Source organism: Vicugna pacos, chromosome 16 (genome assembly GCF_048564905.1).
Source record: "Vicugna pacos chromosome 16, VicPac4, whole genome shotgun sequence".
NCBI classification, from domain to species: Eukaryota; Metazoa; Chordata; class Mammalia; order Artiodactyla; family Camelidae; genus Vicugna; species Vicugna pacos.
This window is the reverse complement of record NC_133002.1, coordinates 11810402-11879263: the sequence shown is the minus strand read 5'-3', so window position 1 is coordinate 11879263 and position 68862 is coordinate 11810402. Positions and strand designations below refer to the sequence as shown.

General features: G+C 53.5%; 3 protein-coding genes and 1 pseudogene across 6 annotated transcripts in view; 3 read left to right on the top strand and 1 right to left on the bottom strand.

The window, feature by feature from the left end:
• GUCY2D (guanylate cyclase 2D, retinal) overlaps positions 1–18420 on the top strand; it is a 33575-nt gene extending 15155 nt beyond the window's left edge. Inside the window, exons 2-20 of the mRNA XM_072940676.1 lie at positions 2654–3395; positions 3480–3784; positions 5972–6323; positions 6686–6770; positions 7049–7151; positions 7536–7637; positions 9167–9247; positions 10560–10766; positions 10865–11021; positions 11534–11683; positions 12303–12451; positions 12995–13158; positions 13252–13444; positions 13704–13878; positions 14146–14244; positions 14333–14427; positions 14560–14645; positions 14826–14936; positions 15483–18420. Of these exons, the coding sequence (XP_072796777.1) occupies positions 2654–3395; positions 3480–3784; positions 5972–6323; positions 6686–6770; positions 7049–7151; positions 7536–7637; positions 9167–9247; positions 10560–10766; positions 10865–11021; positions 11534–11683; positions 12303–12451; positions 12995–13158; positions 13252–13444; positions 13704–13878; positions 14146–14244; positions 14333–14427; positions 14560–14645; positions 14826–14919 (3339 nt within the window). The 3' untranslated portion in view covers positions 14920–14936; positions 15483–18420. The remainder of the gene's footprint in view (positions 1–2653; positions 3396–3479; positions 3785–5971; positions 6324–6685; positions 6771–7048; positions 7152–7535; positions 7638–9166; positions 9248–10559; positions 10767–10864; positions 11022–11533; positions 11684–12302; positions 12452–12994; positions 13159–13251; positions 13445–13703; positions 13879–14145; positions 14245–14332; positions 14428–14559; positions 14646–14825; positions 14937–15482) is intronic.
• Positions 18421–30785: 12365 nt separating this feature from the next.
• On the top strand, positions 30786–40107 carry ALOX15B (arachidonate 15-lipoxygenase type B). Its single transcript, XM_072940011.1, is given in 16 exon segments — positions 30786–30830; positions 30832–30894; positions 30896–30937; positions 31014–31233; positions 31502–31583; positions 34042–34164; positions 34456–34559; positions 35808–35980; positions 36203–36349; positions 36450–36531; positions 36534–36652; positions 37931–38100; positions 38290–38411; positions 38508–38608; positions 38686–38856; positions 39237–40107. Coding segments are annotated over 16 exon segments (1944 nt in total). The 3' UTR covers positions 39417–40107.
• A 713-nt stretch (positions 40108–40820) lies between these two features.
• LOC102532420 (polyunsaturated fatty acid lipoxygenase ALOX8-like) lies at positions 40821–51794 on the top strand (annotated as a pseudogene).
• Positions 51795–52025: 231 nt separating this feature from the next.
• Positions 52026–64369, bottom strand: ALOX12B (arachidonate 12-lipoxygenase, 12R type). 4 transcript variants are annotated; one of them, XM_072940009.1, is made up of 15 exons: positions 63939–64369; positions 62676–62880; positions 59217–59298; positions 59018–59104; positions 58782–58904; positions 58294–58455; positions 57859–58031; positions 57481–57602; positions 56100–56303; positions 55765–55851; positions 55274–55443; positions 54728–54849; positions 52831–52931; positions 52457–52627; positions 52026–52268 (listed from the first exon to the last, which is right to left on the bottom strand). In XM_072940009.1, exons 1-15 carry the CDS (start codon positions 64083–64085, stop codon positions 52089–52091), a joined length of 2136 nt encoding a protein of 711 aa, XP_072796110.1. In that variant the 5' UTR covers positions 64086–64369; the 3' UTR covers positions 52026–52088. The 4 variants fall into 4 exon arrangements, 3 of the variants coding, with proteins under 3 accessions (XP_072796110.1, XP_006217850.1, XP_072796111.1); XM_006217788.3 differs by having other exon boundaries at positions 57481–57624; positions 58352–58455; XM_072940010.1 differs by lacking the exon at positions 55765–55851.
• Between the last annotated feature and the right edge of the window lie 4493 nt (positions 64370–68862).

Genomic DNA, 68862 nt, shown 5'->3' with positions numbered 1-68862 from the left:
GCAAATATCTTCTTGTCGGTGGCTCATGTTTTCTCTCAGAGATATGCTTTTTGACCAGAAATTTTATTTTTAATATTTTCAAAGTTATTAATCTTTTCCTTTATGTTTGCGCTTCATGTGTTTTGTTTAAGAAATTCTTTCCTACTCAGAATTGATAAAGGCATTCTCTTTTTTAATCTGAAAGTTTTTTTATGAGTTCTTATTTGGAAGTAATTTCAAAGTTACAAAATACTGCAAAAATAAAAATAGTACAAAGAAGACTTATATACCCCTTACCCAGATAGTGTTAGCATTTTATCGAATGTGTTTATCATTTGGTGTGTATAATATATATAACATATAGTATATAATATAAAATAGATACATATATTTTTCTGAACTATTTGAGGGCAAGTTGCGTACATTATGGTGCTTTACAGCTAAATACTTCAGTGTATTTTTCCTACAAATAGGGATAGTCTGTAACATAACTGCAGTACAGTTCAAAATTTACATTGATGAAATACTTTTATCAAATCTCCCATTCATGTCCCAGTTTTGTCAGTTGACAGATTTGATGTTGATACACTTCATAGCATTTGTTAACCCTGGGAACCCTATAACCTTATAGCAGCTTTAACCCTTTATACAGGCTCCAAACTAGAGGCAAGTATTGCATTTAATTGTCATATCTTTTTAGCTCCCTTTAATCTGGAACATATCTTCAACCTTTGAATTCTATGATATTGACATTTTTGAAGAATACATTTCTCTCCTGTTTTTTTTTTTTTTTGTAGACTGTTCCTCATTTTGTGTTTATCTGCTACTTCCTTGATTAGATTGATGAAATGCACTCTCAGCTGGAACACTGCATAGGTGAATACTGTGCGGTGTTGCATCTGTGCAGTATTACATAGGTGTAGTATTGTGTCTTTCTTGGGTTACATTGTCTGGAAGTACACAATGTCCATCTGCCCCTCATTGGTTGACCAACACTGGTCAGAGTGTTGTCCGATTTCTCCACTGTGTAATTACTGCTTTTTATTTTTTTGCTCCCTTTGAAACTCAAAAACAGTCTAGTCTCTAAGAAGGCACCTTAAGATATGGAAATAACCTCATCAAAATTTCTCCCTAGTTTTACCATCCACTGATCATTCTTGCCTGATCCAGCCTTTGATGGTTGAACAATGATTTACTAGTTTTTTAGTTTTGTTTTTATGTATGTCTTTAACCTGGAATTGCAATGATTCACTAGTTTTTTAGTTTCGTTTTTATGTATGTCTTTAACCTGGAATTGATTTTTATATAGTGTGAAGCAGTGATCAAATTCTATCTCCTCTCCACCTCCAAATGGCTAATAAATCAGCTCCATTTGTAAAATAGCTCATTCTTACCCCACTGATAAGAAATGTCCAGTTCTTCATACATCAAATTTCCATTTTTGCTGGGTTTGTTTCAGCTGCTCTCTGTTCTGTCCAATTGGTCTATTTGTCTATCCCTGCACCAACACTACAGTGTTTTAATTATTATAGCTTTGTAATAAATTTTGCTATGTAATAAGGTAAGTATCCCATTATATTCTTCTTTGAAATTGCCTTATCCATTTTCAGTTTTGTCATCCTGGCAATTATACTCATTGTCACAGGTGATTTTCACAACCTTCAGAGAGATTAACTTTCCCAAGATCACAAAGCCAATAAGGAGGAATTTGAACTCAGGTCTGCCCAAAGTCAGAGCTCTTTCCATTACTTCCTGGGGTTCTACCTTCCCAAGGCCAAAAGGATGGTTACCTAGACATGGAGAAGTGGAGGTCTGAGAATCAAGTGTGAGCAGATGAGACAAAAAAGGTAGGGATCAGGCTGGTTTGGGTTTGGTCTCCGGGTGTAGACTTTGCCAGCCAAGGGATGGGGCTTGGCCTTCGCTGACAGAACTGGAAACAAGATTGGAGGGACTGAGACCCTAAGATTGATCACCCACAGGTGTCCATGCGCACATCTTGTCGTCTTCCAGGCTGAGCAGGGTAGTGTGGCCGCAGCCTGAAAGGGAGGCCTCAAGCTGCTTTTACACTGGGGGTTGTGGTGGGAGGGTTAGGAGACATGGAGGGGAAAGAATCTGGCTGGCTGCCTGGAAGCTAGGACAGATCCCACCCCAGTGAGCCCCATCTTCCATCAGCCCCTCCCTGCCTGATTAAGAGACCCTAATCAGCTTGTAGAGATTAAGGGCTCTGGCCTGCTGTTCCCACACCCCCCCGCCCTGGGCCCTGGCAAAGGAGACCTGTGGGAGGGCGTCAGAAGGATCGGCCTTGTGACCCCCTCACCCTGGCCCTGGGCCCGAGCCCCGGACTTTCTGGTGAGTGGCAAAGCCCCCTCCACACGGACTCCACGTCCCTTCTGCTGGGGAGAGACGATGGAAGGGCGTAGGAGTGTCCCCACCGGCCTTCTATGGCTCTGAGACGGGGGAGGGGCGGACAAGGGGGAGCGGGGAGCAGAGCAGGCGGAGATAAGGGGGTCCTTCCAGGTTATGCCCCTGACCCCATGTAGTCGTCCCGGCAGGCGGAGTGGAGTTTGAAAGCAGAGACAAACCGCGGGTTAATTGGGCTTTGCGAAACTGGAGGTTGCAGAGAGCTCTGGGGATCGCAACCGCTCATCCTGATTTTTTTTTTCAATGCTCCCAGAAGTCGGCAATGACCGCCTGCGCCCTCCTCGCGGGTGGGTTTCGGGACCGTGGGCTCCGCGCCCCCGCGCACTGGGCTCCGTCTCCGCCCCGCCTTCCCCGGACCCCGCCGGGGCCCCGGCCTCCGCTGCGGCTCCTGCTGCTGCTGCTGCTCCTGCCGCGCTCCGCCCTCTCCGCCGCGTTCACAGTTGGGGTGCTGGGACCCTGGGCCTGCGACCCCATCTTCGCCCGTGCCCGCCCGGACTTGGCCGCCCGCCTGGCCGCTGCCCGCCTGAACCACGACGCTGCCCTGAAGGGCGGCCCCCGCTTCGAGGTCGCGCTGCTGCCCGAGCCGTGCCGGACGCCGGGCTCACTGGGGGCGGTGTCCTCCGCGCTCACCCGCGTCTCGGGCCTCGTGGGGCCGGTAAACCCCGCAGCCTGCCGGCCCGCTGAGCTACTGGCCCAAGAGGCTGGGGTCGCGCTGGTGCCCTGGGGCTGCCCCGGGACGCGGGCGACGGGCACCACGGCTCCCGCGGTGACGCCCGCGGCGGATGCCCTCTACGCCCTCCTGCGCGCGTTCCGCTGGGCGCACGTGGCCCTGGTCACCGCCCCCCAGGACCTGTGGGTGGAGGCGGGACGCGCACTGTCCACCGCGCTCAGGGCCCGGGGCCTGCCCGTTGCCTTGGTGACCTCCATGGAGCCCTCGGACCTATCTGGGGCCCGGGAAGCCCTGAGGAGGGTCCGGGATGGGCCCAGAGTCAGAGGTAGGCTCCCCTGCAGGATGTGGGGCGGTCGGCCGTCCTGAGGGGCAGCGGGCAGAGCACCGAGCCGAGTCTGTGTGTCCGCAGCAGTGATCATGGTGATGCACTCGGTGCTGCTGGGCGGCGAGGAGCAGCGCCGTCTACTGGAGGCTGCAGAGGAGCTGGGCCTGGCCGATGGCTCCCTGGTCTTCTTGCCCTTCGACACTCTCCACTACGCCTTGTCTCCAGGGCCAGACGCCTTGGCCGCGCTCGCCAACAGCTCACAGCTTCGCAGGGCCCACGATGCGGTGCTCACTCTCACGCGTCACTGTCCCACGGGAAGCAGCGTACTGGACAGCCTGCGCAAGGCCCAAGAGCATCGGGAGCTGCCCCCTGACCTCAATCTGCAACAGGTAGAGGGACCAGGGAGGAGAGAAGAAAGGAAGAGAGCTGGGGAAGAGCGCAGAGATTCGCCAAAAGGGCAGAGGAGGCTGGAGGCAATGGGAAGAGAAGTGATTCGAGTTGATGAAAGGAGAGGAGGATGCCAGTAGGGAGAGAATAACCAGCAGCTCTACCTGTCCTGGAGTTTCCTGCGTCATGTAGAGGCTCTCATCTTGCTTTGGGCATCCTAGTGTATTGGAAGTGCTTCTAGAGAGTAGGCAACGAGACTTCTCAAGGCCAACTCCAAGGAGCAAACTCTAACAAACCCTACACTGCAACGTCTTTTGCAGTCTCCTTAAAAGTATACCCACTTCCAACATCACCATGACATACAGACTATAATAAACAGCTGGTGTTCCTAAGAGAGCAGGAAGGAGGGAGGATGCAAATCCAGCCTCCATGCCCAATTCAGAGGTGTTTCCTCTGGGGCTTCATCTGGTGGTCTTAACTTTTTGAGAGCTTTGCATCTTATGAGAAGCAGAAAGGTCCCTAGGTGGAGCCAAGGGCTTCTATAATCATTTAGATTCACAGCTTATTCCCAACAACCAGCTGATAATACCCAGGATTCCCTGAGAACCTAGAATCCCAGTTCAGACCATATAGTTCCACCCCGTTCATAAAAGTGGGGGCTAGAAACAACTAAGAGAGAAGAGAAGTTAGATGTCAGTGGGCAGTAAACCAAGCATCACAAAGACTCTACTCAAAGGATTGTACATGAGAGAGTGCTGTGAGCCAAGAGGGGCTGAAATCTTCCCCACCAAGTCCCCTAGTCGCCACCAAGAGGATTCGTCGAAGACAATGGGGAGAAAGGATGGGAATAACCAGTAAGAAGTGGAGAACAAGAGTTAGGAATAGTGGTAAGATGGGCTGGAGGGCAGGTAGAGAAAAAGAGGTGGGGGAAATGTTGGGAGGGGAGTGGACCCTCTTCAGTTCTTAGTAAATAGCACAGCCTTCCACCTAGCTGCCCAAGTGAGACCCTGGGAGTCACCCTTGATTCCTCTAACTCTTCCCCCAACACGCAGGCATCAAGTCCTGTCACTTTTGCTTCCTAAAGGTCATTTGAATCAGTCTACTTTTCCATTCTCACAATCACTGCTCTGGTTCAAGTCACAACACCTCTGGTCCAAATCCCCAAACAAAATCTCCCAAATGGTCTCTGCTTCAACATTTACTTACCCCAGGCCTTTCTCCACCCAACAATCAGATCGAACTTTGGGAACCTAACAAATGTGACTGTGTCACCTGTTCAAAGCCTCCCAGTGTCTTCTCTCACCCTGGATAGATGCAGGTCCCTTCACTGGTTTATCAGGTTTCTGTCTTCCTCTTTCTGCTTCTTTCTTGAACTTCAGCCAGACTGAGCTACTTTGGGTTCCCCAATATATCCTTCTTGTTTGCCTCTGTGCTGCTGGTATACTGTTCCCTTTCTCCTGCCCCTCCCCTCCCCCAGTAATTTCTGATTCATCCTTCAGGGATGGTCACTTCTGGAAGCCTCCTCCTCCCCCAGCCTGTGTTGGGGCTCTCTTTCCTGTCTCCTCAATTCCTTCAGTTACCCCTACCCTCACTCACTGCTCTGCGTTAACATCCCTGTCTCTCCCACCAGTTGAAACATTCCTCGAGATAGAGACTCTGTCTTGTACCCTGATATATCCCTAGTGCTCTACACCGTGCCTGGCCCTGTGAGAGATGCGAACTGGGAATAATAATGAGGCCTGATGAGATCAGGTAGTAGTCTTGGGAAAAGAAAAGAAGGAATAATAAAAAATAGAAGCCAACCAAAAGGAGGGAAAGAAGGCTTTCAGTGAGTGATATGTAATAATATTAAAAATATATGCAGGACAACCAAAAGGAGAGGGACAAGAGGAGCTGTAGGTGATAGAGTTAGAAGTAACCAATGATGAAAAGAGCCTAAGCATCCTGAAAAGAGGGAAGGGCAGTGGGGAAAATGAGTGGGTTAGCCAACTGGGGAGAGAGGAGGAGCAAGCCAATGGGGAGAGAGGAAGGGAGAGCCAATGGGGAGGGATATGGAACCACTAACTAGGAGGTGCAAACAGTCGGTGGGCTTGAAGGGCTTGAAGGGCCCAGTGAAAGGATAAGCGGGGACGGTAAGTCCCCGTTTGTTTGTGGGCAGTGACCCTGAGCCCCCTACCCGTCTTCTCCAGGTATCCCCACTCTTCGGCACCATCTATGACGCCGTCTTCTTGTTGGCTGGGGGCGTGGCCCGAGCGCGGGCGGCCGCAGGTGGCAGCTGGGTGTCGGGAGCAGCCGTGGCCCACCACGTCCAGGATGCCCAGGTCCCTGGCTTCTGTGGGGCTCTGGGAGGAGCTGAGGAGCCTCCGTTTGTACTACTGGACACAGATGCGGCTGGAGACCAGCTGTTCGCCACATACGTGCTGGACCCCACTCGGGGCTCCTTCTACTCCGCTGGGACCCCAGTGCATTTCCCTAGAGGGGGAAGGGGGCCTGGGCCTGACCCTTCGTGTTGGTTTGACCCAGACGTCATCTGCAACGGAGGTGAGGGCGAGCACCCCAGCCCCCACCGGGGCAGTCACCATGGATCCTCCACAGAGTGGTGAAAGAGAGTGAATTCTCATCCTGAAACCCCTGTTCGAGGCCCTTTCAAGTCCTCCTCAGAGACCCCTGGCTTGTGCAGGACCCCTCTCTTGCCAAGCCCCTGGAGCCCTCTTGGAACCTTTCTAGCAGTCCCAGATCCTCTTCCCCTTGCCAGGACCCATGACCTTTCCCTAGATCCTGTTCTGGGATCCCAGCCCCTTTTCCTGGAGCCTCCAGGATTTGCCATGACTATATACCTCCATAGAGAGGGTGCCTTCCCTCCACCACAGCTCTCAGCATCCCTGCTCTCACTGCCCCTCTAGGTGTGGAGCCCGGCCTCGTCTTTATCGGCTTTCTCTTGGTGGTTGGGATGGGGCTGACAGGGGCCTTCCTGGCCCATTATTTTAGGTGAGTAGGGGGGTTTGGTAAGTAGGAGATGAACTTGGCTTCCCACCTGCCAGAAACACCACCGTGCAGCAAAGACAGCAGGCTGGGCCCACTCAAGAGTAGAAAAAGGGAGGGTATTTTTTTAGAGGGGAGGAGGCAGGAGGGGTCCTGGAGAGTTAGCAGAGTCTCAGGGGATGCTTTAGGGATGGCTGCCCTCCTCTGAGCCAACATTATCCCTCCTTGGCTTCCTCTCATGGACTTTGGTCCCCTTTGCGAAGATGACCTCCTTCCCCTACCAGGCACCGGCTACTTCACATCCAGATGGTCTCTGGCCCCAACAAGATCATCCTGACTCTGGACGATATCACTTTCATCCACCCACAAGGGGGAAGCTCTCGAAAGGTGGGGTAGCCAGGATCCAGCTGTCCTCCCCTGTATATTTGGTCCCCTGCCTGGGCCAGCCCTTACCATAGGCCCCACCTGGGAAGGCCTGGTTTCTGCCCTAGCTCTGTCCCAGGTCTGAGCGCTGGGGAGCACCCTCGTGTGTGCAGTGAGGGTAACAGCCCCTGTCCTGACTGATTTCCTGGGGCCTTGTTAAGCTCCAACAAGTAAGTAAGTTTGCTCTGTAAGCTGTAAGGTGTTGTGTATTTGGGAAGTAATGTCATTACCACCTTCCCTCACTAAGATGTCTCCCCCTCCCCCGTTTAATCACTAGAACTCAGCCTGACTCAGGACTTTGACCCCTACAGTATATTTTGACCCCATGCATTGACCTCTACCCTCCAGGTGGCCCAGGGAAGTCGACTGAGTCTGGCCACCCGCAGCGTGTCAGACATTCGCAGTGTCCACAGCCAGGCCCCGGACAGCACAAACATTGGCCTCTATGAGGTGAGCCTGACCCCCCAGCCAGGCCGAGGTGTATTCCTGGAACCGAGTCCTACACTGCAGACACCCGGAAATGGGGCTGGGAGCTCAGAGTGGGATCTAGGGAAAGTTCATGGATTCCTCAAAGAGGGGCATCTGGGAATCCTTCCTCCTGGGGGATTTTCCCTTAGCCATTACCTAGGTGAGGGCTCTTCAAAGGCCAATCGCAGTGGCCTAAAGACTGGAGGCCTGATGGTGGGGAGTGTGATGGGACCAGCTTGTAGCCTGGAGGGGCCACTGAGGCCATCCCCCGCCCTGCTGGGAGCCCCTGGCCCTCCCCCTCAGGAATCCAACCCCTCAGGTTACAGAAAGGCACAGGCCTCCCTTGAAAGGTTGTGGCAGAGGGTCATCTGAGATGTAATCCCATGGTCACAAAAAGGACATTTCCAGGATCAGGTTGTTCAGGATGGGGAGTTTCCAGACACGGCTGTCTCTGATTCAAGCCAGACCCGCATCTTGCACCCCCTGCACCCCCACGTGCATTTCTACCCAAATCAGATCAGAATCCAGAACAGCAAGTCTTAGAGGGGACAAAGGAGGTCACAAAAGGGCATTAGGACATTAACTATGGGGTAAGCAAATCTGAATGTGGTGGGATGTGTGGGAGATAATGAGAAGAGATCCAAAGAGAGCTGACAGAGAGCTGAGCTAATCAAGAAAGAGTGGAGATTGAGAGCTCCTGTGTGTCAAGTCACGGACAGAATGCAGAAAGTCCTAGTATGTTGCCTTGAAGTTTCCCAGTAGAGCGCTATTCTCATTTTGGGCAGGACCCTCCCTGTGCCTTAAAGAATGTTTAGTGCCTCTTGTCTCTGGCTCTGTCCACTAATCGCAGACCCCAGTTTTTGTGACAATTAAAAATGTCTCCACACTTATTTCCGAATCCTCTTTAGGGGTCTGTATCAAATCCCCAGAATTCCCTTCTAGTCCAAATCCCTCACAATGGGCAAGGCCAGCTACATAATTGGCAAGGTCTAGGGTGAAATAAAAATGAAGGGCCCCTTGTTCATTCAAAATGATAACAACAGATCATTGAAGCAAGCTCAGGCCCTTCTGAGCACTGGCCCTGTATGACTGCTCAGGTCCCACGCTCATGAACTGGCCCTGCCAACAGCTGAGGAGAGCGAGGCTCAGAGCCTGGAGGGGAGCTGCCTGTACTTCACAGATGATGCTCCCAACACAGTGCACTCTCAGCAGATGGTGATGGGGATTTCAGTGACACTTGAGGTGGTGATGGCTCACTTGATAGGGCTGTTGACGAGTGCATCTGGGATGGTGAGGAAAGCCATCCAGGCCTTCTGCATCTCTTATCCACGGATGGGCTCTCACCCCTCTGGCTGTGGACCAGCAGGCATCAAACCTCTTGCTCCTGGTGCTCTTTCTTACACCGAAGATAGGTTCTGGGGCAATGGGCCAATGGAAACGTGGGGGCTCTAGGGCTCCCCACATCATGAGGTTTTAAGAAACTGAGTTTACTGCTCCCATCTCTGCTCCAGGGAGACTGGGTTTGGCTGAAGAAATTCCCAGGGGATCAGCACATAGCTATCCGCCCAGCAACCAAGACTGTATTTTCCAAGGTGAGAGAATGGGTCTACGATGGGGGGTGGGACAGCCATTGCTCCTTCCACCTTGCCTTCTCTTTGCAGCTGAGTCTACAGGTAGGCCCTGTTGCAGGGGAGACCAAGAGCTCTCAGTGAAGTGTCTCTCCCTCTCTAAAGCAAGTTTCCCACCATGATCTCTTATAACACTAGTTCTTTCCTTTGATGTTTTTATCATAATTTGTAATTGTTCACCTGTGTGTGCTTGCTTATTTCCTATCTGCCTCCCTCCCTGGACTGTAAGCGGAGTGAAGGTTTCCCCCTACCCCCTCCATTGTATTTGCAGCACCCAGCACAGTGTCTGGAACATTAGACACACTCAATGAATGTTTGTTGAGTGAATGATAGAAAATAAATGGGTTTCCAGTTCTGGCAGGCTACTTGTGCAGAATGGCCTGGTTAATGCATACTGAGAGAAGTGGAAAATTGGCAAGGAGGCTATAAACTGGCTTATTCTGGTCCTTCCAACCTTAATGCCCCTGTTACCCTGAACACCATACAGCCCTGTCCTGGCCTCCTTCCCTAACGCCTACACAGAAGCTCTTGGTCACAGCTGCAGAATGACTTAAGTGGACTACCAGTATGGGTCATTGGACTAAATCACTATTTAATAACAGGCATTTAAGACAAAAAGAAGCCCCTTATTGGACCAAAGAAAAGTCAGAAAGGGCACCAGTCACTCACTAGTCCCTGTTTTCCCAGCCAGACTGCAAGGGCTTCTGTCCTTCTGAGCGAGTGTGGCCTTGTTCGTGGCTCCTCTGGGACCACAGCTTGACTTCTCAGTCCTTCTTGCCTGACTTGGGGAGGGTGGGGGTCTCAGACAACCATGTAACCAAGAAAAGCAGCCCTGGGCGGAGTCACCTGCACAAGCCATTTCTGGTGATTTTTGAAAGCAGTGCAGTGTCTGCCTGGTTCTCTTCCAAGAGGCTGTTACATCAGAAGTGGGGGGGGGGGGTACCAGGAGCATCTACTTCATGAGGTGTTTTCTCTTAAGAGCCAGGAAGTTCAATGTCTTATGGTTAATAAATCAGAACCTGCCTGGATCCTGATTACCAGCACGAGGTTGTCTTCTCATTCATAACTTCAGGTGTCTGAACGGTGGCCTTTGACTATGTTGTCTTTTCCAGAGAGAGAAGTTATATGTAGAAGGAAGCCCCCCCGCCCCCACATGCCCTATAGACCTTTCCACTCACCATTTTTATCCATCTTCCAATCAAAAACAGACCTGAATAACAGCCTCCTCCGCGCTTTGCTCCCAGGACAGAAAATGCCTGTTAACTTACCCCCTCAGATCCGGGAGCTCCGGCATGAGAACTTGGCCCTCTACCTGGGGCTCTTCCTGGCTGGGGGAGCAGGCGGCCCTGCGGCCCCCGGGGAGGGCACGCTGGCTGTGGTCTCAGAGCACTGTGCCCGCGGCTCCCTCCAAGACCTCCTCGCCCAGAGAGACATAAAGCTGGACTGGATGTTCAAGTCCTCCCTCTTGCTAGACCTCATCAAGGTGTGCGTGTAGGGGTGGGACTGGGGTGGGATGCAGGGGGGAGGAGCCGGCAGGGGAACCACGTGGGCTGGGGCTGCCTCTTACTCCACCCTTTCCAGGGAATAAGATATCTGCACCATCGAGGCGTGGCTCACGGGCGGCTGAAGTCACGGAACTGCGTGGTGGACGGGAGGTTCGTGCTTAAGATCACGGACCATGGTCATGGGCGACTGCTGGAAGCGCAGAGGGTGCTACCGGAGCCTCCCAGCGCGGAGGGTAGGATTCCCCGGCTGCCTCCTGCGCAGACGAGCGTCCCCCGCATCCCCATTATTTCAAGGGCCTCTCCTTTCCTCCTTCCCTCGCACTCTCTCCATCCCACATCCACTGAACTCGACTCCTGCCGCGGAAAAGGTCTTGTGACCTCTGAGATGAGGAGGGTGGGGTCTTTGACTGGGGGGCGGGGACTTGTTAGGGGGCGGGAGTTGTGCCTGAGGGGTGGAGTTCCTGCCCTTGAAGGGGGTCTGCTCTTGCTAGGTCTTGTGCCCAAGAGGCTGAGTCTTCTCTGGGCTCTGCTTTGTCTAGAGGGCGGGGCCTATTTGTAAGGGTCCTGCTTTGTGAGATCTGTTTTGGATTTCTGGCAGATTCTCCTGGGGGTAACTGCGGGAGGGAGGTCCAGACTCAGGTTAGGGGTTGAGCCGTGCGAGCCTGGGTTTTCTGGTGAGAGTGGGAGTCTGTCCCCAGCGCCCCCATGGCCATCCGCGTGCCCATGCCCCCTTTCCCAACCCCAGACCAGCTATGGACAGCCCCGGAGCTGCTTCGGGACCCGGCCCTGGAGCGCCGGGGAACGCTGGCCGGGGACGTCTTCAGCCTGGGCATCATCATGCAGGAGGTGGTGTGCCGCAGCGCCCCCTACGCCATGCTGGAGCTGACTCCCGAGGGTACGGCCGCCCCGCTCTGGCGTCTGGGCTGGAAAGACACCCTGCTGTTAGGCAGCACCGGGCCAGACCCAGCCTCACTCCCTGCTGAGGCTTCTGTGGACCTCCCTTAAAGCTGGGGTCTGAAGGGTCAGGGCGGTGGGGAGCCAAGCATCAGGACCGGAGGGAGCTGCTTTTCAGCACCCAGACATTGGTGGTTTCCTCTGTCCTGACCCTGGACCCAACTTGTTTCCCCAACCATCAGAGGAAACTCCTCTCTGGTTCTTATGGGCCTCAGGGAGGCGGCAGGATGGGTGGAAGTGGGACAGAGAGCTTGATCTAGTTCAGATCTATATTACTTATCATCTATAGACCTCAGCAAGCTACCCGATCACTCTAACCCTCACTTTTCTTATGTGCAATAAATGTCAGTATTTTTGCCTGTCACCTCTTACTGCCCCTGCCCCACAGGGTTCAGGGTCCTCAGCAACCACCTCCCACATTACACTTCCTACACCTACTGAATCTCTTATTTAAGGGACCCCCTTCCAGTCCACTCATCTTGAGCTTCAGCAATCAGGCCAGAGTCAGAGGTGGCTTCTGTTCTGTCACATCCCCTCTCTTGGTCCCTTCATGCCTCTAGAAGTGGTGAAGAGGGTGCAGAGCCCCCCTCCACTGTGTCGGCCCTCAGTATCCATGGACCAGGCGCCCATGGAGTGCATCCAGCTGATGAAACAGTGCTGGGCAGAGCAGCCGGAACTTCGGCCCTCCATGGACCGCACCTTCGACCTGGTTAGGAGCTGGGATTGGGCAAGGGCTGGGCTGGGCTGGGCTGGCAACCTGGGCCAGGGGGTAGGGTGGGTGCTGCAGGAAGGCAGGCTGGTGGAATCTCTGAACTTCCAGGCTACTTCCTAAGGGGGTAGCCTGAGGATGAGGGGTTTGGTCAGGGCAGAGATAGAATGTGGGATATGGAGGCTTTTGGAGTGTGAGATGAAGATCTGGGTGGGAGAAATATTTAATTCAATTCAAATAGCATTTATTAAGTTTGTGTTTGGCCTAGTGTGGCAGAAAGACCCTTGGCCTGGGAATGCAAAGACTGGGCCAGTTCCAGTGCCTTGTCAACTACTAACAGAACAGCTGACCTCTTGGAACCCCCATTTCCCATGGGCTTTCTAATAATGTGGGGAAACACTGTGCCCAGCACTGGGTGGCAGAGGCTTGGTGAGCACAAGATGAATTGGGGTAGGGGCAGAGGATTAGGCATAATTTGGCCCCACGAGAAGGACATGGCAGCCCACAGCCTCAGCTGCCCCACCAGCTTCCTCCTCCTACTAGTTCAAGAGCATCAACAAGGGCCGGAAGATGAACATCATTGACTCGATGCTGCGGATGCTGGAACAGTACTCCAGTAACCTGGAGGACCTGATTCGAGAGCGCACAGAGGAGCTGGAGCTGGAAAAGCAGAAGACAGACCGGCTGCTCACACAGATGCTGCCTCCGTGGGTGCCAATGGGGAGAGGTGGGTGGGGAGGACAACTGGAGTCCAGGCAGATTGGTGGCCTCCAGGTAACCTTCCCACCTGCCATCCCCAGGTCTGTGGCTGAGGCTCTGAAGATGGGGACACCTGTGGAGCCTGAGTATTTTGAGGAGGTGACACTTTACTTCAGTGACATCGTGGGTTTTACCACCATCTCAGCCATGAGTGAGCCCATTGAAGTGGTGGACCTGCTCAACGACCTCTACACGCTCTTTGATGCCATCATTGGCTCCCACGATGTCTACAAGGTGCGGTGTGTAGGGGGCAAGCCCTCTTTTAGCTTCACTGTCTTCCAGCTCTTCCTACTCAGCCCCCAGAGCCCTTGCCCCAGGCCACCAGCACAATCCTCTTTCCCAGCCCTCCTGTCCCTTATGTCTTCTGCTGGTGCCCAGCTCAGCCCCACAGCTGGAAGGCTCCCCAAGATCTCTGCACTAACCCCAGTTTAGGCCCCCTGACAAGGGACAGTCACATCGGTGGGGGGTGCTGAGTACTGACTTCGCTCCTCAGGTGGAGACAATTGGGGACGCCTATATGGTGGCCTCCGGGCTGCCCCAGCGGAACGGGCAGCGACATGCAGCAGAGATCGCCAACATGGCTCTGGACATCCTCAGTGCCGTGGGCTCCTTCCGAATGCGCCACATGCCGGAGGTGCCTGTGCGCATCCGCATCGGCCTGCACTCGGGTAACTCCCCGCCCTCCCAGGTTCCCCAGCCCATCTCCCTCTTTAGGGCAAACTCGGGGAGTGATGGGGCAGGGGCTGTTCTTGAAGCCACCTTTGCCCACCAGGCACTCCTGTGTAACTGGGAAGGTGTGCTTGAGAGTGTTTCTTTGGGGAGTTGGTGGGGCTTATGGGGTGCTAGAGCCCCCCTGAGCCCCAGGTGCCAGCCTAGTCGCCGGCACGGCCGGCTGCAGCCCGGGCCCCGCCCGCCGACCCCGCGCGTCTCCACAGGCCCGTGCGTGGCGGGCGTGGTGGGCCTCACCATGCCGCGGTACTGCCTGTTTGGGGACACGGTCAACACCGCCTCGCGCATGGAGTCCACCGGACTGCGTGAGTAGGGCCGGGCGGGGCGACGTCGCGGGCCGAGCCGGGCGCGGGAGTGGCGTCCCGAGCTCACACGGTCCCCCTGCCGTCCCAGCTTACCGCATCCACGTGAACATAAGCACCGTGAGGATTCTGTGCGCACTAAATGAGGGCTTCCAGACTGAGGTGCGGGGCCGCACGGAGCTGAAGGTGAGGCCCGGCTGGAAGACACAGCTCGCCCCGCGCCACCCGGGGTCTCCCGTTTGGTTCCACTTAGACCTCGAGACCCACCCGCCCTCGCCCCGGCCCGCCTAAGCCCTCCGCTCCCCCGTGTCTCCCCAGGGCAAGGGCGCCGAGGACACGTACTGGCTGGTGGGCAGACGCGGCTTCAACAAGCCCATCCCCAAACCGCCCGACCTGCAACCCGGGTGAGGATCCGACATCCCAGGCCGCCGAGTTACAAGCGATGAGGGATCCATCCGAGTTGGTCCCTCCATCCCCTCTTTCCTCCTCCCTGACTCACCCGACCCCGCCAAAGCGGGATAACCGGGGCCCTGCCCTCCTACTGTGTGTTCTCCCTCCCTGAGGCCGCTGTCCTTTCGTCACAGGGCCAGCAACCACGGCATCAGCCTGCAGGAGATCCCTGCTGAGCGGCGCCAGAAGCTGGAGAAGGCAAGGCCTGGCCAGTTTTCTGGAAAGTGAAGCCCGGCCTGGGACAGGTACTACCCACTCTGCTCCCACACCCAGCTGCCCATCTCCCCTTATGCTTCCTGGAAGACAGGCGCCCCTTCCCCAGCCTGAGGACCTAACCCTGCCTGTGGAGCTTCTGATTTAAAACAGGTGTCCCTATCCCTGTCTGAGTTAGTGAGCCCAGGCTGGTTCCTAAACCCAGGGATTTCTCCTGGGAGGGAAGCACCAACTGCAGGGATTCTGGGTCAGCAGGTCTGGGGTGGTCCAGGAAACCAGACTTGAGATGCCGGTAAACATGACCTTCTGGGACATCTCTGACCCCCTCCCCCCACTGCATTAACCAGTCCCCCACCCACCCCACACCCTGTGGGCCGGGCCCTGCACGAGAGACTGAACTCTAGGGAGCAACTTGCACCAGAGGATGAGTCGAATGCTGCCCTTAGAGTTCTGTTACAGCAGAAACCCTGCCCTCTGCCCTCCTTCAAGAAACTCTGATCCATGATTCTCCCCTACAGAAGTGAACCCCCATGATCCCTTTCCACAATTGCCCTCTGAGACACTCCTCTTTCCCTCAGGATTATTCTGCAAGATCCTTTTCCTGAAAGTTGCTGCTATAGGTGACCAAGAGTCTGACTAATACCAGTGACTTCTATCCAGCTCGGCCTCAAAGGATTCTGGGCCTTTACAAGAGCTTGTTGCGAGTCAGCTGTGTGACCTTGGGAAAGCCTCACGCACTCTCTCGGCTTCCCCTCCATGCTGCAGTGAAGAGTGGCCTAGGTGGTTTCCACACCCCCTTGACTCTGACAGCTGGGCTTCAGGATGGTTGGCCTTGGGATATGGGGTACTGGGCATGTGGCCTTCAGCCCCAGTGACCCTGAGCCCATCAGGGGATGTTGGGGTGGGGGATCCTCCACTTTGCAGGGCCTCTCAAGGCCCCAGGAGGAAGGATCTGGGATTGGATGCCCCAACCCCAGAGAAGGTGGAGATCTTGTGTTCCACCAGAGCAGCGGTTGTCATGTGGCCTGTGGATTTGAGGGTTTCTGTTTAGCCACAAGCATCCTTCCCTTCTCCACTCCCCACCAGTCAGAGACTGGCTCCTTCGCCTGGGGTATAACCACATGACTGGCCCAAGTGCAGAGAAAACTTGCTTCAAGGCTTGGGGGAAAGAAAGGGAAACAAATCACACCAAACCTCTACTAACCAGAACACCCAGGAGTGGCAGTGTTCTCTGTTGAACTGGGCGCTGCTGAGCAGGCAGTTGGACAGAAAATCCTCCCTGCTTAGATCTTTGCCACAAGCGTCAGCCCCTCCCAACCTGGTAAGTCCCCGGCTGAAGTTTCTTTTGTGGACCTCTGATGTTCCAGAGCCTGGACCTTGGCATGTTGAACTCCAGGTGTCCTTCATCACTGCTGCAGACCCTGGCAGAGCTTAGCAGCAGCTGCAGCCACCCAGGCTGCCACTCGAGATAGTGAGCCTCCAGTCCCTGGAGGTGTGCAAGCAGAACTGGAGACATCTTTGAGCAGGCATAGAACCGTCAGAATTCTAGGTGGAAGGATGAACTAAATCGTCATCTTGCCAAATGTGGTTGGTGGGCCAGCAGCAGCAACATCAGATGGGAGCTTATTAGAAATGCAGAATCTCAGGCCTAGATGTATTAAGTCACAATCTGCATTTTAACAAGTTCCCTCAGAGTACTTATATGCACATTACAGCTTCCAGATCACGGAACTAAATGATCCCAGGATCCCTAAATCTCAGAATCGCTAAGATTTCATACAAACCAGGCGAGAAACTAGCCCTGAGACTTGTTTTCAATGGTCAACGGGGTGGTTTGGGTTTGGGGTTGAGCTAGCAGTTAAAAATCAAGAAATAACACATTGTAAAAATGTCTACCAAGTTCCCGTCTTCTCTGAAATCAAAAGCCCCACACAGGGGCAACTGCTGACTTCCCGCTGGAGCTAAAGATAGATCATCCCCTCATCCCCTCTCTCCAGGGTTTCACTCTTCCATTTTCACAGTGCCCACCACTTCCCTTGGACTCCAAGACACCAAGATCTTCTTAACATCCCTTATGTAACAGTCTGGCATCTGTAGGCATTGGAGCTCAGGACTCTGGACTGGCTGATGTTAGGATTACAGGCGCTCCTGGTGGTTGCTTTGCCTGACTCATGAACTCTGCAAGCTTAATGGTCTTCCCCTCCTTCGTAAAGGCAGAGAAAGAACGTATAAGAAAACCTAAAATCCAGCACTTGTAGGTTCTGGTTACTTAAGGTGGTGCTGCTATAGTGAGTAATATAGTACAATTAAAAAAAAAACATTTTCCACTGAGTTTGGAGATGATGAATTAAAGATTTTTTTTAAAACCCTGATGTGCACGCGCACACACACACACACAATTTATTTTTTAAAGTATGTACATTCTTAACCATCTCTCTTCAGATTTTTCTCTGTACTTAGGTCCCAGGGATTGAGGGCAGACTGCACTGTGAGCACTGGACCTGACAGCCTTTTCCCTCCTTCCTTCTCCACCCTGGCCCCGCCCTTTCCTGTCCTTCCCTCCCTGCCTGCGAGGGGCCTCTGGTAGTTAATGGCCTTGATTGAGGGGCGCTTCAGGAAAGAGTTGTGCAGGAGGATTAGTGTGAACTGGCTGAGGCAGGGCATCACCCAGAGGGCAGGAGGAGGAGCTGGGGCCCAAACTCAGTCTGGGGCAGAGGTGGGGCAGGCAGGGCTGAGGGGGTCCCTTCTCACCCTCAGCTCCGCCTTGTTCCCAGGACTCCATCTCAGATATGCCCATGTGATGTGACTCGGGGAGAAGCTGGTAAAGGAGGCTGTCCTCCTCCCCAGCTGGGAGAACTCAGGGCCGCCCACCCCAGAGCTTACAGAGCTGGCAGGAGAAGAGAAGGGAAGTCATTCAGCCTCAGTCTCCTCTGTGCCCCTGGTCTCTCCCTGCCCGGCAGTTTCTCCCTGACTTTCTCCTCCTTTTCCATGGAACCTGTTTTCCTAGGCCCCAATCTCCTAGAGCCCTGCTGCCCAAGTCCTCTCCACCTCATCACCCTGCTGTTCCTGGGACCCAGGCAACTCCCAGCTCAGAGAGCACCTGGCTTGGCCACTAGGCACTCCCCACCCTCGGATGTGTTTACACTGCCTCTGCCTGCTGGCCAGTGCCAGGAGCCCACGCCTGGGGCTGTCCCTGCCTTCGGGATGGTCCTCTAGCCGGGCCCAGGTTTGGCCAAAGCAGGAACCTCCCGCAGCTGCTGCTGCTGCTTCCATCCCAAAGCAGGGATGCCACAGCAGGTCCTGGGGCTCCTCTGGAGCCTTTTGTCTGTGCTGCTCCTCAGGGTCTGGGCCCTGCTCCCCGTCCCCATCCGCAGGGGACCCCAGGCACCCCCACTGGGGAATCTGTGATGCTGTGTTGTGGGGCTGTGTCCACCGGGCTCTTCTGGACTGTGCCCTCTGGACACCAGGCCGTGTGCCATGGTGTTGGGTCCTGGTGGGGTGGGGGCTGAAATAAAGGTCTGCTTTCTTCCATTTCGTGATACGTGGTGTTTTTTTTTTTTTTGGCCCCAGGGGGCCTGAACATCCCCATCCCTGGAATGTTTGAACCTGGCATTGCCAGGGAGGGCTTCAGATAGGGGTGAACCTAGAGATGACCTAAGCAGGGGGAGGTGAGCTGGGGTCAACAACCCCCCAGGAAGCCCTCTCCTCAGGGGGTCTGCTCTGAGAGAACCAAGCAGGGAGGCCACAGACTTTTTAGGCTTTTAGAAAAGACCAGGGTGTCTGAGGCTCCAGAAATGCGTGGTGTGGCCTCATCCCTTGGTCGTAGGCAGGAGAGAGAAAGGTAGAAAGGCAGAGCTCCTCTTTGGGCCTGGCCATGGCCCAGGACCCATGGAAGACTGAAGGAATGGGGCCCCCAAATGGAGAAGTTAAGGTCCATTAGTCTCTGAGCAAGACCTCACCAACAACCCTCACTCCACCTCTAACCCTTCAATAGTCTGCCACTGGGCCAGCAGAACAGGAAAGACCATCCCAAAGCCACCCATGGGTGACCAGCTCATTGGTTATCCATTGTCTGCGAGCCCAGGTATCCATGCCCCAGGCTGTGTTTCTGACATGATGACTCGTGCATGTTGGGGGCTCTGCCTTACTAGCACCCCTCCTGCTCAGTGCTGGGCAGCCATCCCTGCCCCACTCTCAGTCCCCTGGAAACTGAGTGGAACTGACCCCCAGACCTCCCCCTCCAAGCCTGCCCAGTCGCTCCATCCCTCTGGCCACAGGGATTGCCTCAAGGATAGGCAGGTGGCCCAGGCCAGGCAAACAAGGCTTAGTGTTGAGAAGCTAGAAGCTGAGGGAAGAAGGTGTGTCTTTTCTCTGGGGTTGCTGAGAGGATGGGTCGCTGGGTGGTCTTGTCGCCAGAAAGACAAGGAGCAGAACTGACAGATGGGCAGAGACTAATCTTGCGGCCACTTATTTGAGCTGCTGCACCTTGCTGGGCCGAAACAGAGCCAGCTGTTTGAGTGCCACGGGTTGGCAAGTCGTTTTCCTTGCTTAAGCCAGATTGAATTTGGTTTTCTCTTCTTCGCAGTCAAAAGTATCCTGATAGACACTTCTCAAGAGGATTATGGAAAGCGGTGGGGGTTAGACTGGTTTAACAGAAACAAAAGGCGGGGGATGCTGGCTTGGGAGGGAGGAGGGACTAAAGGATGAGTGTGGGAGGAAAACAGTCTCTCTCCAAGCCCTGACTCCACCGAGAGTCAGCCAGGGCCCTTCCCTGAGGTATGAGTGTTCCTGAAAATTCCGTTTACAGGGAACCTCACTGGGGAAGAGGTTAGGACCTGGGACGAGAAGATGCACAGTCTTGGAGCCTTGTCAGGACTCTGGTGCTGACTCAGCATTTAGAAGGCAGTGGAATCTTTCAGGTCCTGCCCCAGAGGAGATAATGCGTGGGGGACAGAAGTAAGCTCAGGGTGGCACTGCCCGGCGACATCTTTACCAGTTAGTGACTCGACCTTGACAAGGAGATGAGAATGGGACAGACGGCCCTCCTTGCTCCCAGAGGGGGAAGGGAGTAGAGAAATGGGGGAGAAGGACATGTTGTCACCTCCAACAGAGACATTCCACTTTACCACCCACACCTGAGCCTGGGTCATTGGCCCTGGGCTGAGAGAGGGACATGCCATTCAGGCATTTACTCATTCTGTCACAGGGAATATTGACCCTGCCATCTAAAAAGATCCCCATACACTGTCTCTAATCCCCGTGCTCGCTGGGTGGCCTGGGCCACGGGCACTGGGAGTATAGATTATGGCTGGGCCAAGTTCCACAGACTCTCAAAGTCCTTGGGATGGGGGTGCAGACGGGGTTAGCGGAGCTGTTTGTTGGTTTCTTTCTTTAGGACGTGGGGTGCTAGGACTTAATTCATGCTTTCAGCCGAGGGCCCAGTTCTAATTCCCTGGCAACAGGAAGAGTTTCACTCAACACCTGGCTACAGCAGAGTTAACATGCACTTTATGAATGGGTTACACAATCAGCATTTTTTAATGCCAAACAAAATTACCTTCTGTTATATACCACCAAACTCTCACAATTTTTTTCATCATGATGAAATGTTGGTCTATTTGATTAAAATGTGCTCATGATGGCAAGTTCAACAAAGGGCTTTCCTTTCTACTCTACCTCATCATCCAAACCACCAAGCAAAGCTAATAAACGTTCAGAGTCATCCAGCTGATGGTCTGGCTGCACCACCGTTTTCTGTCATCAGCCTGCCCAGCAGCACATCATCTCCTCAGGCTGCTCTCTCTGTTCTGACCATCCACTCCTGAGCCCCGTGCCTCCTGCAGAAGTTCCTTGTTACTACCGTCAATGTCCTGTCTGATTTAGGGCCATGTGGGTTCTCAGGCATGACGTTGGACGGTCCTCCACTTTTGTCCCTGAGGTCACCCCTCCACCCCCATGGTTTAGCCTTTATCCCAGAAGGAATGGGCACCCAGAGCTCTTGCCACACTCTCTGCCAGGGTGGGTGGTGCCCCAGTTGAAATAAGGCTTTCAGGCCAGTAGTGGCATGGGGCCTGCGTGGAAGACTCGGGATCAGCTTCAGGAGACACTGAAAGGGGAAGAGGAGGGGCTGGTACTGAGGACTTCACCCTCAGCACTGCCCCCAAGGAACAGAGGCCTTCCTGGCCCTTGGAAACTAGGCCCGTATCTGGTCTCCACCCTGGTGGGCTCCTGGGGCCCTGGAACCAGGCTCGGGGCAATGCCCACGTACACTGAGGTGGTTGAACTGGATGATCATGGATGAGCCCAAGACCGGAGCTGACCCCGGAAACTGGTCCTTCCAGCAGTCAGAGCCTTCCAGAGAAGGCCAGAGGACACACTGCGTGATGACGCAGCTGTACAAAGTGTTCATCCAGGAGCCAGAAAGGAAGCAGGGTAGGTGGAGTTTTGTGTTTCTTTCTTTGAAGAAGGGAGAGGTTTTTGCCTGTCAACAGCTGATTGGGAGGAGTGAGTGAGGTGAGAGGCCCTGGAGGGGGTTCCTAGGGAACCGGGTTCCTATGTCCCGTGGGGGTGGATCGCGGTACAGGAGGTGGGATTCCCTAGGATGGGAGGAGGGAAAGCCCTGGCCAGAGAACTAGAGCAGACCAGGATAGGCCTGGGAGTGTGCACATTCGTGAGTTAAGTCACTGCAGGTTCCAGAGATTTCCACTCCAAATGTCTATTTTCTCAGTAAAATAGGAGGCGAGGTCACCTTCCGAGTGTGTGGGAGGAAGGGGAGCACCATTTTGTTGGGTGCTTCCTATGGGCCAGAAGCTGCACCCAGCAGTTGAATACCCTCAACAGCCTTATGAGTCAGATACTTTTATAGCTCCATTTTACAGATGACAACCTTGAGGCTCCGAAAGGTGGTATGACATGTCTAAGGCCACCCAGTTACTAAGTGCTAGTCAAGATTTTAATTTTCCCAAGGTCTTAAACTCTACAACTATTAGCATAGAGGCAAAAAGTGATGGGAGCAAGTCCCTGAGGAGATGGAAGTAGCTTTAGACAGCAGTACGCAAGCCTTGTCCTCTGACGCAAGAGGCTGGAGCAGGAGGGGAAGAAAAGGCTGCCAAAGAGCTTCCTGTCCTGTGTCCTTGGTGTTGTCGCAGACAAGGATGGCCACATGTCTGCCAATAGCAAGATGAGTGGGCTGGGGAGTCAGGGGAGGATTTGAGGTGACTTTGGGGAAGTTGGGGGAGACCCTGAGGAAAGAGCCACTCTCTGGTGTTAGGTGTGCCAGGCCTCAAGGACCCAGCATGCAGCACCAGGTGGTACTAAGAAATCAAATAGCACATGTACATGAGGAGACGTCACGGGGCTGGGGGAGGGGAGGCTCAGGAAAGGCAGGGGGTGGGCCAGAGGTCTAGGGCCTAAAGGCAGCCCTCAAGCCAATTCAGCCCTTACTGTGGGCAAAGGCCACTTCGTCCCCAACAGGGAAGACCCCCAACACTAGGCAAAGCTGACAGGGATTTCGGATAACTCGTGGGTTCTGGCAGGCACAAGTCCCACTGTGACAGAATGAAATCTACTCAAGACTTCGTGGAAAGTCCAGAGAGTGCGAGGGAGTCGGGCAGACAAGACCACCGAGCCTCTCTAAACTCCCAAATTTATTGTACACACTCACAAGAAAGGATCACAAACACGCGCATCATGGAATGCAAAGATTTCAGAAAAAGCAGGAACAGGAGGAGATCATAAATTATACAATGAGGACAAAGTCTTACCCTATCTTCAAGGCAGCCACGGGGAGAGGGAACAAAGTACATTCCTCAGGAATCAGGTGTAAGGAGTTGATTACAGAATCACACCGCCAGGACGCCAGTTCCTCCTGTCTAAAGGTTACAGTGTCTAAGGAGCGAGAAAAGCAAGCCCCAGTGTTTACAGCTAAGGGCGTAGGTGGCAGCTTTGCTGCCCCACACTAGCAACCTATGCCTTGGATAAGCAAAGCGTTTATAGCAAAAGGACACAGGGGTTTTGTAAAAGCAGCCTCAAGCTAAACGTCAACTATGCAAGCAAAGCACCGTCTCTGCTTTTCACGGCAAGGAGACTAGAACGCAGCAGACACCGTAGGTGCCTGCCAGCAAGGGGAATGGAAAATCTATTAACTAAGCATATTCGTCCCAAAGGTCATAAGTGGCTGGGGTTTCAAGTGTATGAACAACTTGGGTTCATCAGTCAGGGAGACGTATAAAGGAATCACCAGATTGCTTGCAGGAGTCAGTCCGTCACCCAGAGTCGGAGTCCATGCATTGGCTGAGGCCCCACGATGACACCCAGTTGTCATTTGCCCTAGTGTGTCTCCACAGCCCCAGCTCAGGGGCCAGGAAGCGGAAGGGAGCGCAACCAGGGCATCTGGTCCAAGGCATGCTGGCGGGAGGATTCAGGGCGCTGGGGAAAGAGCAGTGAAGTGCCCAGGCCCCAGGACGACAAGGAGCTGGTCCCGGAGAAGATGTGCTATGTCCAGTGAGGCTGTCCTTGCCAGGTTCCCCTTCGCCTTCTCTCACTCACCACCTCTGTGTCACCTGCTACACAGCAGCACTGATGGGGTCAGCCTCCTTGGACGTCAGTGCGGGGCAGGGGTGTCAATAGGTGCAACCAGAGGGAAGCCAGCATTTCCCCCAGGTTCTCTGTCAGCAACTCTGTACTAGACACGTCAGTCACGGTGCCCCTGAGGCTCCTACCCGTGGCCACACCCAAGGCAAAACTTCGTCCACAGCCCCGTTTTGTGGCTTCCCTTCCTGTTCTTTGGACATGCCTGTGGTCCTCCATAGATTGCATGCCCTGAACTGCAATTCCTTGCTATCCCCAAATGAACCCATTCTGCTGGTAAAATAACTGGCTGTTTTATTTTTAAAGTCAACAGTCCCTATACCATATGTCCTTAAACTAAACCCTGATATCTGAAATAACCTGCGTAGGTCTCTTTATTCACACCCCAAAGAACCTGGCTGACTTAGCCACTTTCCCTTGGGCAGAACAAAGAAACACAAATAGGTTCTTACTATTTAACTCCCGTTCGCCAACATCCTGTCATGATGTCATGATTTTGTGACAGACTGTTCATAAGGACTTTGCTAGATTAAAATGAAATTGTTTGCTGCTCCTCCCACTGAAAGGCGAGGTCTTATTCTCCCCCAACCTGGAATCTACGCTGGCCTGCATGACTCACTTAACCAATGGAATGTGTCAGAAGTGACATTCTGGGACTTCCGAGGCTAGAATATCATAGGAAGTTCACCGAGTCTGTTCCCTGACCTCGTTACACACCCTTCTCTCCCGACAACCTCCAGCTCAGCGTCTCACCTTGAACGGGCTCAGAAGGTACACCTGCTGAATGGATACATGACAAGGATGATCGTCTCTGACCCACTGACCCGTTCAGCAGGATGAGGGCAGGAAGTGGAAGAGGAGAGGTTGCACTGCACAGAACAGACAGAGGCATCAGATGCTCTCAGTTTAGGGCCCCATTCGCAGGTGTGGTGGCAGGTGGGGTCGGCAGAGCACTTTTCTCACCTCCATCTGACTAAGTCTTGCTCATCCTACAAAACAGTGTGAGCATTCTTACCTGAAGGAAGCCTTCTCTGACATGCCCCACTCCCATGTCTGGGATAGACCTCTGTACCAATCAGGATTCTTCTGATTAAAAGAGTTCAATCTTTTTTTTTTTTTTTTCGTGCTGAAACCCAGGATTGAGCCAGGGACCTCAATTTTATTTTAAAGGAAACTTTTGATTCATGTAACCAAAAAGACCATGAGTATTACATCTCCCTTCAGGCATGGCTGTATCCAGGTACTCACATGAGGAGGGGGCCTATAAGTCACTCAGCTATGCTGGCCTCTGTGTTACCTTCAATCTCACGTGGGCTCTCCCAAAATGGCTCCAGAGATGGCCAGTTGTGGCTTCAAGGCTTACTTATATTCTATCATTTAAGCAACTCCTAGGAAATGAAAGTACTTTAAAAAAAATTCCAACAGCAGCAACAACAACAAAAATCCCAGGGCTGATTCTCACTGGCCTGGACAAAGTCACTTATTCATCCCTGAATCAGTCCCCAACTCAAATCTGGGCATGCAGAGCTCATGCTCACGCCTGGAGCCAGAGGGTGAGCCAGCTCCACCGTGTCCATACCACCTGAGAACAGGAAAAGGATTATTCTCTACAGGAAAACGAGGATGCTGCCACGAGAGTAAGGGCCATGGGTACTGCCATCCACACACTGTCCTTTATGTTCCCCGGGCCCTGGGGTTTTCACGTCAAATCAGGAGCTGCTGGAGAACAAGGACTTTGTCCCATTTAATCCGTTCACCCCCAGCACCCAGCACAGGACCTGACACAGGAAAGTCCCCAGGTGATGACTTTGTCCACATCCTCCTCCACCCAGACGACAGCCCTTCCGTGACTGCACCCAGGGGCCCTAACCCCCGTGGACGGTGTGTCTCTGCTCTGTAGTGAGTGTGCTCTGTTGCCTGGCCTTGGTTTCTCCTCCTGGTGCCCCTCTCAGGTCCCTCATGAGACCACCCTTTCCCATTCTCAGCCATGCAGTTTGAGTGGGACAGACCCCATCTGCAGTCCCAGGGACACACCTTGGTTGGTGCGTGGCCAGGCCATTTAAGATGCCTGTCCTCTTGCTCCCTGTCGATCCCCTGCTCCACCTGGCCCTGCTTCACACGCATGACTGTCCAATCCTCTTAATTATAGGCTTTAATCGATAACTGCCTGCGTGCGTGCCCCCTGCCCCTGCCCCGGTTTCCCTGGTAACTCATGAGCCAACCTGATGTCAATTCCGCCTATAAATGGTGACCTCCTCCTCCCCCACGTAGAGAAGACTGTCGCCGCGGCCTGCGTGCTGTCTGCCATGCACTGTAAGGAGTTGCTCCAGGACCTGTAGGACCCCTTGTCTGTTAAGCCATTGATGTCTCTGTCGCTGTCTCTGGGCTCTTTCTTCAGTCTCAAGGGTGGGCAAGAACAAGGCCTGCAGGCCTGCCGGATTCAGCCCAGCAGCTGGCTTGAGTCACCCAGTGGGTTCCATCTTCCAGGCCACGTTGGTTGGTTCAGGGATCGCAGTGCAGCCCATTTGGAGCAATGAGAAAGGAGGCGGTGAGAAGACATTTGGTGGAGTTTTGAAAAAGAGAAGCATCCCCTTTTCTACAGGGGCTGCCAAGCAACTCCCCGCTCCTCTCCTGATGGGTGTGGTGGCCGCTTCCCTGCCCTAAACCAAATTTAGGCTCTACAAGGAAGGGAGGAGCGAGGAGGGAGGAGGGATGTCGATGGGCGGTTCATTACCGCGCACCCTCCTCTGGCTACTTCAGTAACAGTAGCCAAGTGTGTCGCTCAAGTCAGTTCCTGGGCGAATTTTCTGTGGTTGAAGGGGTGAAGGTCCTGCTTGTTGCACCCGTGAGAGGCCAGTGTCCCCGCTTGGGCTCTGGGTCCTGCACCTTTCACTTGCGCGGGATTTTAATTTGGAGATTAGCCCTTCTCCCACCTGCATCAGTTTCCCTCCTTCATTTCCAACAACATAAGCACTGCCTTGAGGGCAGCGGTTTCAACCAGGGCTGCAAATCAGAATCACCCAGGAAACTGTGATAATTACTACTGCCTGTGCCCAGTACCCAGACACTGGGGCGAGGCCTGAGTATTGTCTTTTTATACCCCTGATAGTTCCAGTGTGAAGCCAAGATTGAGAAACATTTTAAGAATTGCTCATCTTGAAAACAACTCTCCTTGGATGTCATATGCTCTGTTGTAGCCCCATTCCTCTGCCCCTTTCACAGCAAAACTTATTAAAAGAATATTTCCTCCTCACTGTTTCTACTTTCCTACCATCTTTTCGTCATTTTCGCAAGTTTAAAAAACCATCATTGATGAATATAAAGGTAAAATTAAAACGAATGCAAACATTTCACAGGAACCTACAGCTTTTTGTTATCGTTCGATCTTCTCATGACCCCTCACAGCTAAGAGGACAGAATTGTTGCCTCCTTCGAGGTACATTCTGTGTCAGCAGAAAAAGACAGAAAACAGCAAAAGGCAGTGGGGGGGGGTTGGATGGAGCCATTGGGGAATTAGAGATGGAGAAATGCAGCAGGTTGATTTTCTAAGTCATTCTGGATAAAACTAGATTTTAATACAGTGAATTTGCCCCCTCCTGCCCCCAGTTCCATGTAAGTGGCAATAAAGGGATTTTGTTTTTTATGGTGCTGTGGTCAATGAAACATGCCCACAAATTCTTTCCTCTTCCATCAAGAGTCCATTTCCCCTCCCACATTGACTCTGAGCTGATCTGTGACTTACTTTGACCAAACGAATGCATCTGAATTGGTGCTGTGCCTGCTCCTGGCCTTGGCCTTGAGAAACCTGGCAATTGTACTTCGGGCTTCTTGGAATGCAGGTACCACATAGGCAGAATTACTGAATGATGAGAGACCATGTGGAGAGCAATGCCCCGCCAGCCTGCAGCCATCAACACATGATTGGCTGAGCCAGTTTGGAAACTTCAGCCCCAGCCTATCTCCCAAGCGACTGTAGCCATATGTGGGGACCCCAGCTGGCACTACACAGAGCCCCACGCAAATTGCCAGGTGTCAGAACATAAATGATTCTTTGTGTTTATAACTGAATTGCACTGTACAATTGACGTCGTGTTGCATGATGGTGAAGTTACAGAACACCTGGACAGAGAGAAGATCCTAAATGCTTTTGGAGGGAACATCAGGTCATTTGAGAAGAGCCAGGGATCCAAACAGCCTTAGGCTGCTTTATAGCAACATCGTTTCCCGGGAAACAGTGCTCGCAAAGTTCTGAACAAAAAATTATTTTCACTCTATCATTCAAAGGTGTAGATGGATTCTAGGCATTTCTAGACATGCAGAGTCTTAAAAACTGCTCCTCCCTCCCATATACCCTTTCTGAAGTAGCTTTGAAGGGTACACTGCATGGAAAGGAATGACAAGGGTTGTGCGAAGGCAAGAGCCCAGGATGACAGCTAAATAGCAGGCTAGAGAGCACACAGTGCAGACCGGAGACAGCCCGGGAGTATTTGATGTGCCCAAGTATAGACAGAGGTGGAGAAATTAATAAAAGTGTATAGAAAACTAGGCAAATAGGGGAGGGTATAGCTCAAGTGGTAGAGCACATGTTTGTCATGCATGAGGTCCTGAGTTCAATCTCCAGTACCTCATCTTAAAAAAATAAATAAACCTAATTAAAGATTTCATTCTTTTTTTATGGCTGAGCAATATTCCATTGTGTGTGTGTGTGTGTGTGTGTGTGTGTGTGTGTGTATACAAATACATGCATACATATACACACACCACATCTTCTTTATCCATTCATCTAATGATGGACACTTAGGTCAGGAGGTCACTTCTATCTCTGGCCATCATAAATAGTGCTGCAATGAACATAGGGGTACATATATCTTTTCAAATTAGTGCTTTGTTTTTTTCAGAATAATACCCAGAAGTGGAATTGCTGGATTGTATGATAGTTCTATTTTTACTTTTTTTTTTTAGGAAACTCCATACTGTTTTCCATAGTGGCTGCACTGTAATTTTGGTGTGTTCATGGGAGGAGGTGAGCTCAGGGTCTTCCTACTCCCCCATCTTGTGGGTTTCTCTTTAACAGGTACAGAGTTTCAGCTTGGGATGATGAGAAAGTTCCAAAGATGGATGCTGGTGATGATTGTGCACCAAAGTGAATGTACTTGACTGTCCTGTGAATGTCTGAACTGTACATCTGAAAATTATTGAAGTGGTTTGTTTTATGTTATGTGTATTTTACCATAATTAAAAAAAAAGAATGGGTGGTTTATAAAATCCAAACTTTTAACCCAGAAAAAAATATTTTCTACAGCCATGTGCATCCTTCTCTCTGAGGATACAAATTATGATTTCTTTGAAGTCATCTTCTGCTCCCCGCATTATCTGTCCTTTCAATTCTATTTTTATACTTATCTTTTTGATAGAAGCCTTCCTTGAAGATCTGGTGATCCTTGGCCATTCATTCATTATTACAAGTGAGGCAAGAAAAGCTGATTGGATACTGTGTGAACAAGGCTTATCAACTGGTGGGCTAATTGGCAAAGCCGTTTCATTGGGGGACCCATGTGACACTTGGGCTGGTCAGTTCATCTAGCGAGGAGCCCTCCAGTCTTACCTGGGAGTGGGGTTGTGTGGGTACTTGGCTGCCAAAATACTTGGGACAGTTCAGGGAAGAGGGGTAGAACCCCGCACTGTTCAGTGTGTAAACTTTCACCTCCATCAATTTTAAATTTGGTGTCCCACTCTCAGCTCTAGCGGGTGTCCCCACCCAAACTCCCTGTAGGTCAGTCTGTCCAGAAAGTGAATGTGTTAGGCTGGGGAGAGGTCTTCTCCTGCTGGCTGTGTGAGGTGCAGGGGAAGAGGAGTCCTAACTGCATCGGATAAACTCTGTTTCCAGGGTCAGCTGTGCACCACTCTCAGAGCATCTGTCTCCATGTTTCTAAAATTTGGGGGGGATTTTGAGGCAGGAATTGACCAACTTCTGGGCCTTTACCTTTCTGCTGTCTGTTAAGTCAGTCACTGATACCTGCACACTCATTTTCTTGTTCTTGTAGGTTTATGACTTAAGTCTGGTTTTTAGTGGGGTTTCAGGAGCGTCAAGGTAAAGGCATGTGTGTGTTTAGCTGGAATTCTATTCCTAGTCACACTTCAGCTCACCTCAGTCTGGCTCCCACCGCCATCACACCCTTGAAATTGCTCTGGGCAAGGTCCCAGATGCAATGGTGGGATTCTATCGAGTGTCAGGGCTTGGCTGCACAGAACTGAGTTGATTCCCTCAATCAAACTCAAAGATCTCCTTGATTGACAGACCCAGTGATCAGTTCTCTGACTTTCTCCTATGCAGCCTCTTAGCATATGACACATTTGACCAGTCTCTTCTTGACTTCCATGGAACACCCTCTCTGGGTTCTCCCACCCCACTGACCCCTCCTTGCTGGATGTGCCTCCTTTGCATGACTTCCGAACATCAGAGAACTGTGGGGCATGGCTTGTTCCCTGTCCTCTGTCTACAGTCTCTGCTTAGTAGTCTCAGCCAGCCCACGGCTTAGATGCACCTGTGTGCCGATGACTCCCAGGAGCACATCCTCCAGCCCTGTGCTCTATGCCTGGCTGTGGTTTCCCCACTTGGATGTGCACGGAGCATCTCAAACCGTATTTCTAGACCAGAACCCCAAGTCAGTTACCTTCCCCCCACACCTTGCCCCCTGATCTCTCTCTCTCCTTCACTGCACTCCTGCCTTGTTTAGTTACTTATTTCCTCTCACACTTGACTTTTAAACCTGCCAAAGGGCAAAGGCTGGGCCTTGCCTGAGTCAGTATTCCACAGCACCTAACATAACACTTGGCATGTGGCTGATTCTGAAAATTATTTACTGAATGAAATCAAATAATGAAGGTAGTCCAAGAAGAGTTTGTAAAAAGTGGGGATTTGGTCCTGCACAGACTATGAAAGGCTAAGAAGGCAAAGAAACAAAGCAGGGGCAAACGAACCTCTGAACCCCCTGGATCCCAACTCTCTGGCCCTGCCCATCACTAAAGATCCCCTTTCCAGAACCTCAGGACACAGATTTCCAAGTGTGGCCCAGCCCAGCCCCCATCTGCATCCCTCAATTTCTGCCTCTCAGCCCCGCCCTCCCGGCCCTGAGCCAGGGCTTGTTTTTGGAGGTGGCGATGGGGCCCCAGGGGAACTGAGTCAGTGGCAATAACTAGCCTCGCCCCACCACTGCGGGGCGGTGTGTGTTCCTGCTTTCCCCACTGTGGGGTCAGACCAGTAGTAAGGGAGCCAGACTCTGGCTGGCACCATGGCTGGGGTGAGAGTGAGAGGAGTGTCCACGGGGGAGGCCTTCGGGGGCTGGCACGTGGAACAAAATATCTGTCGGCATCGTAGGGACCCAGGGAGAGACTCCCCCAATTGCCCCTGGATCATCTTGGCAAAGAGTTCACCGTGGGCACTGTGAGTGCTCGGTGGGGACCGAGGAGGGAGCAGGAGGGATGATCCTCTTGGGTATTAACATTCCCCACCACTCCAGGAGGAGGACTTCGAGGTGACACTTCCCCAGGACGTGGGCTCGGTGCTGCTGCTGCGCATGCACAAGATGCCCCTGGCGCTGCCCTGCCCGCTGGGATCCTTGGCCCCGGACGCCTGGTTCTGCCGCTGGTTCCAGCTCATGCCGCCCCAGGGCTCCTCACTCCGCTTCCCCTGCTACCAGTGGCTGGAGGGTGAGGAGAGCCTGGTGCTGCGGGAGGGGACCGGTGAGGGGGGCTGAGAGGGAGGAGGGGGCTGGTGTGTTGGGGGAAGGCCAACAGGAGTGGAGAGGTGAGCTGGTGGCCACGGGGACACACAGGCGAGGGGAGATGGGGAGGCCTTGGGGAGGTGGAGATGGCAGTCTGGTGTGGGAGAAACTGTCCTTATGGGTGGACGGGACCTGGTAGGAGGTGGCTCGAGTGAAGGGGACAGTGGCTGAAGTCAGAGGTCAGAGGGGTTTCTCTGCCCTTCTTGCCCGCTCCGCTCCTCCCGCGGCGAAGATCTCATGTGAAGACCACCACCCCAGGCTCCAGCAATAGCGTGAGGAGGAGCTGCAGGCCAGGCAGATGTATCGGTGAGGAGGGGGCTACTGTGTGTGTGGAGGGGTACACACACTGGTGCCACTGGTGGTGGTGCTACCTGGAGCCCCTGCCTGGTCCTCTGTCCCTTCCCATCACAGCACCACCCTGAACTCCTTAGCAAGGCAAATTCTCAGACCTACTGAATCAGATATCGGGGTGGGGAGGGCAGCAATATTGGTGGTTTTTTGAATATAGTTGATTTACAATATTGTGTTTCAGGTGTACAGCGTATTGATTCAGTTTTGTGTGTGTTTGCAGATTATATTCCATTATAGGTTATTACTAGATATTGGATATAATTCCCTGGGCTATACAGTAAATCCTCGTTGCTAGCAACATTGTTCTAACAAGCCTTCCAGATGGCTCTTGCCCACTCAAATTTGAAACCCACTGCTCTAAATGCTTCACTCTTGCTGGCATCTTTCTTGCCCTGGGGCTTTTTGGAACATCAACTTGTGCCCCCTTGGAAATATGCCACCTCAACCCCCAGGAAACTGATCCTCCAGCATGGGCAAGGGGTGAGAAAGGAGGCGGCTCTTTCTCTGCCCTGAGCTCAGTGTTGTTGGAAGTCAGCTGGGAGAGCTGGGTCCCAGAGGTGCCCCTAGAAGAAGGCGGAGGCTGCAGAGGAGCTGGGGTCGCTGGCCAGAACTCCTGAGGCAGAAAACTCAGGGATCACACTCAGGAGCAGATTTGCAAAAGGTCAGGGTCTGGCCAGCTGGGCTGCAGGCTTTCACTCCAGGTCCCTGGGGTGCAGCAGCTGCAGGCTCACTTGGCTCCTGGTGAGTCCATGTGTGCTGTGAATTACATCCCCAGGAAAACCGCGGCGCCAGGTCTGCCAGCAGCCGCCCCAGGTGAGGCAACAGGTGGAGGGAACTGTGTCGGTGGGGTGGCCTCTCTTCCCTTCTTATCAAAACAAAGATTCAGGAGTCAGAAGACGCAGGGCCACTCAAGGCCCTGCCGAAAGGAGCTGTGAAATCTTAGGCAAATTATTTAACGTTTTTGATCCTTACTTTCTTCTGCAAAAGAAACAAAGATTACCAGTCTGATTTGTGTTATTGGGAAGAACAGATGAGAAAATAGTTAAGAATGCAGCTTGCCAGGTGCCACGCCCTGCACAAAAATGTTTCCTGTTTTTCAAAACATCTCTCAGCTGCTCCAACTGGCTAGACCCTCAGTACTTAAAGTGAAATCTCACATCCACCTGGGAGCTTGTTAGAAATGCAGGCTCTTGGGCTCACCCACCCCAGGCCTACGAAATTAGAATCTGCATTTTTACCAAGATCCCTTCGGGGAATTAGACTTTTTTTAATGCTTAATTATTTATTGATTAGATGATACTCTCACATGATTTAAAATTCAGTCAATACAAAAGGGAACCCCATGAAATGCCTTTCTCCCATTGCTGGGGGGAATCAATTTTTGTACAGTAAAGTTTGAGAAGCAAGAGAAAAAAAACAATAAAAATTAAATTTAAAAAAAAAGTTGAGAGGCAGGGTTTGGTCACCACCTGGTGGCAGTGTACTTTAATTGCAAACTGTTCTCTGAAGTTGGCTGTTCAAACCCAGAGGCAATGATTGAATGAACCAAAGAATGAATGAGCAAGTGAATGAGAGGACCACTAGCTGGGGGCTTCTCAGCATTGCAGGGACATGATTTTACCATTTCACCCAAAGGTCTTCAGGCTGTGTTGCTTGCTAGATAAAGAGATTTAGAGATGCTTAGGCCAGGCCAGAGTTAATTTATGGGTTCCCTCAGGCTATGGAGGCTGAAGGGCCTCTCCGTGGCACCCCTGCCAAAGACAACTAAGGTTTCATGCCTTCCCACCTTCAGGACAGCCTCCCCTCTGCGAGATGCATCTGTGTTAGTCAGGAATTTTGTTCTTGCAAGAACAAAAACAGACTCCAACCAGCAGATAGAAAAAAAAGGAAATGTATCAACAGGTCACAGAGGTTTCACAGAAGTGAGGGCTGGAAACGTAGTCAGATCTCTTAGGCCAGAAACCAAGGTGATTCTCTCCCTGTCTCTGGAGCCCCCTGTATGTTTCTCTCTCCTGCTTCACTTTTCTCTCTCTCTCTGCAGAACAGCTTTCTTGGTTCCCAGTCCACACAGTAGAAAATGGCCATACCTTGCAGTCCCTATGTTTACATGTTATAATCCAGATATCCAGAGAGAAATGGCCCCTTTGGCCCAGCCCCAATCTCCAGTTCCCCGGGAAGGACTGTGGCCCAGCTCTGGACCAATCACCCGACCAGGGGAGAGTCTCACTGTGGGAATGTGGCAGCTCCCCCTGCAGCCTTATGGGTGGAGGGGAAGGACAGAGGCTGGGAAGGCCCCTGCTTTTTGAAGGGAACTGGCTCTTACCAGGGCCACCAAGGGGTCTGCCACTCCCTCTCCTTAGTCAGTGGGTTCCCTGTGGCTTCTTGCTGACCGCCTTCCTTCTCCTCCCTCCAGCTGGAAAACTTACCACCCAGGCTGGCCTCACTGCCTGGACGAGGAGACCGTAAAAAACCTGAACCTCAACATCAAATACTCTGTGACCAAGAAAGCCAACTTCTACCTGCAAGGTGGCTCTTTGTGAGGACACCCACCCTCCTCTGCCCCTGGGCCTCAGATGCCCTAGGACCCCTGCCTTCTGCCCTCCCCTACTCAGCTCCCCCATCATCAGGGATATGGCTCAACAGCCCCCACCTGGGCATGGCCTCTGCTCAGCACCTACCCCCACAGGGTGATGGGGACCTCAGGGGCGGTGACTGCCTCAGGCCCCGGAGGCTGGTTCAGGATCCCAGAGGGGATGAGGCAGGCCGACAGGGGAGGGCCTCCCAGGGCCTCTTGCCTCCCCCGCCCCACCCTTCACACCTCTGGCAGGCTGGCCGAGCTGAAAGTCAAGGGGCTGCGGCACCGCAAGGGGCTCTGGAAGAGTCTGAAGGAGATGACCAAGGTGTGCAGCTTCTGGAAGACGCCAGCCGTTGGTGAGCAGCTCGGGCCGGGGTTCTGAACCTCTTCCCTGGGCATCAGCTCTCGCGGCTGTCAAGAGCCTCAGAAAACCAAGCCCCAGTTCACTGTGTGGCCCTGGGCAGGCCCCTGACTTTCTCCCCAGACACAAAAGTGGATGAGTACTGGGGGCAGCCCTGACTCCTTAATGCCTTTTAATCCACCAGACACGCGTTGGGCTGCTACACGCCGGTCACTGGCTTAGGGGCTGTGGGTACAGTCCTTGTCCCCACAGGGCTCATAACTGAACATGCAAGGGGACATTAGGCTCTAAATCAAATAATGAGTTTCAGTTGGGAAACCTGCTCTTTGGCTCTGATGAGAGTGTGTAAAAGGGGAGGCCTGCCCCAATCCAGAGGGGCGTCCTGGAAAGCTCTCCAGGGAGGTGACCTTTATGCTGAGACCTCAGAGTTGGGCAGGTGTTCACAGCACTGAGCATGGTGTGTTCAGGGTCAGGGGGCGGTGCTGGGGAAGGCCCTGAAGACAGAAGGACCTTTTGGGGAGAGAAGGCTGCTGTGGCCAAACGGTATTGAGCCAGGGCAGGAAGACAGGAGGCGAAGCAGGGGAGGTGCACGCGCCCAGGCTGTGCGGACTGTGGAGGCCATGGCAGGAACTCCGGCCACGCCATGGGAGGCTTCAACTGGCAGCCGGCTGGGGAGTAATGTGGCCAGATGTGCTCTGTGCAGGGTGGGCTGTTAGGGGACGAGAGTAGAAGCAGGAGGAACAGTTATAAGGCTCTGGCTGTGGTGAGCAGAGGATGGGAGCCTCAGCAGGACCGTGACAGCACAGATGGAGTGGACATGCAAACCAAGAGCTACTGAGGATGGAGGATCATGGGGACTTGACGGGAGGTGGGGGGCTGCCAGGAGATCCCCAGGCTCTGCCACAGGCCATCTGGTGGACTGAGGTGCCATTCCCGGGATGCCAGGCAATGGGGAAGGGACTGGACTGAAGCAGGAACCCATGTTCAGCCTTGGATAAGCTGGGTTAGACTCATGGGGTTGGGGACAGCACATAGGCGGTGGGACAGGTGGGCTGGGGACTAAGATTCGCTGTTTGGCAAATGAGCAGTGACTAAAGCCGAGGGGTCAGAGGAGGTCACCCTGAGAAAGGCAGAGCCAGAGAGGAGAAGGTAGCACAGGATGGACGTGGGGAAGCCACCGCGTCGGTCGGGGGAGCCCTCTAGGGGTTGGGGCGACCCGTCCCATCTCCCCTTCCCCCTGCAGGGTACGGGTTTGAGCACTGGCAGGAGGACGCCTTCTTCGCCTACCAGTTCCCGAACGGCCTCAGCCCGGTTCTGATCCGACGTTGTTGCTGCCTCCCAAAGAACTTCCCTGTCACCGATGCCATGGTGGCCCCCATGTTGGGCCCAGGGACCAGCCTGCAGGCTGAGCTGGAGGTGAGGGGCACAAGGGCCCAGGCTCTGCACACCCCCATCTCAGTCCTTCAGGCCCATCCCTACTGGAGAGGAACAGCACTCACTTTTGTTGAGGACCTACTGTGTGCCATGTGCCAGGAATACCCTCTCCTGTGCAAACTCTTCTCCTGCCCCCCCAACTCCCATACTCCCCACCTTTAGAAAAGCCAGGTGGCAGCCCTGGCTCCCCTCTCTCTCCCACAGAAGGGCTCCGTGTTCCTGGTGGATCATGGCATCCTCTCTGGCGTCTGCACCAATGTCATTAATGGGAGGCCTCAGTTCTCTGCCACCCTAATGACCCTGCTCTACCAGCGGCCAGGGTGTGGGCCCCTGCTGCCCCTCGCCATCCAGGTCAGCAGCCGGGCGGGGGGCAGGGCAAGGGTGGGGAGAGGTCTGACTGAGAGGTTGACAGACACTGAAGGCTACCTCTTCCCACTGGCCTCTCCTCTAGCTCAGCCAGAACCCTGGGCCTGACAGCCCTATCTTTCTGCCCACTGACAACAAGTGGGACTGGCTGCTGGCCAAGACGTGGGTGCGAATGCCGAGTTCACCTTCCACGAGGCCCTCACACACCTGTTACAGGGGCACCTGATAGCCGAGGTCTTCACCCTGGCTCTGCTACGCCAGCTGCCCCATTGCCACGTACTCTTCAAGGTCAGTTACTCGGCAAGATGGCCCAGACTGTGCCCCACGCCTGCAGTTCCCTGTCCCTCAGCCAGCCCCTCGGACTGCCTCTTCCAAGCAGCCTGTCCCCAGGTGGTCCTGTCCTTCCAGGCCGGAGTGCTGAGCTCCCACCCTGCTTCAGCAGCACCTCCCTGCACAGTGCCCCTGAGTCCCTGCTTTCCTGCAGGCCCTGAGCTCGGGTGAGATGATGGGGACTCGGGCAAGGCAAGGGACCACGTGTGAGAGCAGGCTGTGCCCCCGGAGAGGTTCCCTTCTTAGGGGTGCTCAGGCCAACAGCCATCATAGAAGCCCAGCTCCAAGGAAAGGAGAGACCTGAGGATGACAGATGCCAAAGTATGAACGTGGCTTTGACCAATAGCTTTTCTGCAGATAGCTGTGGGGGCCAGAGGGGCAGAGACATGGCTCTAAGGTGAGCTCTGCTAAGCTTTCAGATGGCCCCAATTCACTTCCTCCAGGAACCTGGAGCATCTCCTCTACGAAGAGTGGGATTTCCCCCCACGCAGGGCCCACAGCTGCTCAGAGTTTCTGATTCTTGCTTGGACAGTCTCCTGGATCCTGGATGCAGGCCCTACTCTGTCCTCTTCTATCCAAGCTGATTCTTCCTGACAGTCTGCAGCTCCCAGGGCTTGGCACTCAGAGGTGGGCTCCAGGGGATGGTTCCATGTTGCTAAGCCCTCAGACCCTAGTTTTCATGGTGCTTAACCTGCCCAGGGGTTAGGAAATCCCAGGATGCCAGAGCTGGGGGGACTCAGTGCTCATCCAGCTCAGCCCTTTCTTTTGCCTGGTGATCTGATGCCTGGAGAGAGGAAGGTGCGAGCCTGAGGTCACAGAACAAGATGCTGGTGGACCCGAGCCCCCGTCCCTGGGCCTGGAGCCATGATCCCTGTCCCAGGCTGCCCCTCTTGTCCCTGTCATCTCTTTCCACGGTGATTTACAGGACTGGATATGTCTGTGTGAGGAGGTCTGAGGCCAGAGAGACACAGGCTTCACCCAGCTCTGCCTTCTCTGGCCCTTACAGCTGCTGATCCCACATAAACAGTATACCCTGTATATCAGCACATTGGGCTGCGAGCTGCTCATCGCCTCCGGGAAGGTGGTGGACAGGGTAAGGACTGCTTGAGGGAGGGTGGGGGCAGGATATTCCCTCAATAGAAAGAATATGGGGTCCTGGGGTGGGAGTGGCCCTGTCTCCCTATCAGTCCTGCCTCTGAGGCAAGGGCTGCGGCACCCAGGAGTCCCATCTCCCAGTCCACAGGCCTTGGCCTTGAAGGTTTGTCTGAGCTGACACAGAGGCACATGGAAGAGCTGAACTACTCCGCCCTGTGTCTTCCCGAGGATACCCGGGCCCAAGGAGTTGAAGACATCTCGGGCTACTACCACCGAGATGATGGGATAAAGATCTGGGATGCAGTGGAGCGGTGAGGGGGTCAACCCCAGAGAGCTGGGGTGTTGGGGGTCAGGCAGGAAGACAGGAAGGAGAGGGAAGGCTCAGGGAGGCTCCCCACCAGGAGGAGGGCTGGACATTAATGGCACTGGGCACTGGGCAGGGGCACTCCTCAGAGAGGGTCAGGGTTGACAGCTGGGATGGAACCCGGTGCACCTTGCAGCTTTGTCTCCGAAATTATCAACAACTACTACCCAAGTGATGAGTCTGTCCGCGATGACAGTGAACTCCAGGCCTGGGTGTGGGAGATCTTCTCTGAGGGCTTCCTAGGCCGGGAGAGCTCAGGTAGGGGGACCTCAGTTCTTCTGTCCTGCCCTCAGGCTTCTGCATCCTGTCCTCAGGACCCCGGTAGCCCCATTCCCAGCCCAGCTCTCTCTGCAGGTCTACCCTCCTCCCTGCGGACACGGGAAGCCCTGATACAGTATGTTACCATGGTGATATTCAACCGCTAGGCCAAGCACTCTGCTATCAGTGCGGGGCAGGTGAGAAAGGTCAGTGCCAGGGCGGCAGGGTGGAGTGAGCCTGGCTCCCAGCCTCACTCTGCCCTCTTGGCCTTCAGTTTGACTTCAGTGCCTGGATGCCCAACCTGCCGCCCTCCATGCAGCTGCCACCGCCCACCTCCAAAGCCCAGGCAAACCTGGAGGGGTTCCTAGCTACCCTCCCACCAGTCAATGCCACGTGTGATATGATCATTATCTTCTGGATGCTAAGCAAGGAGCCTGGAGATCAAGTGAGTGTGGGGCTGAGGGCCAGGCCAGGCCAGCTCTGGGAAGGGAGGGAGTGTTGCTTACCCTCCCTGACCCAGAACCCACTCTGCCATCAGACCCCACTGAACCTTCCCGGGGATCACACGGGTGTTGGACATCTCACAAGGAGGATCAAATGGCCAAATGAGATGATGCAGAGTCACCCTTAGCTGCAAGGACGTGTGATGTGCTCCAGGGTGGCTGCCCCCTTTAAAACTCCACCTTGAGCTTTCATCCCTGACAGCCGCCTGCAGTAATCTTCACTGTCCGGGGGGCAGGGGCGTGGATGAAGCTTCAGGTCCCCCAGCGTGGACAGCTAAGGTGGATCCCAGCCCCTTCATCCAACCTTGTGTTTGGTTCCCAGCGGCCCCTGGGCACCTACCCAGATGAGCACTTCACTGAGGAGGCCCCGCATCGGAGCATCGCCACCTTCCAGAACCGCCTGGCCCAGATCTCATGGGACATCTGGGAGCGGAACCAGGGCCTGGAGCTGCCCTATACCTACCTGGACCCTCCCCTCATCGAGAACAGTATCTCCATCTAAATTCCCTGGAGAATAGGGCCTGAGGTAGCACCCCTTTGACCCCATCACTCTCGGCTAACTTTCACCCAGAGAAAAGGACTCCCCAGAAAACCAGGCCCCCGTATGACTCTCCTGGGACAATCAGGCCTAATGTCACTTACCCCCCACCCACAATGAAACAGAAACAGAAATAATCCATAGAACAGAGCCTCATGGGATGGTACCACTATGCCTTTTGAAGGCTCCAAGCCTCAAAGTGCCTGCACACTCACAGCCCCCTGGAAGCGTGCTGTGGGGACTTTAACCCTGCCCCTGATCCCACTGGATCTGATGGTCACCTGACTCAAGGGCAGTCCTCCTCCAGACTGTCCAGCAGCGCAAGGAGTGGCCTGTTCAAAAACTGCCCAAGAGGTTGGTGGTGACCTGTAGTCCCAGCTTTAAAATAAACCGCTCACTGAGAAAGGGCCATGGGAAGCCAGGAAGATGAGGAGGACATACTGCTGGGACATGCAGGCAGTGCCCACATGTGCTTTGTAAAAGATGTGCCCCAAAGTTGAACAAAAGCCTTGCATGCTATAAAACAGTTTCCATTTCCAGAGACTAAAGCAATATTATATAATTCTAGATTCAGTCATATGTGCTTTCTAGATTCAGTCTTCAGTGATGGAATTCCAACATTTCATATACATTCTTTAATCTTGCTTTTCTTTGTTCTTGTTCCGACTCAGTGAGCTTTCATTAAAGCCAAAAATGTGTCCCCTTGAATTCATGTAATGATTTCCTTCTCTGTCTCATATTGCAAGTATCAGAGCTTGGGTTTTTCCATTTCACTAGTTGTTATAAAACAATGTGGACAGATGCAATATATATTTGAATAACTGCGTCAACATGGCCACTGAAATAAACAGAACAATGCTTCAGAAAGAGCAGTGCTGCCCGGCAGGCAGAATGCGAACTGTCCTTCTTTACTGAGAGTCAGGGTAACCCCAAGTGATTCAGAGATATAAAGCTGTTAAACTTCCTTGGTTTAAAACAATTCCTGCTAACTCAAGCAATCAAAGAGTTTATGGAAAAGAAACTGAGTGCCTTGAGGGACTAAAGAAAGGGATAAACCACTTAAAGAAAGGGATAAACAGAGTAAGAGCTCAACAAGTCCTCAAGAAGTCCTGGAAACCCGGATGTTCTGGACAGGGACCAGTGGACAAGTTCCCTCAGGCACTGCTGTCAGAATGATGAAGTTCCTACCACGTTTTGTCCTTGAATTATTTGCCTCGATATTCACATTCCATGAAGAAGAGTCTGTTTGACTTAACCTGGAGTGGCAGAAATCACCAGTGGCTGTGGGCAGGAGGCGTTTGGGCTCATCAGGTATCTCAGGCACTTCCCAACATTTCCCAGGCTACTTTGCGGTTTGGTTGCGGCCACATGACCAATTCTGGCCAATGGATTGTGAGAGGAGTGACATATGTCACTTCCAAGATGAGGCAGGTAAGAGCTGGTGTGCTGCCTCCATGCTTCTCTCCCCCTTGAGGCTAGCTCAGAGGCATGTTCCACAACACATGAGCCCATCCTTCCCTCCATCACTAGGCTGTAAGCTCATGAGGACAGAGTTCATAACTGCCCTCCACACTGCAGGTGCTAGGTAGGTGCTGAATGGAGGAATTAATACACAAATGATTCCTAAAACCCTTCTGTGTCCTTTTTCACTTACCTGTGTGCTCCTTTCCTAGACGGTGAGTTTCTGGAAGGCAGGAACTGGGTCTCATTCAGCTTTGTATGCCTGTGCCCTGCTTTGTGCTGACACATGAGAGATACCCGACAAAAGTCTGTTTAATGATGGATGAAAGGAAAAATGGATGAATGGATAGATGGATGGATGGATGAAGTAGTAGAGTAGAAGTTTGTTACAGGTAACATTCACCTCTAGGGGATATACAGTTCACTCTTCAGAATGGTGGTCCCCTTGGCTTAGGTGAGGGCTTCCTTATGGACAATGAGACATTGAACATCCAGACCCCAATGTCATGCTGTGAGGACCCCCACCCCAACTGGGCTTTCTAGCCACAGGGGAAGGACTGGGCCCCTCTTCACCACCAGGACTCCTGCCTCCACTATCCCAGGTGTTTCACTTTGGAAATTCAGGAGTCATGGAAAGAGAAAAGAGGCGGGAGTGTAGGGTGGAAGGTCCCAGAAGAGCCCAGCTTACCCCCTGTCAAGAGTTCCACAACTGGGTAGAGTGAGTCACCAGGGAAGGAGGAGGACAAAGATGTGTGTAGGTAGCAGCAAAGGGGTAGAAAGCGAGATGCAACTCTAAGACATTAGCACAGAACAAGGTTGATGAGACAATTCAGACACAGGGGTTGTCAGACATAAAAATTAAAGGCAAGTAACCAATGGAAGCAACTATTTGCAACAAATAGTAAATATCTGAAATATATAAAGAGCTTCTACAAATAAATAACCCAGCAGAAAAAAAGGGCAAATAACATAACACAAAATTCACAAAAGGTGGCTCATAAAATAAACCTAAATGTCTAATAAACATGTGAAAAGATATTTAACCTCACTGGTCATTAGTGAAGTGTACTCAGAGTTGTCAAGGGTGTGAATCCACAGGGCCCTGGTTAAACAGCGTGACAGTGTAATTTTGGAGGATAACTCTTTGGAAGGCTCAATCAAACTTTAGAATAAAAAAAAAGGGGGGTTTAATCCAGCAAAGCACTTACAAGAAAATGTCTTACTGAAAACTCCCATATTTGCATAAAGAAATGTTTACAGTGATGTTCTATGCAATGTTATTTATAGTAGGGGGAAAAAAACTTTTAGAAATGTAAATGCCAGAAAGAGAATGTTAAATTAGGAAACAATTCTACTGAGAAAAATAATGTAGTTGGTAATAAAGTCAATCCTTAAATGCTGACATAGGGAAAACATTGATGATGTATTGTTATGTAGGTGGAAATTAGTCACACAATGATTAGCATGGTATGATTCCTTTTATTGTTAAAAAAAAAAAAACTAAGGGGGTGGGATTGTACAGCAGGGCCACCATGAGAAGCAAGGGAGTGGGGACTTTAAACTGAGAGAAGAATCCTAGATAAAGAGATCAGTTTGTTTCCTGATACACTCACAGAAACAGCCATGTTAAGAAAAAAAAATCCAAAACTGATCAAGAGGAACACTGCCTAACGTTTCAAGGATGTTTAGTTTTCTAGAAAAATGTACTATTGCTTGATTTTGCTATTTATTATTTATTAATAAAGGCCTCAGTCTATGTGAAGTTCATGTAACTTGCATCTGGTAGAGATGGAAATGATTTCTTCTCAGTTTAAAAAAAAGGGGGAGAATTGAGTGAGGGCATTATCTAGAGATAAATAAATAGATTGTATAATCCTCAACCTTTTTTTTTTAAGAGAAGATATCTTTGTCTTAACGAATCGAAGAAAATCAAAGCACTGAACAAAAACAGTCAACAAAAAACTTATGGCTAGTTTAAACATTTAACTATCATATAAATGACTTGATTATTATAACAAAAAAGAAAATAGATTACTTCATTAGAGATTAAAATTTATATGCATGTATTTTTATTGAAGATTATTGAAAACAACAACAAAAAAGATAACTCCAAAAGTGGCAGTTTATTGCTCTGTAGGACATTAGCTAATTTGGTATCTTACCCAGCAATCTTATCCTAATATTTTTTTTATAAAAAGTGCCTACAAATATGAGCTCCTCAGCTGTTCCCGAAATCAGCATTACCACCTTGCTGAGTTGAATGACTGTGTGTCATTTGACTTTGACTTGGGTTCATTCTAAATTGTATGATCACGTGTTTATTTTGAAAGCTACATTGACAGGCTGGGAGGTGGGGGGGTCCCAGCCTTGCCGTGCCTAGAGCCTGCGTCTCTTCTTCCCTCCTTGCAAGGTCGCCTTCCAGCCTCGTCCTGGCCCGATCTTTGCGCGCACCTGCTCTCTCCTCCATCCATGCTGGACTTCTCGGATGCCTTGAATCACTATCCAGGGAGGAGGGGCAACGGATCTCACCCCCACTGAGAAAGCGCTGACAGGAACAGAGGCTACAGGCGCAGAAATGGAAAGAGGGACGGGCTGGCAGTGGGAGGACACGGGCTGAATCAGTGTCCGCTACTTGGAGTTGTTTACGGGGACATCCCCCTCCAGGGCTAGGCTAGGACTGGGCGGAAGCGCAGAGGAGGAGACGCCCAAAGCCCACTCCAGCGACACCCGCAGCGGGGCGGAGTCATCGGGAGCAGCCAAAAGCAGACCCGGGTGCCGAGAGGCGGAGGCCAGCCGAGGCTACAGCGAGAGGGACTGAGGTCCGACGGCGGGCTCGGGGCGAGGGCCTGGGCGGCGGGGAGGTGCTGGGCGGGTCCCGGGATCGCTCCGCACCGGGAGAGACGCCGCCAGGGCGCAGGCCACCTGGGCCCCAGCCTGGTGCATACGCATCCCCGCCACCCCGACGGCTCTCAGTCGCGCAGCCAGCCTGCACCCGCCTCGTCTCCTGCAGCACCTCAGACCCCTCGACGGCAGGCCATGGGCGAGTACTGGGTGCGTGTGGCCACCGGCTCCTTCCTGGGCTCGGGGACCTGGGACAACGTGTAGGTGAGCCTGGTGGGACCCAAAGGCGAGAGCCCTGCCCTGCGGCTGGACAACTTCGGGAAAGACTTCAACTGTGGGTCGTTGTGTGCGGTGCCCGCCGGCCTGGTCCCCGGGACACTCCATCCCCCAACCCCCACCTCGCCACGACCCTCCTCCCTCTCCCCTACCCCCGAGGAGGAGGACTTCGAGATGATGCCCCCTCCCCTACCCAGGACGTGGGCCCGGTGCTGCTGCTGCTCCGCGTGCACAAGACGTCCCTGGCTTTGCCCAGCCCGCTGGGATCCTTGGCCCCGGACGCCTGGTTCTGTCACTGGTTACAGCTCATGCTGCCCCGGGGCTCCCCGCTCTGCTTCCCCTGCTACCAGTGGCTTGAGGGCGAGGGGAGCCTGGTGCTGCGGGAGGGGACATGTGAGGGGTAACCACGTGCTGGGGCCCAGGGAGGCTAGTGTGGTCGTGGGCCAGGGGAGGGCACCGGTACGCTGATGTGGCCACAGAGCGGGAGGAGGGGAAGGCGGAGGAGGGGAGACCACCTGGTGGTGATAGGAGGTGCAGGAGGGGGAGGAGCAGCTGGGAGAAATTACACTTATTGGTGGGAGAAGGGGACTTGGTAGAGGGACCAATGGTGGGGAGGAGGGAGTGGTTTGGACCAGAGGATCAGGGAGGGACGCGGTCGGGGGAGGCGGGTAATGAGTGGAGGAGGGAGGGGCTAATGGGAAAGGAACAGAACTGTGAAGACAGAGTAGGGGAGGCAGGCAACTCCCCCTCCACCCCCCCGCACAGGTTGATAATGACTAGCACCCTCCCTTCTCTTCCCTCCAGCTCTGCTCTTTGGCCCCCTGTTGGCCTCAGCTGTGGAGCTGGGTCATTGAGTGGGAGGGGCAGGGGGCAGACTGCCGCTTGCTGAGGCAGAGTCTGCCTGGGATGGGAGCAGGAGTGGGAAGGGGTTTCTCCATCCCTCTGGGAAGAGCAAGAGGCCAATGGCTGATCAACATTCCAGTCCAGATGTCCTACCCTAGAGAAGAGGAGGGAGAGAGGCTGGGGTGCTGAGGGTTGGTCCAGGTCCCCCTCACTCCTTCCCTCCCCCAGCCAAAGTTGTCTGGCAAGACAGCCACTGTCTGCTCTATGCCCAGCACCAGGCAGAGGTTAAGGAGAGGCAGCAGAAATACCGGTGAGCAGTTCAGGAGGACTTGGGGCTGGCAGTCCCTAGAACCCCCACTTCCTAGCTTTCTGGCAACAAAGAGGCTTGCTTGCTCCTGCTTGCTGAGGTCAGCTGAGCCTCAGATCTGACTAAGAACAACACACCTATGAGGAGCCCCTGTCCTGGGATAATCCTCTTCCAGAGCCTCTAGTCCTAAAGCCCTCCCTGCACAACCAGGCCCGGGGGCCCAGCCCCTGTTACCCTCTCCCGTCCTGAAGGGTGTGGTCCAGTCACCCCACTCCCATCTCCATCTCTGCCCTTTACAGGTGGAGTGAGTTTCTTCTGGGGATACCCCACTGCCTGGATGCTGAAAACCTCAAGGAGCTTGATCCCAACCTGCGTTACTCAGTCACCAAAGAAATCAACCAGAACGTCCGCCTCATCTCCGCGTGAGCCCACCTGCCCCGCCCGACACCTCCCTTGCTGCACCCCTGTTTCCCTCCCAGGCTCTCCCACTCATCATAGGAACATCGCCTTGAAGCTGAAGGGACTGCTGGACAGCCAGCAGCCCTGGAGGAGCCTGGATGAGATCCACCGCACCTTCATCTTCTTCAAATCACCCGTGTCAGGTCTGGGTATGAGGGAGACCAGGTGGCTGTGGCAGGGCCAGAGGGTCTTCAGGGGTCTCCTTAGAGGACTGAGAACCCGAGAGCTAGACTGAGAACATTCTGGAAATCACAGAGCTCATCCTGCACTGCTGCCCATTCCCTCCCCTGTCCTTCACGGAGCCTCATTTGTGCCCTGAGAAGGCATGCTTTTTGTTACCTGGGGGGATGTTGGTCTTTGTGTAGGAGGAACAGGTGGTAGGGGCTGAGGGACCCAGAGAGGATGCTCGTCCCAAATGTCCCCTCTCAGGATAGACTAAGGCCTACTCTTCGAGGAGTCATCCTCACCCATCAGGGCTTCAGCAAGAATGGCCGGGAAGTAAGTTCTAGGAACTCTGCTTCTTTGTCAAGGCAAGTTCAAACACCTCCCAGCAAAGCGCTCTATCTTTGCCGTCTCCGAAAGTCTACAGCCTCTCTCCTGTGGCTGAATTGCGGTCTGTTTGCTGGTCATCCTCCTCCCCTGACTTCATAACTACATCTTCAAACTGTTCCCAACACTGAGTTGTTCTGACAACTGGAAACACCTGTCCTATGTATATCCTCAGAAATCAGATAGATTTTTTCCTCCCAGAAGTGCTGCCTACTTGGCTGGGGCCTTGTGTCTTGCATGCAGGCTTGAAAATCAAACTAAGTTGAAGGATTCAGGCATTTCCACTCTCCAATATCCTTGTCCCCCAGGGCTGCACTGTGGGTCCAAACCATTCATGTTGTACCTCGGTTCCAAAAACACTAGCCACACCCCGAGGTGATGAAAACTCTCTTTCTGAGTGATTGTTCTGGTTTAACTAAGTATCCAGAGTGTCCTGTGGCTAAAATGCAGGAGAACAGGACATGGGCCTGGTGAGTTTTAATTTTAACAGAGAATTAGAAGGACCCCAAGAGGCCAAGAAGGATGGGCTCTGCTAGTATCTGGCATTCCTCAGTCTTCTGATTCTCTCAGATTCTGCCCGAATCCCAAATACAGTCAGTGCACATCACAGAGCACCTGAGGCTTCCCTCAAAGTGGGTGTGGCTAAGGGAATTAGTGACTCCTCAGGAAGAACCCAGATTCTGATCCCTTGTTTTCTGAGAAACCACTCACTATTTAAGTCATCCACCCAGTTGGGGTAGGAAAAGGGGAGCATCCGAGAGTGACTGTGCGGTGGCAGTGCTGGAGGCTGGGGACTTGTGTCCTTGGGCACCAGGGTGACCCTCTCCACACCCACCCCCTGCAGAGTACGTGTTTGAACTTTGGCAAGAGGATACCTTCTTTGCTTACCAGTTTCTGAACGGCCTCAACCCAGTTCTGATCCAATGCTGTCACTGCCTCCCAAAGAACTTCCCTGTCACTGATGCCATGGTGGCACCTGTGCTGGGCCCCTGGACCAGTCTGCAGGCTGAGCTGGAGGTGAGGGGTGCAGGGGTCCAGCCAACCTTCCCCCACCTCCCAGTGCCTTCAGGAGCCCAGATGCCCTGGTTCCCAGTCCCCCAGATCCCTTCTCTTCCACCCAGCCGTCATCCTCTCCTACCCCTTTCCCACTAGCTCAGCCACTCCTCTGAGTGCTCCTCACTGCAGGGAGGGGGTTGTTCTTCGAGAGCAGAGACTGAGGGGGCAGGGCTGAGTGGGGAATGCTCTCTCCTGGTGCTTTGCCAGGCTCCGGGCATTTGGCAGGACCCCACAGCTCAGAAATGCGACTGTCATGGTTACTGAGGAGACCGTTGAGCTGGTCAACTAAGTGCTTCCCAGAGCTGCCATCCGCCCCACCCCCCATCCCTGGACTACTGGGATGAGACGTGCCCCAACCCCAAGAGAGTGCCTTCTGCATCCAAAGGTGCTGTCCTCCAGGAAGGCTCTCTCTTCTTACTGTCTGTCCTTGAAGCTTGGGCCTGGCTACAGCAAAAGCACCTCCAATATTCGGGCAACAGTCTCTTTCTTTGGAACCAGAAGGTGGCTCTGGGCTGGGATGCCCCACTGGCTCCAGGGATGAGCTTCATTTAAGTGAAATCTCTGTGGGTGCAGAGTAACTCCCCCTCCCTCCCTCAGCTTCCCAGGACTGCACAGAGCTGCCCCCTCTCTAGCCCTCCTCTCCATCCTCTCCTCCCCAAAAGGGCTCTCTGTACCTGGTAAACCATGCCATCCTCTCAGACCTCCCCCTCAATGTCATTAACGGGCGACCCCAGTTCATGAGTGCCCCCTGACCCTGCTGCACCAGCGCCCCAGTGGACCCTTGCTGCCCCTCGCCATCCAGGCCAGCAAGGCAGAGCCCTGGGGAGGTGCGGGGATATGTGGGGAGCATATCATATGCTGAGGATGACTGAAAGGTTTCCCCTCCCGATGCAAATGTTTCAAGTGCTAAACATCACATACCATCCTATCCTACCCAGCCCCTCCCAGCCTCTGCCCCACACAACTGGGGCTCTGCCTTACTTTGTGCTGGTACAAGGAGCCCTCAGCTGGGCTCTGCACAAGTGCCAACAAGGTGGCCTTGGATCGCTTCGCCTCTCAGCGACTCCACTTCCTCTTTGCTGTACTAGAAGTGATCACAAGAAACTCTCATATGGTGCTGAGTGTGTACCCAGCACTGTTCTAAGTACTTGACTGGCATTAATTCATTAAATCCTCAGCAACCCAAAGAGAAGAGGATTATGATCACCAACCTTATTTTAGAGATAAGAAACCTGAGTCACAGAGAGGTTAATTAACTTTCCCGAGGCCACACAGCTAGTATGGGAATTGACCATGTGATCAGCCCCATGGACATAGTGATGGGCCACACTTTCTGCAGCCAGTTTCTGCCTGACACCCCCTCCCCTGTGCCCCCAACTCCAGCTCACTCAGACCCCTGGCCCTGGCAGCCCCATCTTGCTGCCCTGTGATGCAGCTGAGGACTAGCTCCTGGCCAAGACCTTGGTGCAATATTCAGGGTTCCTGGTGCACGAGATTGTCATGTATCTGTTCCGAGCCGACTTTGTGATGGAAGCCTTTTCTCTGTCCATGCTGCGGCAGCTGCCCATGTGCCACCCCATCTTCAAGCTAGGGAGGACCCGTCCTCTCAGTGCCAGGAGCCATGGGGGACCTGGAGCTGCCTCATCTAACCTGAGACTCTGGTTCTCCCCAGCTGCTCATTCCTCATTTCTGCTACACCTTCCACATCAACATCCAAGCCCGCACTGGGCTCTTTGCACCAGGAAAGCTCGTCCACCAGGTCAGGGCCCTGGGAGGCCTGGGATCCTGGTGGTCGGCAAAGGGGGCCAGGAAGGGGCTGAGGTTTGGTCCTGAGCCCCCTGCTCCTGGCACAGTTGGCTCTCTGCTCATTACAGGCAACATCACTGGGACAGGTGGGCTGCGTGGAGCTGCTGGCCAAAGGGCTGAAGGCTGTCACCTACCGCTCCCTCTGCCTGCCCCACCACCTGGCTGATTGAGAGGTTCAGGACCTTGTCCACTACTACAACCGTGATGATGCACTCTGGATCTGGGCGGCCATAGAGAGGTGAATCTCCCTGCGGTCTGAGCCAGGGAGGCCTGGCTCTGAGCCTCGCCCTCAGCTACTTCTCTATCAATTTGTTCTTCAACTTCCCCCTACCTTCTGCCCAAACACACTGCTGTCTCACAGCACTTTCCTGCCTCCTCTTCTTTCCCAACTGTGTGACCTTGGGCAAGTCACTTAATCACTCTGTGTCTGTTTCTTCATCTGAAACTGGGGCTAATAAGAGACCTACCTCGAAGGTTAATATTAGGATTAAATGTTAAGACCTAAGCACAAATCTCAGGTGAATAGGACAGGCTCTTTGAGCATTAGCTATTATTATTATTAACCCCAAAGACAGTCTCCACATCTCTAGACTTTCCTTCTAAATCTCCCTCACTGGAGACCTCCTTGGAATGTACCTCTGGCCTCCACCCCCATGGCAAAACGTTCTTGATATCTGGCCTCCTGGTGGGTCCCCATTCCTGCCATTACCCAGCATAACGACCCTCCCCAGGTACTGGAGTCTGTGAGAGTTCTGCTCATGCGCCTCACGGGGCTCTGTGTTTGGCCACGAGGAACGCAGCATTCAGGTGGCATCTCATCCACTCTGGAATCTGCCTTCCCTTTTCACTCTTCCTCCTCAGCACACATGGAGCCTAAGGAGGCCAGGCACCCCGATTCTCTTTCTCTCTCTATCCAAACACTGCCCTTTCTTCAAACCCAGCTCATGCCCACCTCCCTTTGAAGTTCTCTGGGACTCCCCCCCAGTGAACATCCCTAGCTGGAGCTGCCTGTGTCAAAACCCTTCTTAGCCATGGATTATGAGCCCTGCTGTGGCTGGGGGTGGACTCCATGGAGAGCTAGGCAAACCCCAATCTGCCCTTTGGGAACCAGTGGGGGGAAAGGACCCAACTAGCCCAGTCCCAACACAGAGAAGCCTGGCGTCTGATCCTTCTCTGTGGCTTGATGAGGCTCAGAAAACTGGGTTGCAAATGCCTGCATGCAGGGCCAGCAAGCAGGAAGGAGGGTGGGCAGAGACTGTGGCCAGTGGAGAACTTATGTTTGTCTGATAGGGAGAATGGCGACCCAGCTATGACAATAGCCAGAGCTTTAGATTTTTCTAGAGAGACTGGACATTTTCTAATATTTAAATATTGGCTATTGATTCAACTTGAAAAAGAAACAAACAGAAAACCTCGGCAGCCAATCAAAACATACCTACAAACCAACTAATGGCTCTCAGGCCCCTGGTTTGCACCCCCTGGTGGAGACTGAGGCCTCTAGGTTTGAAGCTCAGCTGGGTGGTTCATATGATGTGTATTTGGCCATTTTCTTTCTCTGGCCTCCGTTTCCTCCTTTTGGGGCAGCTGGTCTCAGTGGTCTCTTCCAACCCACATCCCTGGGCAGCACAGGCTCCCAACTGTTAGTCACCATGTACTCCTGATGGATCCCCAGCTTGGTGTCCAACATTGTTGACATCTACTACCCGGACGACAGTGCAGTGAGCAAGGACTTGAGCTGCAGGCCTCAGTCGGGGAGATCTTCCAGGAGGGATTGCTAAGCCATGTGAGCTCAGATGAGCATCCCTGTCTGCCGCCCTCGAGACCCCACTTCTCTGGGGCAGCAGGTCTTGGGTTTCAGCACTGTTCCCTCCATCTGCCTCCATCCAGAGGTCCCTTCCGCCCTGGACAGCTGCACTGGCCTCATTGAGTATCTCACTATGATCATCTTCAACTGCTCAGCCCAACATGCTACCACCAACAGTGGCCAGATGAGGGTGTGCCAGACTCAGTGGGGATAAGTGGACATAGCAGGAATACTGGCATCCCTGTGCTTACTGAGTTTGGGGGTTCAGTTTGATTTCAGTGCCTGGATGCCCAATATTCCCCACCACCATGCAGCTCCACCTGCCTACCGCCAAAGGCCAGACAAACCTGGTGGCCTCACTTCCTGAGGTGGATGCCACGTGCCACACCCTTGTGCACCTCTGGGGTATCAGCGACAACACCAAGGACACTGTAAACAAGGCCTAGGTTGGGGATGGGAGTGGGCTTCTCAGATTCCAGGAGAGTGGGTGGGGTGATGAAGTGGATCACTTGGAAGGTGCACTTAGCAGGTTGGGCTCCTCCGTTGGCAGGGCCTGGAGTGACATGTTGCTGGGGGTGTGGTTTAGGATAGCATGGGTTCCTAGTAGGTGGAGCTTAGAGTGGTTCAGGTTTCAAAGGGATCATGACTTGGGTGGTCTAGGTTTAGGGTGGTCTTTTGGCTAAGTGGATGGGTGGTTTATGTCTCAAGTTGGATGACTCTTGGATGGTCTGAGTTCCTAGGTGGGCGGGGCTTGGGTGGTGGTCTATGTTCTCTGGTGAATTTTCTGGTGGTCGGAGGTCCTCAGTGGTCTGGATCCCTAGGTAGGAGGACTTAAAATGGATCAGAACCGGGACATCGCGGGGCGGGGGTCCCAGCCTTGTCTCCTTCGATCCGCAAGGGCACCTGGGCACCTACTGAGCACTTTACAGAGGACGCCCGGCGCAGGAGCATCGCCTCCTTCTAGAGCCGCCTGGCCAAGATCTCACGCGACATCCGGGAGCGGAACCGGGGCCTGGCGCTGCCCTACGCGTGGTCCTGGACCCCACGGTGGGGAACAGCATCGCCACATGAGTGCACGGCGCACCCCAGCCCCAGCGCGCAGCCCGCGGCGCCAGCCCTGCCGCCTGTGCCCCGACTAAACGTCCACGTGCACTGACAAAGCCAGGGCTTGTGTTTGAAGTGATTTAATTGGAAAACAGGCGGGCGCAGCAGGGACGAGGTGGGAAGGGCAGCACTAGATAGAAATGCTGTTCTCGATCAGCACGGGGTCCAGGTAGTAGTAGGGGATGGGGAGGGACTTGTTGCGCTGGCGGATGTCGTGCGAGATCTGAGCCAGACGTTGGCGGAGGGTCTCTATGCTCCTCCGCGGGACCTCCTCCACGAAGTGGATGTCGGGGAAGTGGCCCAGGGGCCGCTGTGGGCACCGAACCAGGAAGTAGCGACCGAGCGGGCCCCTGCCCCTCCGCCCTTCCCTTTCAGCAGCCTCTCTCTCCCTGCCTCCTGCCTTTGACACCTCCTCTCCCACTGTCAGCCCTCAGCTCCCAGCCTCCTGTCTCTGCTCAGAGTTCCCCACTCCCCCTGCTCCCCGAGGCCCCATGGCACCTTCTCATCCGGCTCCCGGCTGAGGGTCCAAAGCACCAATAGGACGATGCATGTGGTCTTCACATCCGGCAACGTGTCCATGAAGGTCTCCAGAGTGGTCAGCCCCTTAGCCTGTACTGGTGGGTTCCGCATGGATGATGGGAAGTTGGGCATCCAGGAGGTGTACTCCAACTGGAGGTGGGGGAGAGGAGGGGTTCCCCGTCAGAAAGCACTCCAAGACTCTTGGGTTTCGACTGAGATTGGGACTGAAGCTGAGACTCTTGTTGAGACAGATCGGGGCTGGCCTGGGGATTATGTTTGAGGCTGGGTTTGAGTTTGGGGCTGGGACTAAGGTTAGGTCTGGGGCTGGGGAGGGGGCTAGTGAGCACAGGTACCTGCCCCATGTTGACAGCTGCGTGCTTGGCAGAGCAGGTGTAGATGACAATGGTGACATATCGGATCAGCTCAGGCACTGTTCGCAAGCACGTGGGGAAGCCTGAGGGGCAGGGGAAAGCCCTGGCAGTGTCAGTCTTGCCCTGGTCCTGGCTGGCCAGCAGAGGGCGTGACCAAGCCCAGCTCACCCTGTCCCTCCAGCACTCTAAGCTGCCACATCTGTGCCCTCATCCTGCCTGCTTGGCCTTCCTGGGGCCACAACCTCACACCCCGTCCTCAATCCAGACCATGAGCCTTGGGGAGGGGGCTCAACTGGCCTTGGCCAGATGTCCTTGGGGGCTGCTCCAGGCACCTGCCTGAGGTAGGGCCCTCAGGTCTCTCCTCCAGCTCCCTTAAGGGGGCCTCTCTGGTCCCAGGCCTCAGCTGGGGAAAGGCTTTAAAAATCCTGGCTTTCCCCATCCTGACTCAGTACAGCCCCCCCACCCACTGCCTTCCTTTCTTTTGAGACTGCACTCATGTCAGGTGGATTTCTCAGCAGCTGATACTTGGTCTCACACCTAACTAAGCTACTTGCTTCTCTTTCCTGTGTCCCACCTGAGCAGCTAGCCCTGGTTGCCATGGTAACCCCAGGTTCCAAAAGCCAACACATTCAAACCAGACCCATCATCTTCCTCCCAAAACTGCTCCTCCGTCTAGGCCCTCAGTTCAAGAAATGACACACACCATCCACCCAACTGCAAAAGCCTGAAACCTAGGAGTCACCCTTGGCCCTCCTCCCCTCACTTAGCCCCCACCAGTCCCCAAGTCCTGTCATTTCTGTCTCTCAATTAGCCCAGGAATTCCCTTCTTCCCACCACCCTCACCCAGATCAACTCCCTATCACCTCCCTCCGGGGCACCACAGCAGCTTCCCAAACTGTCTTCCAACTGCCAGTGCAGCCTGATATTCTAACCTACAGATCTCATCTCCAACACTCCTCGCTAGCTTCCTCTGGACTCGGAGTAATTCCAAACTCCCCCACCAGGCTGTGCACCCAGCCTCTGCTCCTGGCTCCAGCTTTATCTCACCGGAGCCTGACGACTCCTACCCTAAAGCCCAGCTTCAGGGACCTGTAAGCAGTCCCAGAATTCACTACACTCACTTGGGCTTTCGGGCGTTTCCACATGCTGCTCCCACCTAGAACTTTCCAACCCCATCTCCCAGCTGACCTCCCATCCTGCAGATCTTAGCTAGATGTTAGCCGTGGTGTCAGACCTCAGCTAGATCTTAGCCTGCTGCTACTCACTCCCACTCCCTACCCGCCAGCCCTCCCTATGCCCCCTCCCCGGCTTCCGCAGAAACTGCACCAATCCTGCTATAATGTGGCTGCCTGTTGATGGTGAGCGGACCTCCCGCACAGACTGATCAACCTGAAGGCAGTGCCTTCACCGGCTCCTTCCCTTTAGTCTCCCGCATAACCAGTACAGTGTTTGTCACATCACAGGTGCTCACTGAATATTTGTTGAATGAGTACCCAAGTGGCATGTCCTCAGGATGCTCTCTCTGCCCCTCTCCTGGAGCCCACCAGCTCCCCACAGCTCCCCTGCCTCCAGTACACGTGGCCCTTTCCTGTTTGAGCTCATGCCCCACTTCTTAGCCCACAAAGGTTTGTTTCCGAGGTGGGGGACTGGGATGACCCACAGCCCTTGAGCTCAGACCAATGGCCAGGCATGCTTTCTTCCCCAACCTCTCCGAGATACCCCTGCTCGAGGGTCCAGGGAAGAACCCTGTCCAAATCCCTGTCCAAGCCATAATTTGGCCTCCTTCAGCCCACAGTGAGACTTGCTCCAGTCCAGCTTGGGAGGGCCTACCCCACAAGCCCCAGGTCCCTGCTGGGTGCCCAGGCGCCCAGGTCCATACCTGAGCTCTCACGTCCTAGTAGGCACTCCTTAAATATCTCCTGCACCCAGGACTGCAATTCTGGGTCACCCTCCACGGCTGCATCACACGGGTAATAGTAGGTGATGATCTCTGTCACATACCTGGCCAGGGGACAGGGCCTCAGTTTGAACCCTCCCCCATCCTCCCACATCATGCTTCTCCCACCTCCTGCAGGATGCCCCAACCTTGGCTGACCCAGAGCAGCCCCAGGCCTGTGAGTAGGCAGAGGTGGGGAGGGTAGCTTGGCAAGATCAGAAGATACTCAGAGCACTCCTAATAAGGGTCAAGTGAGGTCCACAGGCAGTGCGGAGCCCACACAGGGTCTGGTCGGCAGAGGACTGGGGCCAAAGCAATAAAGGGGTTCACCAGGGCTGTGAGCACACATGTGACCAACACAGACTCCAGAACTTATCCCCAAGACCAAGCCCCTGGATGGCACCTCTGGTCCTTAAAAGCTCCCCAGGCCCCCATCCAACATCCCAGGGTATCCACTCTGAGTACCACCCTCTGCTGCCCTGACCTCACCTCTCCAGCGCATCCCACACTGCCAAGCTGTCGTCACGGTAATAATATCCTGGCAGGTCCTGGACCCCACGTTTCACAAAGTCGTTGGGGAGGTAGAGGTTGTCGTAGGTGATCTCTGACAGAGCCCGCACCATCACCTCCGCAAAGCCAGGCAGCCCCAGGGACATGCTCTGTTAGGGACGAGGCAGACCCTAGAGCAATGGGGTCCCTGCAAGTCCTCCCCTCTGAGCATCACTCCCCCTTCACACAGTCTAGTAAGTGCTTCTCAGATCCCCAGCCAGCTTCCCCCACCCCAGGACTTCTCACACTCCAGGCCAACACACCCAGCCCCCACCTCTGCACCCTTGTAAATACAGCCTCCACCTTAACTGGTCCCCTCCCTCCATGCCCTGTCATGATCTAAAGACAAGTGGGAAATCCTGCTTTTAGTCTAACTGCAAAGGCCAGAAGGAAAGCACGTGTCTTGCCAGGGTGGGAGGCAGAAGTCTTACCCTGGCGGAGATCCCCCCCTCATTAATGAGGACAGCCCGCCCGATGCTGTTGATCTGGATGGTGAATCGGGTGTGGGGGATGAGGAGCTGTGGGGAGAGCAAAGAGGGTTGGGAGAGAGGACTGAAGTCATCCCCCCAAGAATGTCAGCACCCCCATTTCTGCAACATCAGACCCCCTGACTTTGGGAAGTCCCCACTCCAAGCTCTCTTTTGTGGGTGCCCTGGTGCCTCCCCAAGTCTAACTGAAATCCTTCTGACAGCTGAGCGAGCCAGGTGGCTTTCTGAGGTGGGGTGAGAGCGATGCTTCACAGAGGCCCCTTCACCCAAGCCCTTACCTTGTAGAGGGGGTGGCACATGGGGAGCTGCCTCAGCATGGCCAGGCTGAAGGCCTCAGCGATGAGGTGGGTCTCCAGCAGATGGGAAATGGCCTCGTGGCTGTAGAACTCGGCATAGCGCACCCACGTCTTGGCCAGCAGCCAGTCCCATTCAGAGTCGCTGGGCAGGAAGATGGGGCAATTGGGCCCAGGGGTCTGGCTGAGCTGCAGGTGGGGAAAGAGAAAGGTTTATGTTAGAGCAGAGACCCACATCCACAAATGTCCCCCACTACAAGAGGGAAGCAGAGGGGAGTCCAGGAGGTAAAAACTCCACCCCCTACACTCCAGTCCCTCTGGTCTTCTGAGCACACCAGGGCCCTTCCTCCCTCCTTAGATTTGCTCTTGCTCTTCCCTCTGCCTGTAGTACCTTCTCCCTCTTTCTCTACCTTATAGCTCCCACTCATTCTCAAGAATCAGCTCAAAAGCTGCCTCCTCTGAGAAGACTTCCTTATCTCAACTCCATGGCTGCCATATTCAGCTGTGCAGGTTGTGCACTGCACAAGGGTACCTAGCCCCCTGGGGTTAGGGGGTCACTGAAATCTAGTCTACATTGTTCCTAATGAGCTAGGAGCGTTACTGCTTGGCTGATCCCCCCTAGAGGGGTGCCTTTGTCTAATTTATGCATGATCCTGATGGAGACCTTTGGGAAGTAAGCACCTTGGTTTCCTTTCCTGCCAGACCAGACTGTCAAGGCAGTGGCTAAGATTGATTAGTACAGCTTTTCTAGCAGAGGCCTGGCCCACAAGGGGCATTGTTTTATCAAGTGGATGGATGAATGGAGTCAAAGAAATAAGCTTGAGCCAGCAAGCGCATTCCCATCTGGTTATTTCTGCGCATGTAGACACAGCACACACACTCTACCCACTGGGGCTTACACACGAGTGCACCTACAGGGACCCAACTTCATGCATGCGCATAAAGCACACAGCAGCAACGCACAGATATGTAGGGACACGCAGAGTCTCAGCTCAGTACTTACAGCCAGGACCATACACCAGGTCCACCACTAGCTACACACCCAGAAACAGACATATATAAACATAGGTGTATTCTCAGATGCACACACAGGGATATACACTCACATGGGCACACACGCTTACACACAGATGTGCAACTCACAGAAGCACAGTCTTTCACAAACAGGTAGGTGCACACACAGGTTTACGTGCACACACACACACACACAGGCTGACCCACTGACTATACACTCACACAGATAGGGGTATACAAGTACAGACCAGGCCCACAGAGTCACACAAGTACACACACATAGTCATGCACACACTGAGGCTCACCCACTGGCAACACTCATGCAGCCACCCCAGGCCTGCACCCCAGGCACCTGGATGGCGATGGGCATCAGTTTCCCTTCCGGGCCAAAGTGCAGCAGGCACAGAGGGGCGCAGTGGTGCTGCTTCCGGCCGTTGAGCTCAATGGTGGGGATGCCCTCCAAGATGCGATAGTCTGCCAGGTAAATGTTTCCCTTCTGGAGGGAAGCTACGATGGGTGGGCAGATAGGCACCAGCACGCGGTACCCATGACCCACACCTTGGGTGCAGGGTGCCCTGGCTCCCTGGTGCCGAGGTTGCCCAGGACCCAAGCTGGGGATGCTGGAGGTGGGGAGGGGGGACTCTGCAGGGCGCCTAGGTGGGGAGAGCCAGCGATGCGGGGTTGGAGCGGGGAGGCAGACAGTGGGGGTCAACGCAGGAGCAGGCCCCACCTCCAGCTCCGTTTGTAGGCACGTTCCCTCGCCCAGAAACGGGGCCACCATGTCGTCTGTAACGGGAAACTTGTCTGGGATCCGCGGGCAGCGGCAGAGCAGGCCTGGGTTGATGCCATTGAGGTACTGATACCCAAAGAAACTGTCCTCTGCCCAGTGCTCGGCCACGTACTCTGGGGGGACAGGGTAAGGGAGTCAAGACGCGACCCGGTCCCCCTTAGGGACAGAGGAAGGCAATGGACAATCCGAAAAGACTCGGGGAGGAAAACGACGTCCCCAGCCTCCAGTTGGGCAGCCGGAGGGGCCTAAGGCGACATTTCCCAAGGAACCGCCAGAGGGCGCGCCGCCTGAGCGAATTCCTGCTCCAGGTTCGCTCCGCAGCTCCCATCCCACTGCCCGCGGTGGTGTCCTGCCTCCTGCACGCGTCTCGAGTACCTCCTGCCAGAGATGGCTCGGCTCCCCCGTGTTTGATTCAGGATGCCCCACCCCATACCGGAGATGATAGACTTCTGGGCAGGGAAAATTTTCTTAATGTCCTTCAGTCTCTTCCACGACTGTTTGCAGTCCAACAGGCCGCGGAATTTGAATGCCACTGCCCTAGAATATGGGATTCCAGGGGGAGGCCATCAGAGAGGCTGTCAGGTGCCCTCTGGAATGGAGACAGGGCTGCCCCACTCCACACCACCCCCCAGAGCCTCTGGGTCTCTGAGTCTGGGGAGTCTCAGGGTCTCCTGGTTGCACAGCCCAAAGCTTTTCTATGCCTAGGTCTCTGAATGTCACCTCTCAGGTTCCCTATGCCTGTCTTTTCAGCTCCCTCGGCCCTTCTGGCCATTCTAACCTCCAGGGCTGTGGTGGAGGCAGGCATGGTGGATGGGGCAGTCTTTACAGGAGGCCTCATCCCCACCCCTCACACACACACTCACATGGGTCCCAGGCGGAAAAAGAAGGAGGCCGTCTTGATGAAGGAGTAGCGGAGATTTAAGTTCAGGAACCTGATGGCCTTAAAGTTGATGAGAATCGGGAATCCTGGGATGTAGCCATTCCACCTGTGGGGAGGAGTGCTGGACTGGGGCCAGGCATCTGGGGTCCAGGGAGCAGCGAGAGGCCAGGGCCTACGTGTCAGCCCTGGGAGGGACCCCTGGGCAGCCACGGGTCTTACTCAGGTCGGTTGGGGTTTTGCCGGACAGGAGGGCGATAACTGGGGATGTCCACATAGTTGGGCAGGCCAGGAACGAAGACCCTCCAGCTGCAAAGAGAAGCTGAGATGGTGGGCCCTACCACACACCATTCCTGGGCACAGCGGGCACAGCCATCACTGGCCCCCTGACTTCCCACAGCCCCTGCCGCCCTGCCCTCACTGGTAGAAGTCCTGTTTGGCTCTGAGCTCCTCCTTTCGGTGCTCCAGAAGGATCGGAAGCGTGTCATCTGCTGTTGTCTTTCCTGTAGGGAAACCAACAAGGAAGCTCAAGGTCTGACCCCAGCCCCTTCCTTCCCCTGCCTACTTCCAGGATCAGAATTCAGGTTCTGCCCCAAGGTCAGCTCTTGGGGACCCAAGTCCAAGGATGGGCAAGGCTTATCCTGGGAGAGAGAGGGTGTGTCTCCTCCCCAAAACTCAGGTGAAATAGTCATGGGCCACCCTTCTCTCCATCGCTCTACCCTTTAAGGGGTGGCTCTGCTGCTGCAGGGAAGTCTCTCTTCTAGACCCACTGAAACATTAATACCTAACAGGTTTTTTTAGCCCTTACTAAGTACCAGGCACGTTCTAAACACTTTCCTTATGTCAATAATCCAATCTGCACAAGAACAACATGATGAGGCAGGTGGCTATTACTGTAGGCTGGCAATCCCATCTCCACAATTCCGAAATCCAAAATAATCCAGAATCAAGTCTGTTTTTTTCACAAGGTAGGCACAAATTGCTTGGCTGAGAAAACCTGCTCTAAATTTGCCTGAGCTATGTACAGTCTTTATTCAACTCACTTGATAAAACTATTCAGAATTTTTGCTGCAAAAATATTAGTATATTTGATTAGGGAGTGACCTGATGGATGTACTACATAATATTTGGAATATATGGTGTGTGTGTATATAGAATATATTCATATATGGAGGTGCATGTCTATATATCCATACAGGAGGCCCCCCTCCCATCCACGGTTTCACTTTCTCCAGTTTCAGTTCCCTGCAGTCAACCTTGGTCCAAAAATATTAAACAGAAAATTCCAGAAATAAATAATTCATAAGTGTTAAACTGCGTGCCATTCTGAACAGCGATGAAATCTCATATCCTCCCTCTCCATCCAGTCTGGGATGTTAATTATCCCTTTGTTCATCGTATGCACACTGTTATCAGCTGCCCACCTATTAGCATAGGGAAAAAACATAGTACGTATGGGGTTCGGTACTATCTGCGACTTCAGACATCCACTGAGGGTCTTGGAATGTAGCTCCCAAAGATGGGGGGAACTACTGTATATATTTCTGTTGGAGGAGGTCATTGAGAGGACATGACCCCTGGCTGACCCTATAGCTGGACACAGGCAATCAGAGGCTCCTCACCCCTCCCCTGTCCTTGGAATGTACATTCTGACCACTGTCCCCACAGTGGGGCCCATTTTCAAGGATGCAGCCTTGAGAGAGCACTGTGTTGTTGAGACCTTTTGGACAGTATATGGACTGAAGCCAGTTAAGGTGGCTGTATAAATTTTTAAGATTCTGGTGGGCAAGTACAGAGATCTACTCATCTGTGGCCTCACACCCAAGGCAACCTTGTAAGTAACTTCCCTTGCTTACTTAACCTGTCATTAACCAATCTGGGATAGTCTGCCTCTTTCTTCATTCTCTCCTTGCCATCTGTGTAGAGGAGCCAGTCTAGGAACCATCAATTTCATATATTTACATTATATGTATGGGTGTGTCTGTCTTCTAAATGAAATGTGAATTCCGAAACACCTCTGGCCCCAGCAGTTTCAGCAAAGGGACTATATGGTTGTGCTCATTTTCCAAAGAGGAAACAGTATTAAATAGAAAACAGTGCGCTGGGACTTGAACCCAGGCAGTCTGCTTCCAATCACTCACCTACCACCCACTAACAACCACCAACGTTTTCCGCCTTTTTAACCCTCCTTACAGAGGTTCTCTTGCTGGCTTTTCACATCAGCCCTATGAATTAGGTTCTGCTGTTAGCCCAGTTTTACAGACGGGGACACTGAGGCTTAGAAGAATTTGGAAATGTGCCCAGATATCTAGGAAGTGGTGAAGCTGATGTTCAGATCCAGGCCTGTCTTTCTCCAGCGTCCTGGCAGTTGTCCCAGTCTGGCATGTCCCTGTCACTGCAGCCCCATCACTCTCCTTCACGGCCCCGTCTGCCACTTTCCTCCTTCATCTGACTCAGCTCATGTTGTGCCTGGGATGAACACGGCCCCGTGGAATCATGCGACCCACAGACCCAGCTGGGCCTCATCCCTAGGTTGGGAGCCTCACTCCTTGATGGGCCCAGCAGGTGATTCAAGTCTCCCTGACCGGGTATTGCACGGCAGCTGCCCCACCCAACCCAATTCCTGCCTGGCTTCCCAGTGTCACCCTGCCTGTCCCCTTTGTCCATGCCACTCAGATCTATCACTGTGGGAAGAAGCTGTGAAGCCCCGTGAAACCCCCTCCTTGGCCTCCCTATCCTCCACCAAGCCTGCCTCTCTCTTGCCTGCCTCTCCTTTCCCCAGCTCAGGCCCCATCCCCATCTCCCAGAGAAAGGCTCTTGCCACAGGGATATGAGAGATGGAAGGGGGGTGGTCAGCCTCTGGGAGGAGGAGCTCGTGGCTCCCTCGGCTCCCTCAGCCCTGCCTCCCCTCCCATCCACTCAAGGGAGGCCAGAAGAACCGTGGCTGGTAGAGCCAGGGGCAAAAAGACAACAAGCCTGCAGTCCCCTTGGAGCAGCCACACATTAGCAAGCTGATCCAAGCCCACCAGACAAGGGCCCTGGCAGGGGCAGAGCTGGGCCCTCAAGTCCCGTCCCTCTTCCATAGCAGCATCCGAATGGTGGGGCAAACAGCTGGGCAGCCCTGATCGGCCACCTCGGAAAACCCCACCAGTCTGGACAGGCAACAGGGCCTCGGCCCAGATGGTGATGGGGCCTTACTGGGTTAAGGGGGCATTTTGGAGTGACAGTGAGTCCTGTCAGAGAAATAAGGTGTCCTTTTGGGGTGATTGGAAGTCCTTTGGAGCAATAGAACATCCCATCGGTCTAAAAACTGCTCAGTTAGTAAATCAGGGAGCCATGATTCGGTACAAGTCCTCCTGTTATAAAGCCACAGAGAACTGGTGGACAAACAGGGCTTCTTAATGAAGTAACAAGGCAGCAGATGGAGTAATGGGCCATCCTATTAGAGGAACAAGGCATCGTGCTGTAGTAACAGAACCCTGCTGGAGTCACCAGGAGATTTTTTTTGAGGAGCAGGACATGCTGTTTGGCAGAAATAGGGCATGCTAGCAGAGTCCTGCGGTCTTTTGAGAGGAGCCAGGCATCCTCTGGGCATTGAGGGGAGAACTCTAGAGGTAACGGAGAGCCCACCCTGGGAACGCATTCTGTGGCCAAACCCTGGGGTATTGAGAGTGGCCTCAAGCCTCATTCACCTCTGCTTCTCCAGGCTGCAGCCCCCAGCCGGGCCCAGAGGGTGGTGTGTGAGAGCAGCAGGTGTTCCTGAGAGTCCGTGGGGGGCTGCCTGGCACTTGGCTGGCTGCCTGGTTGGGAAGCGGGGGTGGCCATGCTGGGGTGACCAGGCCAGAGCGAGGGGCTTAATGGTACGGGATGGGGTACCTGCCTGTAGCCTCCCGGAGCACCAGAGTCTCGTAGCCATCCAACCACTGGTAGGCAGGGAAGTGGTAGATGCGGCCACCAGGCGCACAGATCTGCACATAGTTGCAGAACCAGGACTTCTTGGGGAAGAAGATGTAGCGTTCCTTGTACAGGCGGATGATAATGAGCTCCCCCAGGTCCTGCTGGCACCGGACCGTGTACTCGTCCACCTGGGCAGGGCACAGAGCCAGCTCAGCGGCCAGGCCTCCTACCAGTCTGGCCCTTCCCCTGGGCCCCACTCATGCTGGGAGAAGCTCATCTCCCTGGATTGGGGTGACCTGATCGTTGGGCTCTCCCCCAACCCCTCCAATCTGCCTGAGCCCTGCTGGGCCCACCTACCCAGCCCCTCCCTCTCTCCACCCCCAGCTCCTGAGATCCCCTCCTTCCACCCTCTTCTCCTCAACCTCCCGAGGCTGCAGGAGCTATGTGGACCCCCAGGGGCTAGTATACAAAGGGGTCCAAGTGGGATCCAGGGCCCCCGAAACCCCTACAGCCTTAGAGTGGGCAGCACTGGTCCAGCCAACCCCTTTATCTCCCACTTATCAATGAAGATGTGAAAATTCAGAAATGGCCACATAGATAAAGTGACCTATTAAAGTCATTTTATCTATGTGGAGCTGACTCAAATTCAGCTGAGGGCCTAGCAAAGGGAGCCTCCCATCACAGAGCAGGCAGGTCACCACTGGACGGGCTGGTCTGATGCCTTGTAAGTCACAGAGAATCCAGTGTGTATTGAAGCCAGTTACACTGCAGCTTTATTTAGGAAGGGTGAGTAAGAATGGGAGAGAGAGGGATGAGAGAGAGGGGGAGAGAGGAAATGGGAAAGGGATGAGGGAAGAAAGAGTGGGAAATGGCTGGGAATGATGGATGGCGAGATAAAGGGGGTTGGAGAGGGCTGAGGATGAGGGTTGTGGGATGAATGATGACAGAGAGGAACAGGGATAAGGGGTCGAGAGAGAAGGAAGAGTCGAGAAAGGGGAAGGGACAGGGATGAGGAATGACCCAAAAGGGCTGAGAGGTGACAGACCAGGGGAGTAGGAGACTGGGAATCAGGTCTGGGGCCAGGGACATCCCAGCCACCCTTGGAGCCCCGCTGATTTCAGACCTCTCTCAGAGCTCCCCTGGCTCCCTCCCTGCATGCCTCCATCCCGCCCCATGCTCCAAAGACTCAGATACATACACATCCATGTACGCACATTCACACGCACACACTCCCACACACACTCACCGCACCAGTTGCAAAGTCTCTCCCAAAGTGGTTCAGTAGTTGCTTATGGCTTTCTCCTTGGGTCCCCACGATGGTCAGAGAGATGGAGTCCGTGGTTCCCGACAAGGCTTCGGTACCTGTGGCCACCTTGACTTTGTATGTGGCCATGGCTGCTCTGCAGGAGGCAGGAAGGGGGCTCAATCGCAGACACTGTGAGGGCGGGAGGGGCCAGGGGGATGCCGCACAGGGCCCAAGCCAGGCAAGGGAAATCAGACCCAGGGAGGAATGGAAAGTCCAGCCTCCCGAGGTGGAGGCTAAGCAGGGACCCAGAGCCTGGAGAAGCCACTGCCCTTGATGCACGGGACCAGGATGGGGGCACAGGACTGGAGCCCAGCAGGCTGGGATGGGGCCGTGCTGCTGGCCCGTGAGCTGGTGGTGTCTGGGCTGTGAGCTCTCTGGGATCTGATAGAGAGGAACAGCAGGCAAGGCACTGGGCCTGCCTCCAAGAGGGCGGGTGGAAGGTGACTTGGATGAAGGAGGCTTCAGGGCTGAGGAGCCAGTCCAACCTGAGCCAGGGCTCCAGAGAAGTTGAGGGAGAGGGCAGGGTGGGGCCCTCAAATGTTTATCAGCCTAATTAGTTCGTTCCTTCTGGCCGCCCCAATCGCATGCAGTGCTGGGCAACCCTGCGAGGCCGGGCCATGGGCAGGGGATTACCTGCACTGGTTCAGGGGCCCCTCAGTGGGTGGGGGCCAGAGGAGGGGACGCAGCATAAACTCGATGTCCAGCTGGCCTGCTGCCTTGCCATTCCTCTCTGGGAAATGGGGAAGGTAGCGGCTGTAGCAGGAAGGCTGGCCCATCCTTCTGCCCCAGGGCCCAGAGCCCATGATAGGAAGTGGGGGGTGGGTGTTGGAGTTAGAGCTTGGGGACCCTAGGGCACAGAGAGCCTCCAGGAAGAGAGAGTCAGTGATGGGAGGGGGTGGGTAGCTATTGCTTCCTGTGGGGCCAGGATCAACTGAGGAGGGACTGGAATTGAATACAAAAGTAGAAGACAGTTGGAGTGAAATTTGAGGCATAAGAATTAAGCTAAAGAATGGATATAAAATTTGTGGTATAATCAAAACATAGAATTCTATCCAGCAATAAGAGAAAAACCCTAAAACATTAAAAAAAAAACCCAAAAACCTGCAACAGGAATGAAACTCACAAAGATTATATTGAGTGACAGAAGCCAGATATGAGTAAACCCTCTGTCATTCCACTGATAGAAAGTTCAAGAACAGGGAAAACTAAGTAATTCTTATAAAAGTCAGACCTGTGAGGCATCCTGGGACAGAATACAGACTGAGCACCTATGAGGGGGGCCACACAGGGAGATAGAAATGTCCCATACCTTGACCTGGGTAGAGTATAAGGCACTGTTTGTATTTCACTGTATCCATGTTATCCCTCAATTTTGTGAAGTACACACCATTACCCAAAACAAAAAGAAACAAAAAGAATGAAGCTAGGAAGAGGGCGGGAGTCAGGGCTGAGCTCCAGTGGAACTGGGTTTGTTGGGAATCAGGTAATTCATTCCTTCACACCTTCATTCATTTAGGAGATGTTTTTGGCACAGGCACAGTGTTCCAGACGCTGTTCTAGGCACTGCAGCTACAAAGGAGACACACAGCACACACAAGGGCAAGCAACAGTTAACAGTCATTTGTGCAGTGTCGTTTTGGATAGTAAGTGCTCCGAAGAAAATATACCTGGAATGGGAGGGGGACTGGGATTGGGGGTGAGTTTCTGATAGAATCACAGAAGCCAGAGGCATGAGGTCTGAGGTGGGATCAGGCCCTGGGTTAGGACTGAGTTTAGGGAGGCGCTGGGATTAACATGAGATGATGAAAAAGGATGAAATTCTACGCTCAGCAGCTAGCGTTTGGGACCCAAGGAGAGTGATGTGAGGAGAGAATTATGCTCTCAGCCCCTTTTCTGGACCTGCCCTCTTTCCTCCCAAGGGCAGCCCCTGCCAACAGGAAGCGCCAGCCCAGCATTCCTCCCTGGTGGCACCCTTCCATCACCATCAAGGGGAGGTCTCACAGTGTCTGGGTCACATAAGGGTGGAGGAGGACAGGGATTCTGAGATGAAGAGATGGTTCCAGTAGATTTGGGATATGGTGAGAAATGGGGAAGAGATTGCAGTTCAGGTTGAGCTCAGGGGTAGGGATGTGGTTTAAGTTTGGGAGTGAGAACCCAAATCTCATGTCATGCCCAACCCCCCACCCCACCCCTGATCAAGCCCGGCAGACAACTCACCTTTGGGACAATGACGTCATCCTTTCACATGGTGCCCATACCTAACTCAAGGGTCTCATCCCCCACCACGTTCCCCTTTGGTCTCTTCTGTCTGGGACTAGGTGCCTCTCATTCATTCATCGGCAGACTGTGGAGCCGTGCCTATGTTCCCAGCACTGTGTGAGGCCCTAAGAACACAATGTAACCAAAGCAAATCCCTGCTCTCCCTCATGGAGCTTATATTCTAGTGAGAGAAACAGACCATATTAACAAATTACCAAGTGAATGAAATGCCATGATAAAGAGTGATAAATGCTGAAGAGAAACTAAAAAAACAGGGAAGGATGATATAAAGTCTAGGGGAGCAAACTTTAGATATAGAATAACCAGGGAAGGGCTCTTTGAGAAGGGAAATTTGGAATAAAGACATGAAGGAAGTGAGGTCAACTCCTTCCAACCACAGGGCCTTTGCACATACTATTCCCACTCAACCTCTTGGACCTGAATAATGTTTCCTCTTCCTTCAGATCTTAGCTTGATAATTGCTTCATCAAGAAAGGCCAAATTTAACTCTTAATGGCTCTCACAGCACTGTAGCTATCATCTTTGATTGATATCTGTCTTCCCCACTAGATTAGACTGCCCATAACTTGTATTGGTTTTCTCCCCACCTCCTGGCACAGTACCTGGTAACTGGGAGACTCTTAAAACATGGTTCTTAATGGTTCCATGGATTAGTGATGAGGAGGAGATCAGGGTTGGAAACTGAAAAAATGATTGGGTTGGAATTAGGGTGAAAATTCAGAAAGGAGAGCTAGATAGGGGTAAGGATGAGGTGAGGGGCAGGAAGTGATGTGCAAAAGGGGAATGGGTTAAGGGGATGGAGGCAAGACTGGGGAGAGGCTGGGGATGAAGGTCATGCTGATGGTCTGGGTGACTGGCAGGGCTGTCTTATTTGCCTGGGCACAATGCCTGGGCTCTGTTCAGCCACCCTGATGACTCTTGGGTGATGCTAAGAACCTGAAGATGCAAATTTCCTTCTTAAGGTGTAAATTATATGTAAATTTCTCCAGTCTCCTGCCTTCTACCCACTCCCCATCCCTTGAGGTTATGACCCCAGGGGGCTGCTAAGGCTCAGTGAGGACCAGGGCCAGTGGAGGGGGAATTGAGGCTCAGGGCATTGGGAAACTGCACCTCCAGGCCCCTCTGGGATGTAGGGTCCTGGAGCAGCAGAGGTGAGAGGCCCAGCCTTATCCTTCTAATCCAGTGGTAAGATCACTCTGTCTGGGGTGGAAAGGAGGTAGGGGTAGACAGGCAGCCTGGAAGGTAGCATGGGAGGGGACCTTGGGGAAATGGAGGGAGCTGATGGTGTAGAGGAGTTTGGGTGTCACCACAAACAATGGGGATCTATCTCCATTCCCCAAAATGTACCTCCTCAAATCATAACCCACCATCAATATGTCTCCCTCCAGCCAGTCCCTCTGTCTCAAAAAAAACAGGAGTGGTGGCTCTGGGTTTGATCAGAGCTCAAGGTGGGAGTGAGAATTGGGGTCCCAAGGGAAACAGAAACAGAGGTGGGGATTATGAGGATGTGAACATGGCCGGGGACATGGAAGAGATTAGGCACGAGGATGTAGATGGGGCACTGCCCAGTTACAGCCAAAATGTGGATGTACAATTCTGGGTAGGTGCTTGCTGGGCTGAAGAACTGGTTCTCCTTGACCAGGGGTGGACCTGGAGAGCAGGAGAGGCCCCTGGGAAAGATGCAGGCTCACTGGGTGGCTCACAATGGGCCACCCACACAGGAAACTGAGTCCTCACTGCTGGGGCACCCCTACCACCACCACCCTGCCACGCTCAGAGCAACCCCTGGAGCTCCACCCCTACTAAAACAGAGGGGAAAAATCAAATCAGGTCATTCCTCTGCTGTAAGCCAGAGCTTAACACAGTGTTGCACTTAGAATCAAATCCAAGGACTTAACTGTGGACTATAATATTGTGCATGACTCAGCTTCTGTCCACCCCAGGTCACCTGTTCCAGCCACTCTGGCCTCAAACACACGCCCTTCAAGTCCCTTGCACTTGCCCTGTCCTGCTTTGTAACACATTTCTCACAAGCTGTTTTGAGTGTTTTGTTCTTGTTAACCAAGTCTCAACTCAACTGTCACCTCCTTAGAGTGGCCTTTTCTGATCACCTGACCTAATGCTTCCCCCTCCCCCGAGTCATGCTAACACACTGCTTGGTTTATCTGCTGACTGCACTCGCAACCAGCTGAAAGGATTTGTTTATGTGTTTGTGCATGTGTTTTGGGTCTGCCCCTGTAAGCCAGTGGAAGTAAGGATCATGCCAGGGGAATTCACAGCTGGTTCCCACAGTACCCCTCACATAGCGTCTAGGAGACAGGAGCCATGAGGCAAGCACATCGGAGACCGTCGATGCTGGAAGGGATTTTCCGTTTATCTGACAAATCTGGGCCACTGAGGCTGAGGGACTTGCTCAAAGCCAGCTGCGGAAAGAGGGCTGGCATGCTTCCCTCTACATCATACCAGTCGCCTTGAAGACTGATGGAAAAGCACAGAGGCGTCAGAGGGCAAGCTGGGGGAAGCCCCCTTTCTGACAGGAGCTTTATTTACATGAGCCCCTCCCCACATCCTGTTCTCTGAAGTG

Excerpts from the sequence above, each read along its gene's own strand:
- ALOX12B (XM_072940009.1), bottom strand. The coding sequence starts at position 64,085 with ATGGCCACATACAAAGTCAAGGTGGCCACAGGTACCGAAGCCTTGTCG. Across the intron at positions 62,881-63,938 it reads GAGACTTTGCAACTGGTGCG|GTGGACGAGTACACGGTCCG; the intron begins GTGAGTGTGTGT and ends TGCCCTGCCCAG. Across the intron at positions 52,628-52,830 it reads CAGCTGTCAACATGGGGCAG|TTGGAGTACACCTCCTGGAT; the intron begins GTACCTGTGCTC and ends CCCCACCTCCAG.